Consider the following 72,089-nt stretch of genomic DNA (forward strand, 5'->3'; position numbering starts at 1 on the left):
AGTTTTCACTGGGTCCTTGTGTTCAAAGCTCAGGGGTATTGGATCGGAAATAAACAAAATATATTATTTTGTTACAGTGGGCCCAGCAAACCAAAATTGGTTCTGTAAACGTTCCCAGAACATTATTTAGGTCACAGCAAATGTTCTCATAGCACAAAAACTGTCAAGTCATGCGGATGATTGTAGAATCTTTGTATAAAACATTCGCTTGATGTTGCAAGAAAGTTCCTAGATAACATTTAATCTGTTCTTTAAAGATTCCAAGAATGTTTCATTAGGTTGTGGGAACAGTCTGGTGAGAACATTGTGGGGACATCACAAAATATACATTACCAAAAAACAAAAACTGTCCAGTTGTGTGGATGATTCTAAAATGTTTAAGTAAGGTTGCATAGGACATTCCTATAATGTTGTAAGACTGTTGAAAGTACGCCTGGTCTATGTTATTTTTAGGTTCCCAGAACATTTAATTAAGTTATGGGAGTTGTCTGGGATGTTGCAAGAATATTCTTGTGATATTCACATAGGTTACACAGAACATTCCCACAATGTTTAAAAATGTCCAAATAAGTCTGTTTTTTATGATGTTCATATATTTGTTTTAGGTTTAACAAAATATTCCATTAATGTTCACACAATTGTCACGCCCTGGCCTTGAGAGGCCTGTTGTCTTTAGTTGGTTTGGTCAGGGCGTGAGTTTCTATGTTATATATTCTATGTTTATGTTCTAGTTAGTCTATTTCTATGTTGCAGTGCTAGGTTGTGTTTCTAGGTTTGGCCGGGTGTGATTCCCGATCAGAGGCAGCTGTCGCTCGTTGTCTCTGATTGGGGGATCATCCTTAGGTATGCTGTGTATTGTGGGATGTTGTTCCTGTTCGGCTGGTGTGTGTATAGCCTTTTGGACTTCACGTTACGTTGTTTCTTGTTTTGTTGAATGTTTATTGAGTAAATAAACATGTCTGCTTTTCACGCTGCACCTTGGTCCGACCCGTCTCTCAACGTTCGTGACAGAAGATCCCACCACAAAAGGACCAAGCAGCGTGCCGAGGCGGAGCGAATAGCTTTGTCACAGGTCGGCGAATGGTGGTCATGGGAGGAGATATTCGCTGGGAAAGGACCCTGGGAAGAGAGGATCCACGACGACGCCAACGGGACCAACCGCTGAGGAAGCCCGAGAAGCAACCCCAATTATTTTTTTTGGGGGGGCTAAAGGGGTGGTCGGGGATCGAGAGAGAAGAGCCCCGACCACTGCACCCGGTGGGGTTCCAGTTGGAGTCCCTACGACCATGGGAACAGGAATGGGAACAGTTTTACACTGAGGAGTCGGAGGATGACGACGACGATGAGTTTCTGTTCCCTAACTCGTGGGGGCTCCCGGAGGAGTCCTCACTGGAGGAGGATAGGGCACGGAGAGAGAAGGACTGGAACAGTTGGGGATTTCCAACGCCAGTTCCCAGTCCGGCACGGCCCGTGCCTGCTCCTCGCACCAAACCAGTGGTGCGTGTTCCCATTCCAGTACGGCCCGTTCTAGGACAGAAACACGCACCTAAAATGGAGTCAGCAGGTACATTCGGTCCGTCCGCATCATTGGAGGAACGTATCCAACAGCAGGCGAGCAGGATCCAGGCTCTCGGCAGCGCAATGGTGCGCGTGGTGAGTACATTGGAGCGATGGGAGAGAGGTGGCGTTTCTACACCTCCTCCAACAACACAACTCACCCGACCTCCAGTGACGGTCCCCTGCAGGGCGCACTTTAGTGTGTCGGTGCCCAGTCTGGGGCCGGCAACCAGCCCAACTACAGGGTTGGAAACCACCTTTGCGTCTGTGCCCAGGGTGGGCACGACGTACAGGCCCGTTTTGGAGCAGGAGCTCCTAAACGTGTCGGTGCCCAGTCTGCGGCCGGCAACCAGTCCTACTACAGGGCTGGAATTTTCCTCTGCGTCGGTGCCCAGGCTGGAGATGGATACGGGTCCGGAAGTTTGCTCCACTCTGGAGCCAGAGCATTCCGCTCCACCGGGGTCCAGTCCAGCTCCGGTCAGCCGCTCTACTCCGGAGCCAGAGCAATCCGCTCCACCGGTGCCTGATCCAGCTCCGGTCGGTTGCTCCACTCCGGAGTCAGAGCAGTCCACTCCACCAGTGCCTATTCCAGCTCCGGTCAGCTGCTCCATTCCAGAGTCAGAACAGTCCGCTCCACCGGTGCCCAGTTCAGCTCCTGTCAGCGGCTCCACTCCGGAGACAGAGCAGTCCGCTCCACCGGTGCCCAATCCAGCTCCGGTCAGCGGCTCCACTCCGGAACCAGAGTAGTCCGCTCCACCGGTGCCAAGTCCAGCTCCGGTCAGCGGCTCCACTCTGGAGCCAAAGCAATCCGCTCCACCGGTGCCTGATCCAGCTCCGGTCGGTTGCTCCACTCCGGAGTCAGAGCAGTCCACTCCACCTGTGCCTATTCCAGCTCCGGTCAGCTGCTCCATTCCTGAGTCAGAGTAGTCCGCTCCACCGGTGCCCAGTTCAGCTCCTGTCAGCGGCTCCACTCCGGAGACAGAGCAGTCCGCTCCACCGGTGCCAAATCCAGCTCCGGTCAGCGGCTCCACTCCGGAGCCAGAGCAGTCCGCTCCACCGGTGCCAAGTCCAGCTCCGGTCAGCGGCTCCACTCTGGAGCCAAAGCAATCCGCTCCACCGGTGCCTGATCCAGCTCCGGTCAGTTGCTCCACTCCGGAGCCAGAGCAGTCCGCTCCACCGGTGCCCAATCCAGCTCCGGTCAGCTGCTCCATTCCGGAGTCAGAGCAGTCCGCTCCACCGTGCCTAGTCCAGCTCCGGTCAGCGGTTCCACTCCGGAACCAGAACAGTCCGCTCCACCGGTGCCCAGTCCAGCTCCGGTCAGCAGATCCATTCCGGAGCCAGAGCAGTCCGCTCCACCGGGGGCCAGTTCAGCTCCGGTCAGTGGCTCCACTTCAGACCCTGAAGTCAGCCCCTCTCCAGGTTCGGGGTCTCCCACACCAGGGTCCAGACAGGGCTTGGTGCATCGTGGGAGGAAGGAGAGGGGAAGCATCGCGCCGAGGTCCAGACCAGACCAGGGGCGCAACGGGAAGGCAGAGAGGAAGAGGTCGTCAAGCCCGGAGCCAGATCCGCCTCCGAGGCTGAAAGCCCACCCGGACCCTCCCCTAATGAGTCAGGTTGGTGCGGTCGGAGTACGCACCTTTGGGGGGGGGGGGGGGGGGTACTGTCACGCCCTGGCCTTGAGAGGCCTGTTGTCTTTAGTTGGTTTGGTCAGGGCTGTCGCTCGTTGTCTCTGATTGGGGATCATCCTTAGGTAGCCCATTGCCTGCTGTGTATTGTGGGATCTTGTTCGGCTGGTGTGTGTATAGCCTTTTGGACTTCACGTTACGGTGTTTTCTTGTTTTTTTTACTGTTTATTGATTAAATAAACATGTATGCTTTTCACGCTGCACCTTGGTCCGACCCGTCTCTCAACGTTCGTGACAGCAATATACATTTTACCTTGTCTTGGAGGTCCTCAAAACATTTTTTTTAAGAACATTTAGAAAAATGTTATATTTAAGTTTGACCTAATATTACCACAGCATTGTCTGCATGAACGTTTTGTAGCTCCTTAAAGCAGATTGGACTACATCCCTGTTGTGTTTCTCTCTAGATGTAATGGCAATTCACATTTCAAGGTAACATAGGCGTACATGCCATTTTCATTTAATTTGAACATAATTGAATTGAATTTTACAAACAAATTTTTTACACTTCACATGCGTGGTTTGAACCTGTTATGTTTCATTCCCAAGCCAGGTCTTTTAACCTCTGCGCCATCAGGGAAATACTTTACCATCTTCTTTTGGCGGTATATACGGTCAATCAGGAATTCCACGCTTCCTTTTTAGCCTTCTTAGACATAACTAACCCAGGGATATTCTGGTGACCGGGTTATTCACCATCACTTCACCTACCCTCTTTATATGCTGCGTACTTCTGGGCCCATGTTTACAAGTTATCCAAGACTATGAGAGCTGATTTAGGATCCATTTTGATTTTCAGATCATGAAAAATAGGACAATGGGGACAATCTCAAGTATCTCAAAGTAGGAATTATATTGGATGTGTTGTTTAAAGTTAAACAGTACATTTTTACACAATGTTTTATTTTTTCCGATTAGTCTAAATTCTGTATTACTAACTGGATTGATACATCTGGATGAAATAAAGACTTCCTCTCTTTTAAATAAATAAATAGATCATTTAGCAGACGCTCTTATCCAGAGCGACTTACAGGAGCAATTATGGTTAAATGCCTTGCTCAAGGGCACATCGGCAGATTTTTCACCTAGTCGACTCGGGGATTAGAACCAGCGACCTTTCGGTTACTGGCACAACGCTCTTAACCACTAAGTATATCTGAAAAAATAAACATGGTCAAAGAACATGAGGGTTTGAACCTGCAATCTCCAGTTTTCCAGTCAGATCATTAACCTTCTGCACCACCAGGGAACAAATGTGGTATTGCAGGGATTTTTCAGTTTTAATCAAATCAAATCAAACCAATTTTATTGTTCGCATATACATATTTTGCAAATGCTATTTTGCAGAAAAATGCTTATGTTTCTAGCTCCAACAGTGCAGTAATACATAACAATACATAACAATACACACAAATCCAAAAAAATTAAATAAAGGAATTAAGAAATATACAGTATATATATATGTATATGTATATGTATACACTGAGTGTACGAAACATTAAGAACACCTGCTCTTTCCATGCCATAGACTTACCAGGTGAATCCAGGGGAAAGCTATGATTCCTTATTGATGTCACTTGTTAAATTCACTTCAATCAGTGTAGATGAAGGGGAGGAGTCAGGTTAAAAAAGGACAATTGAGACATGGATTGTGTATGTGTGCCATTCAGAGGGTGAATGGGCAAGACAAAATATTTAAGCGACTTTGAACGGGGTACACACACACACCTGCCATAATTAGAAATAAATAAATAAATGCTCACATTATTAAATAAATTAGCAAGGAGATAAAAACATACTGACTAAAATTTATTAATTTTCTCTACATGTCTGTATGTGTTTAATTATTTATCTATGTATTATCTCATTAATAAAACTTTAATTGATTTTATTCATTTCTTCCTCCAATGTTTTTATTTATTTAACTAGGCAAGTCAGTTAAGAACAAATTCTTATTTACAATGACGGCCTACACCGGGCCAAACCCGGACAACGCTGGGCCAATTGTGCGCCGCCCTATGGGACTCCCAATCACGGACGGTTGTGATACAGCCTGGAATTGAACCAGGGGGTCTGTAGTGACGCCTCAAGCACTGAGATGCAGTGCCTTAGACCGCTGAGATGCAGTGCCTTAGACCGCTGAGATGCAGTGCCTTAGACCGCTGAGATGCAGTGCCTTAGACCGCTGAGATGCAGTGCCTTAGACCGCTGAGATGCAGTGCCTTAGACCGCTGAGATGCAGTGCCTTAGACCGCTGAGATGCAGTGCCTTAGACCACTGAGATGCAGTGCCTTAGACCGCTGAGATGCAGTGCCTTAGACCGCTGAGATGCAGTACCTTAGACCACTGAGATGCAGTGCCTTAGACTGCTGCGCCACTCGGGAACCCACAAATGATAATGAGGGGTGTCAATCAAACGTCTGTGGGTGGTATCTTAACAAATTGGGTCCATCAAATTGGGTATCAGCCAACTCATCCTACTCAGTGACACCCACAGAACACAACTGTTATGAGTTTACACACATTTTAAGGTCGTAGTTCTTATTGCAGGATTTTGATACCACAGTGAAATGACACCGCTGTGAAATGACACCGCTGTGAAATGACACCGCTGTGAAATGACACCGCTGTGAAATGACACCGCTGTGAAATGACACCACTATGAAATGACACCACTGTGAAATGAGCCATATTATCGCAACACACTCTTCACAGTTGTCTTCTGTGGGTGTCACTGAGTTGGCTGAATACGCCATGTCATAGAGCCAAGATCTATTGGTAAGGCTGTACATTGCAATATATGAATGTCTAATACGCTCAATGGACTGACTGGGGAGGTGATTTCCCACAGTCCTGCAACAAAAGCTACAATGCCAATATGTGTGTAAACTCGTTACAGTTGTGTTCTGTAAGTGTCACTGAATAGGCTGATACCCCATTTCATTGATCCACAATCCATAGGTTAGGCTGTACAGTGCGTACAGTATGCCCCCAATGCAACTATGAAGTCTAACATATCCACAGTGTGATTTCAACTGATTTGTCCTTTTTATTGTCAAATTAATGAATTATTGTCTTTTGTTGAATTTATATAACAACATTCCAAAACTGTTAAGCATTATCTATTCCAAATACGGCATGATTCCACTTTTTTGTATCCGTTTGCGTCAGTTTCAATGCGGGACCTTTACTTTGAAGGCAAACCACAAATTCCACTTATTGTGGATAAACGTTATTGTGGTTAGCTTCACATAGGTGACGCTGAGTGCTGGCGGCTGCTCAAAACAACGGATCTTCAGATTACCTGCTTTTCCGTGTGGAGGTATGCATCGACAACTTGGATCAGCTAGCTGCTACAAGGGACACATCGGTGAACAAATATATTTTCTAGCTATTCATCTGATTAATAAAGTTGATAAAAATGCCATTAACTAGCCAGCTATCTTGAAACTGCTGGGGTAAAGCTAGCTAACGTTAGCTTACTCCCACCATCAGTTCACCACTGTAGTTAGGTTTCTAGAAAATAACAACTAGCTATATAATTAATTGGTAGCTATATTTTAAAGACTAGCTAGTTAGTGACTATTCAACGTTTTTCATCAAACTACTTTATTGCCCAGCTTGTTTATTGATGTATTGGTGACTGAAAGTTGACAAGAAAAATGCCACTCCTAATTTCACAGCAAATAGGCTGTGTTGTCTTCATATAATTTGGCTGATTTAGGTTTGTGCACATTTACATGAGTGGTTAGTTAGCTAAATTACTGACTGACTGAGCTAATTCTTATTCATGTTGTTGCTGCATTTCAGGTGTAGTGGCATTGGTGACAGGCCAGCATACTGACAGGCCAGGGTCAATATTCACGAAGAATCTCAGAGTAGGAGTACTGATTTTATGATTTTGCCTTCACACTGAGTCCAATTACATTGGCAAGGGGGAGGTTATCCTAGATTGCTATCCCTACTCTAAGACTCTTTGTGACTATGGGCCCTGGAAGAAAGCTGTTGCCCAATACTTTTCACAGCAGTCGTTTCACCACAGGACCCTAAACCAGGGGTAGGCAATCCTGTTCTTGGAGTGCAACATGTACTGCAGGATTTTCTTCAAACTAGGCCCCAAAACCAGTAGTGCGTTTAGTCGTCTTGAACGGTTTGTACTGAACGATAGTTACCGGAGTTGTAACTCCAGTTCGATGGGTGGAGCGGAGCCCCATAGGGTAGCTCTGCTCCTATTGGTTTACCCCGCTGCCTAGGCAGCGAACAGCCTGAGACAAAATTATGCATACACCTGCAGCCAGTCCCCTCAATCAGCCTCCCGAGAAATTATCTTCAGCGAGACTGGATGGTCGGCAGGGCCTTAAGTCCTATGGGGCACCGCTCCACTCATAGAACTGGAGTTACAACTTCGGTAACTGTCGTTCTATATCGTGGAGTTCCGCCCCATAGGGGAGCTCTGCTCCTATTGGTTTAAGGCGGAGCGCAACACTCCAAAATGTACTCCCTGCCGAGCCCAACACTTCCCACTTAATGAAAAGGTCGGGCCTAGCAATGGCTGCGACCAAGTCCCACAGTACTGTGACACAATGTGTCACAATATACTGTGTCCTCAGTACAATCCGCCCCACCTAGTCCAATGGCATTGCCAATGTCTAGTGGGCAGATAACCAGAATATGAGCCATACTAATCTGAACCAGCAGATAAATGGTACCTCCAAGATTCTGTCAAAACAAAACCGATCACTAATGGAATAACACAAAGTGTCACTCTACACTGTGTATCCGGTAATCCACCACACTCAATCTATGAAACCCCAAAGATTTGTGGGTAGCATCCAGAACATGAGCCATACTCATCTGACCAAGCAGATAGATGACGTCACAATTCCGTCAATATTACATGACCGGTCTAATAGTACCGTAACCAAGGTTACACACACTATTTTCCCTCATCATTCCGCCCCAACCCAGTTATGCACTGGTGGGCAGATCAATAACATGCCTTCTACTGTACTGAGCATGTCAGTCAGGAGTCATGCCATATATGTCTCTTCTAGAAGGAGCGGACCTGAAAGAGACCTGTCTCCTCAGTCCTGCATTCCTTTCTCCTAGCTCAAGTCCTCCTCTCAGCTACGCTGAGTATTGACTGAGCCAAAGAGTTAGAAGACATATCCAAGAGATAGAAACTGATAAAAGGAGACGGTGACGACCACAACGCCGCTGCAGAAATATCCTCTACCCCTGTTCCTCCACGAGTGGAGTGAGCTCTTATACCCTGAGGCAATGGTCCCCCCGCTGCCTCATACGCCGTCTCAATGCCTTCACAAAGCCAATGAGACAGACGCTGTTTAGAAAGAGGTCTACCCAGTGCAGCTGCACCGTGACACACAAACAGCTGAGGCGATGACCTAATCGCTGCCGTGCGCTCAACATAACGTGCCAAAGCACGCACTGGGCACAGGCGATGGAGCCTTTCCTCACTTCTCTTCCCATAAGGAGGGGGAGAAAAAGCCCACAGCTCTACGATCTGTGATCTGTATGAGCTCTTAATAACCTTAGGGAATAAATGCCGGGTTAGGACGTAACACCACTCTGCTCAGATCGCCATTAATGGCGAGGCAGTCGGGTCTCGTCGACAGAGCGCACAAATCACTGACACGCTTAGCGGTGGTCAGAGCGAGCAACAGTGCCGTCTTCAACGACAGCATCCTGACACACCACTGTGAAAACACGTTCCGTGTACTGGCGTAAACCCTGGAAGTGGAACTTGCATGTGAGCCCTGTATGGTTCTGATCACTGCATCAGATAACCCACAGCGCTCTAGCCTGTCCCTCTCAGGAGCCAAACCATCAGTGGTTGGCCGATTATGGGCAACTGCCCTATCGCGCCTCCCGCCTGAGACAGCACATCCCATGATGTGGAATTGGCCAAGGTGGCGCAATCAACATCTGAATCATCTCCGTGAACCATGGAGCCCCTGGGCGATCAGGAGCCACCAACATGATTGACAGCCCGCGTGATCTCACCCTGGCTAACAGTGGGAATATGCAGGACAGCAGTGGAAATGCGTACAGGAGAACCTTCGGCCACGGTCGGTGCGCAAATGCGTCCCTCCCCAGTGGAGGTTCGTCCTGAGCTCGGAGAGAGAACCAAAGAGGGCAATGCGCTTTCACGCGTGACGCGAACAGATCCACCTCGGCTCTCCCGAACCGTTCCCAAATCTGGAGAACGATGTTCGGGTGCAGACGCCACTTGTCGTCCCGAGGACCCCCTCGAGACATGATGTCTGCCCCTACGTCTGACCAGACCAGCACATCTCGACCCCAAAGGGTAGACGCGAAGTGGGTCAGAACCAGTAGAACCGTTTCTAACTCCAAGAGGTTGATGTGACGACTGGAGAGAGACCACACACCTCCTATCGCGTGGGTCTGACATGTCCCTCCCCATCCAGTCAGAGAGGCATCTGTAAAACATGGAATGTAGGAGGACACTTTTCCTATTGGGACTCCGTGTGTGAGAACGTGTGGGACTCTCCAATAGTTCAGATCTGCTCTGAGCGAGAGAGGAACCACCACCAACCGACGACGCTGACGCACTGGGTCTAGTCGTAGTTGGGCGAACCATCACTGTATCCTGCGCAAGAGTCCCAGTGGAACCGCGGCTGCCCCGGCACATGAAAGTACGCGTTCTTCAGGTCTATGCTCATACAAAAGTCTCCCTTCTGGACACATTCCAGTAGACGTTTTGTCGTCAGCATTCGAAAGGGCCGTTTGGTTACGCTCTCGTTGCGAATGCGTAAATCCAATATCGGCCTCATTCTCCCCGTCTTTTTGGGCACCAGGAAGTAGGGCGAATATAGCCCCTTGTTCCTTTGCTCCCAGTGAACTACTGTGATCGCCTCCTTCGCCAAAAGTTCAGAAATCTGTAACGAGAGCGTCTACTTTTTCGGGCGTTTTCATCACCGTCTCCACCACCCCACTGAATGGGGGAGGGGTCCGATGGAATTGGATGGCATAACCCTTCTCCAGCATCCGGTCTTGCCAGAGGAAGAGGGTACAGCTTCGCCGCCACTCCCAATAATGCTGAGAAAGCGGAAGAGCGCGAAGCTGTGGTGCATTCAGTAGGAAGGACCTGTATTCCTGACGTGATGGAACAGCCCAAGGCGTGCCTCTCATGAAAGGGAGAGGAAACATGAGCGCGTTCTGAGAGAAACGGGGGCGCCGACACGTTGGTTATACTCGTAACCTCGTTATCCAAGCCCTCCGTGAACGCAGCACGGGTCTGACCTGCACTGACTGAGGCACTAGCCTGAGTCAGAGCGCCGTCCCCCAATAGCGATTGCATCATCATTCCATTACCTTGCTGTGACTGCAGTCTGCTATGTGAGACCTTCACTACAGCACTCCTAGGAGTCTGTAATGTGAGGTCTTTATGAGGTAAAGCAAGGCGGCGCCTTGTTACCTTTCTTACACCTGCCTCATGTGTACGCTCAGCTACGCACCCTTGGTGGGATGAGCTACACTCAGAGTGGTGAGAGAGAGAGAGAGTGAAGGAGCTTGAACGTTCTCGGATGTATCATGGAAAAGGGGCTCTCTTGTGACAAAGTCAGTTGGAGCCAACTCTTTATTACACACATCAACAAAAACAGAAGGGTGGGGGGGAATAGTGGGCACAGTCGGACCAGGCGCAGTGCCATCTCCCATTCTCTCCAACCTCGCCATGTCATAGGTGCCGTCTCTTTTGGCCACCCTTCGGGTGCTTCCAGGATGACGCCCTGATGACCTCTCTTGCCGGCACCTCTGGCGCTGCAGGAGTCGCGGGGCCCGCTCCCTTGCTGCTGGAGGCTGACGCCGGTCTACTGGAGGCGGTGGAACTCGACGGTCTCTTAGACGTAGAGCTAGACCTCCCTGCCAGTGGCAGGTGTCTAGCCAGCTGCTTCTTCTCCTCATCGAGCTTGATGAAATGCTCTGTCGCATCCTTGACGGTGACCCCAAAAAGGCAGTCGTCAAGAGATGGGGGAGTTCAATAACGAGGCTCTGTCCAACTCTTTCATGGCTGTCATTGACAGCCAAAGGTGTCGCTCTGCGACCACCGAGGTGGCCATGGACCTCCCCGCACAAACAGCCGACGCCTGCGTTAGGTGGAGAATAGCGGCAGAAATTCTGGACGCCTCTTCCACGTGCTCCCCCGTGAGCTCGGTCTTACCCGTGGTTAGACGGGACAGAGAGGCTGCGAGGAGGGCAATATTTGCCGCTGCTACGGCCTGGGCTCCCAACACAAAGGACTTCTCAACCAGCTGCGCTGTGAATCCGTCCTTCTGTGTAGGCAGAGTGGCTTTCTTCTACGAGGGCCAGGGACTCGAACCCGGCACGAGGTACGCAGCCATGGCGCTCTCGAGTCTGGGGATTCCCTTAGAAAAGCCCTGCTGTCTCCCTTCCACTCTGGTGAATGGGAGGTACGCCTTGGCCGGCGAACGCGCCGCCAAGGGGGCCTCCCATGAGCCCTCAACGTACTTACTGAGCGAGGGCATGGTCGGTGCCAAAGGCTCCGCCGCACTCCTAGGCCGAGAATAAGGGCCGCCCTCCATCATATCCACGTCCGGGTTGGAGGGAATGGGGGTCCGTTTAATCAGCAGCCCTGTCAATGAGCCCTGGAAAATCAGAGCGCAGAGAGGCTGTGGCGTGAGACGGAGCCCGTGTCGTCATCGCCCGGGGATGAGAACGACATCGCTCTTTCCAATGGAAAGGGGGTCTTTAAAAGTCTGGGTCAATGAGACGGATTGTTCCAATGGAATATCCATCTCTCCCCAATATCCCTGTCATCTCCCGAGTCAGCGCCTTCAGATGACGCCTCAGAAGCTGAGGCTAACACCGATAGCACATCCTCGAGAGGGATATCCTCCCTAGAAAATGCCCAACGCTGCTTCCTCTCCTTCATAGAAAGGAGGGCGCAGCTGGCACATAGTGGGGGATCCATGAGGCCGTCCCTGGCGCGCTGTGACCCTAAACACACTAAACATAAGTCGTGGGGGTCAGCAGCCACCATGGTGGAACAGCGACATTGAGCTCTGAAAATAGCTTTTAGGGGGTGGAAAATCTCCTGGTGTGCTCATTCTAGCACGACGTCGATGACTTGGAAAATCGACGGCGTTTTCTTCATCCTGAGTCTTCTCTTCTCATCGACTTCTTCAGTCCAGTCGCCGAAGATAATGGGAGGCGGATTGAGGGGAAGCCTCTTATAGGGACACCTCTATTACTATTGGCTGCAGGTGTGTGCATAATTTTGTCTCAGGCTGTTCGCTGCCTAGGCAGCGGGGTAAACCAATAGGAGCAGAGCTCCCCTATGGGGCGGAGCTCTACAATATAGAACGTTCTATTACGTTATGTACTGAATGCAGCCCTGACCACCTGAGCTAATCAGTTCAGTGATTGCCTCAATTCAACACACCTGGTCTTCCAGGTCAGTTAAATCAAAAACAGGAAGTGCCTGCGGCGCTCCAGGACAAGGGTTGCCTACCCCTGCCCTAGAGGTATTAGTCAATGCTTATGAACTAAATATTGTATGTGAATTTCCATATATCAATGACACTAACAAAAGGGTTGAATTGTTCAGTAATATGTGCAGTAAATTCAAACATGGCTTTGGTGATGAAAGGTACATAATGCATTTGTCATCTCACTATCGGGCCACTGCATGATGTGACATGGGCCTGGATGGTGACATCATCTTCAAGCTGCCTGACTGAAGACTGTGGCCTTCAGTGGAGCCGGAAGCGAGGGCCTTACCTGGGAGTACAGCAACAGTCTCTCTCTGTCTCGCAGCCATTCTATCAACATGTATTGTATGGAACCACTCAAATTCATACAAACTGCTACAGATGCAATCACGGACTTATATTCACTTTGTCTACTTGTCCCATTCTTCATTCTTGTCTGGGATATGTATATTTTAGTTGACACACCTGTGTGATGTCTAATATGCTTTAATAAAAATGTATTCGCCTGGACATGAGACTTGCGTTTACTTTAGACCTTCTAAATCATAAACTCTTTAAGTCTTGTCTTTGTTTAAGTTACCGCAGAAGTTAGTGTGAAGACCAATGTGACAAACATGCTATGAAAAAGTTGTTTTGTAATCTTAACAAAAAAAAAATGAAAATGAGTTTATACAAAACATTTTATTGCATTCGGTGATCCCCAAAATGTGGCCTTTTGAAAGCCTTGGAAGTTGCATCCTTCCTCATGGAACAACCTGCTGACAACAGGGTGGCAGGTTTTTTGATGTGCTGCTCTAGAGTTCCATAAGCCCCTCGGACTCACCTGGGGACGGACATGTTAGTTTTGATAAAACTCTGGAAGACTAACAGGGAGGAGAGCGCATGAGTTTTGGCCAATCAGTGGCCCTGGATAATATGCTATGTCATCACACAGGCAGTCCGCCAGTGAAGGTTTAACACTGGTATGCTATTATTAGTGTAGCTTGTTTATCTATGGACCATTCTGGAGAGTGACAGATAGATAGAGGCAGTGTGCTAGAAAGAGCATTTTTATAACTAAACCAAGAGACCACAGCTTGTCGTTTCCAATGGGAGCAAATGAGTAATAGTAGACAGAACAAGCGCAAGCTAGCGAGATCCTACTGGTGCGTTCTAGCATGCATTTGCATATTTCCATTAGGGTAACGCCTACTCTGAAGTGCGCGTGTGCAATAAATAAAATAAAAAAACAGTTCACTCTGTTCGTAACAGATTCTAGTTTTGGGATACTTTGCAATACTTATTTCCCTAATTAAAATGCAAATCAATATATAACATTTTTGACATGCGTTTTTCTGGATTTTTTTGGGGTTGTTATTCTGTCTCTCACTGTTCAAATAAACCTACCATTAAAATGATATGATAGACTGATCATGTCTTTGTCAGTGGGCAAACGTACAAAATCAGCAGGGAGGGGATCAAATACTTTTTTCCCTCACTGTATGTATCTATGTGTGCATTTATTTATTTGTATTTTATACTTATGGCAGATTTGGTCCTCCATAACATTATGGACAGTATATAAACGGTGTGTACAGCAGTAGTTTTATGGGATTATCCTTGAGTAGAAAACAGTATATACATTTGATGTGGGTAAAACGGTATGTAAACAATATTAAAGTGACCAGTGTTCAATGACTATGTACATAGGGCAAAAGACTCTAAGTTAAGGGCAGGGTAGTGGGCAGAGGCGGGCTAGTGGTGACTATTTAACAGTCTGATGGCCTGGAGATAGGTGTTTTTAAGTCTCTTGGTCCCAGTTTTGATGCACCTGTACTGTCTAATATGGTCAATCAGGACACAGAACACAAGCTTTTAAAATGTATCTCTTGTCATATCCTCGCAATAAATAAATGTAATCACAACTGGACATTATTTGTGTTTTGGGAACCTATCTCTTGTCATATCCCCACAATGTTCCCACAACCTAAAAAATAAACATTCTGGGAACCTTAAAGAACAGACAAACTGTGTTCTGGGAACGTTATTGTAACATCAGGTGTATGTTTTTTGCACCTTAAAAAAAACATTGTAGAATCATCTGCACAACTGGACAGTTTTTGTGTTTTGGGAACATACCTTTTGTGATGTCCCCATGCTGTTCCCACCAGACTGTTCCCACAACCTAATGAAACAGACAAAATGTGTTCTGGGGATGTTCTGGGATCATTCTTGCAACATCAGGTGAAAGTTTTATACAAACATTGTATAATCATCAGCACGACTGGACAGTTTTTGTCTTATGAGAACATTTGCCGCAACCTAACGAATGTTCTGGGAACTTTCACAGAACCATTTTTGGTTTGCTGGGAAAATGTTACTGGTATAATGTGTTAATACTTTACCTGGAAACCTAATGAGAACTTTTGGGGAATATTCTGTGGTGGTTTTTACAGATGTTGTGCACAACATTTTAGTGAATGTTAGGAGAACATTCCAAGGATTTCATTTAAAACATAAAAAAAAAAAAAAAGAATAAATATATATATATATATATATATATATATATATATATATATATATATATATATATATTGTTATCAAAAACATTCTGTCCAGTTGCACAGATGATTCTACATTATTCAGACACTCTTATCCAGAACAACTTACAGGAGCAATTAGAGTTAAGTGCCTTGCTCAAATGCACATTGACAGATTTTTCACTTAGTTGGCTCAGGGATTCGAACTAGCAACCTTTCTGTTACTGGCCCAACGCTCTTAACCGCTAGACTACCTAGAATAATCAGCTTTACCTCCCTATGGGTGATGTTAGCTCTAAGAATAATCAGCTTTACCTCGCTATGGGTGATGTTAGCTAAAGAATAATCAGCTTTACCTCCCTATGGGTGATGTTAGCTCTAAGAATAATCAGCTTTACCTCCCTATGGGTGATGTTAGCTCTAAGAATAATCAGCTTTACCTCCCTATGGGTGATGTTAGCTAAAGAATAATCAGCTTTACCTCCCTATGGGTGATGTTAGCTCTAAGAATAATCAGCTTTACCTCCCTATGGGTGATGTTAGCTCTAAGAATAATCAGCTTTACCTCCCTATGGGTGATGTTAGCTCTAAGAATAATTCCAGACAGAGTAATCATTCTACCATAGGCAGTATGTTCAGACCAGATCTATCCATCCATCCAGATTATTATTATTTTTGGGGTATTTTATTAGGATCCCAATTAGCTGTTGCAAAGGCTGCAGCTATTCTTCCTGGGGTCCACACAAAACATGAAACATGACATAATACAGAACATTAATAGACAAGAACAGCTCAAGGACAGAACTACATACATTTAAAAACATCACACATAGCCTACATATCAATACATACACACAAAATATCTAGGTCAAATAGAGGAGAGGTGTTGTGCCGTGAAGTGTTGCTTTATCTGTTGTTTTAAACCAGGTTTGCTGTTCATTTGAGCAGTATAAGATGGAAGGGAGTTCCATGCAATAATGGCTCTAGAAAATACTGTACGCTTTTTTGAATTTGTTCTGGATTTGGGGACTATGAAAAGACCCCGGGTGGCATGTCTGGAGGGGTAAGTGTGTGTGTCAGAGCTGTGCATAAATTGACTATGCAAACAATTTGGGATTTTCAACACAATGTTTCTTATAAAAAGAAGAAGTGATGCAGTCAGTCTCCTCAACTCTTATCCAAGAGAGACTGGCATGCATAGTATTTATATCAGCCCTCTGATTACAGTGAAGAGCAAGACGTGCCACTGTTCTGGGCCAGCTGCAGCTTAACTAGGTCTTTCCTTGCAGCACTGGACCACACGACTGGACAATAATCAAGATTAGACAAAACCAGAGCCTGCAGAACTTGCTTTGTGGAGTGTGGTGTCAAAAAAGCAGAGCATCTCTTTATTACGGACAGACCTCTCCCCATCTTTACAACCATTGAATCTATATGTTTTGACTATGACAGTTTACAATCTAAGGTAACGCCAAGTAATTTAGTCTCCTCAACTTGTTCAACAGCCACACCATTCAGGACAAGATTCAGCTGAGGTCTAGAGCTTAGGGAATGATTTGTACCAAATACAATGTTCTTAGTTTTACACATCTATCTAGCAATCTATCCATCCATTGAGATATATGTCTACATACTGTATCTATCTATCTATCTATCTATCTATCTATCTATCTATCTATCTATCTATCTATCTATCTATCTATCTATCTATCTATCTATCTATCTATCCTCTCTCCTCTCCTCCATCCTCTTCTTAATTACAGTATGTGTGGCACTGAGCGGTGATGCAGACAGTCCCCATAGCAGACAAATATCATTCCACTGCACCCAGGGAAATGTGTTTGTGTGTGTGTGTGTGTGTGTGTGTGTGTATGATGCAGACAGTCGGCATATTAGACACACATCGCTGCACAGCACCTAGGGCCTATAATAACGGAGAAGAATGGATTATAAATTTGGTTTAACTAGACTTCCACTGTGCAGTGCCAACAAGCGAGCTAATTATGTGCCTGTGTGAAGTAGAGTCAGGAAGCAGGTGCCGTTAGTGAGTTTAATAATAACGAACGTGGAATGATAACAAAACAAGACATGGAAACACAAACCATACTACCTGATGACTGACAAAACAGAGTGCTAGATAAATGGTAAGGAATGAAGTCCAGGTATGACTGATGATAGGGCGCAGGTGTGCGTAATGATGGTTGCCAGGTGTACGTAAAGATGGGTTACCAGGACTGGTAATTAGTAGACCGGTGACGTCGAGCGCCGGAGGGGGAGAGCGGGAGTAGACGTAACAGTAACCCCTCCCCCGACGCACGGCTCCATCCGCAGGACGACACCGGCCAAGGGTGAAGGGCGTGCCGGTCCGGACGATGAAGGTGGAAATCTCCAATGATGTTGGGATCTAGAATGTCGTCAACCGGAACCCAACACCGCTCCTCTGGACCGTACCCCTCCCAGTCCACCGGGTACTGGAGCCGACCCCCGATGTTGGGAGTCCAGGAGGGATCTGACGGCATAGGCGGGGCTCCCCTCGATGTCCAAGGGAGGCGGAGGGGGGGACGGCATCAGGGGACGGCATCAGGCAGGGTACCAGGATCCGCCGGCCTGAGGGGGGAAACATGGATCCGGTAGTTAGTGGGGAGTTGTAATCTGTAAATTACCTCGTTGACCCTCCGGAGGACATTGAACTGCCCCACAAACCTGGGCCTTCTTACAGGGCAGGCGGAGAGGAAGGTTCCTGGTGGAGAGCCAGACGCAATCACCAGGGTGGAACACGGGAGGCTCACTGCGGTGGCGGTCTTCATGTCTTTCTGACAGCGGGGCTGGAGTCTCACGTGGGCATCGTCCCATACCTCTTCTGCACGCCTGAACCACTCGTCCACCTGGCAGAGCTAGAAAAAAAGTTTGCCTTCTCGTCAGGACACTCTGCACTGTTCATTACAAGGAGATCACATTGCATACCAAACACTAGGCTGTAAGCTAGCTAAATAGTTAGTTGCTAGCAAACCTGCCAATATGACAACCGAATTCAAAAAGATCAGATGCTGAAAACAGCTGGTCAAACTAGAAACGTGGGAGGATTTGACAGCGTTAGCACCACTTGCATTATGACTGCAACAGTAGTGACCGGAGAAATGTGTGTTCATAACTCACCACGTTAGGTCATCAGAAGCTCCCAAAAAAATATGTCTCTGCAAAACCAAATCAACGCTAGCTAGCTACATTTTTCCTTGTTGGACTGGAGTTTACAATGTATCCAATTTCGGTTTGTGTGGTTGTTGGTTTAGCTTTCTGCAACTTTGTAGCAAGTACGGTCTGCATGTGTAGGTGCATACCGCGTCATGATTGAAAGGTTGGAGGTGCATACTGCATCATGATTGCAAAATGTCCCGATATCTTTCCAACTGTCCCGTTATCTGGTTTTAATGCCAATTCTAGAATGCCCCTCTAGCCAATCAGAAACGAGTATTCAACAATGCTGTTGGGGAAGAAGAAGTACCGCACGTATTATGCAAAATCATAATCCATGCAGACAAGGCCAGTGCATAGTTCAGCTAGGTAATAGGATAGAAAATGTCTCCACTTACCCTGTGCTAACAAATTGAGGACAAGTCATGAATGTATCTATCTGGAGTGTTAATAGCATTAGTCAATATCAGTAATTTTATTGATGCTTTTACGTACTGCTTCTAGCACATGGATGGATCCAATCTTGGTAATACTTGCTTCTACTTTATATTAACCAGCCCTCATAAAAGCAACCACATAAAGGGCCATTGTTAGTACTGTCACTGCTGTCTACTGTAACCACTTGATATTCTGTTGACATCCCCGATGATCTAAAGCCATCTGCCTCGCTGTGGCTTCAAACTGAGACATCATGTTGGATCTCTCACTCATTATCTTCATTGTGCTCGTGACACGCAGACACTGTTGGCTGCTTCGGCACTGTCATCCACTGCAGCACATGTACAGTAGGGGGACAACAGAAGACTGTGGAAGGTAGTGATGTGGAGTAAAAAGAGGATGACTGGAGAAGAATGCTGCGGAATCATCTATTCACAGGGTCAGGAGGCAAGGATGTGCCACATCTTCTGGAAACGGATCTCCATCTCTGTCTATCTGTCTCCATTCTTCATCTTTCCCTCTCTCTCTCTCTATCTCTCTCTCTCTCTCTCTCTCTCCATCTCTGTCTATCTCTCTCTCCATCTCTGTCTATCTCTCTCTCTCCATCTCTGTCTATCTCTCTCTCCATCTCTCTCTCTCTCCATCTCTGTCTATCTCTCTCTCTCCATCTCTATCTCTCCATCTCTGTCTATCTCTCTCTCTCTCTCCATCTCTCTCTCTCCATCTCTGTCTATCTATCTCTCTCCATCTCTGTCTATCTCTCTCTCATCTCTGTCTATCTCTCTCTCCATCTCTGTCTATCTCTCTCTCTCTCCATCTCTCTCTCTCCATCTCTGTCTATCTCTCTCTCTCCATCTCTCTCTCTCCATCTCTCTCTCTCTCTCTCTCTCTCCATCTCTGTCTATCTCTCTCTCTCCATCTCTCTCTCTCCATCTCTGTCTATCTCTCTCTCTCTCTCTCTCTCTCTCTCCATCTCTGTCTATCTCTCTCTCTCCATCTCTGTCTATCTCTCTCTCTCCATCTCTCTCTCTCCATCTCCCTCTCTCTCTCACTCCATCTCTGTCTATCTCTCTCTCTCCATCTCTGTCTATCTCTCTCTCTCCATCTCTGTCTATCTCTCTCTCTCTCTCCATCTCTGTCTATCTCTCTCTCTCTCCATCTCTGTCTACCTCTCTCTCTCCATCTCTGTCTATCTCTCTCTCTCCATCTATGTCTATCTATCTCTCTCCATCTCTGTCTTCCTATCTCTCTCCATCTCTGTCTCTCTCTCTCTCTCTCTCTCCATCTCTGTCCATCTCTCTCTCTCCATCTATGTCTATTTCTCTCTCTCCATCTATGTCTATCTATCTCTCTCCATCTCTGTCTTCCTATCTCTCTCCATCTCTGTCTATCCCTCTCTCTCCATCTCTGTCTATCTCTCTCTCCATCTCTCTCTCTCTCTCTCTCCCTCTCTCCCTCTCTCTCCATCTCTGTCTATCTCTCTCTCTCCATCTCTGTCTATCTCTCTCTCTCTCTCTCTCTCTCTCTCTCTCTCTCTCTCTCTCTCTCTCTCTCTCTCTCTCTCTCTCTCTCTCTCAATTTCAATTCATTTCAATTTAAGGGCTTTATTGGCATGGGAAACATGTGTTAACATTGCCAAAGCAAGTGAAGTAGATAGTAAACAAAAGTGAAATAAACAATAAATATTAACAGTAAACATTACACTCAGAAGTTTCAAAAGAATAAAGACATTTCAAATGTCATATTATGTATATATACAGTGTTGTAACAATGTGCAAATAGTTAAAGTACAAATGGGAAAATAAATAAACATAAATATGGGTTGTATTTACAATGGTGTTTGTTCTTCACTGGTTGCCCTTTTCTTGTGGCAACAGGTCACAAATCTTGCAGCTGTGATGGCACACTGTGGTTTTTCACCCAGTAGATAAGGGAGTTTATCAAAATTGGGTTTGTTTTCGAATTCTTTGTGGATCGCTGTAATCTGAGGGAAATATGTGTCTCTAATATGGTCATACATTTGGCAGGAGGTTAGGAAGTGCAGCTCAGTTTCCACCTCATTTTGTGGGCAGTGTGCACATAGCCTGTCTTCTCTTGAGAGCCAGGTCTGCCTACGGCGGCCTTTCTCAATAGCAAGGCTATGCTCACTGAGTCTGTACACAGTCAAAGCTTTCCTTAAGTTTGGGTCAGTCACAGTGGTCAAGTATTCTGCCACTGTGTACTCTCTGTTTAGGGCCAAATAGCATTCTAGTTTGCTCTGTTTTTTTGTTAATTCTTTCCAATGTATCAAGTCATTTTATTTTTGTTTTCTCATGATTTGGTTGGTTCTAATTGTGTTGTTGTTATTGTCCTGGGGCTCTGTGAGGTCTGTTTGTGATTGTGAACAGAGCCCCAGGACCAGCTTACTTAGGGGACTCTTTTCCAAGTTCATCTCTCTGTAGGTGATGGCTTTGTTGGGGAAGGTTTGGGAATCGCTTTCTTTTAAGTGGTTATAGAATTTAAAGGCTATTTTCTGCATTTTCATAATTAGCGGGTATCGGCTCTGCATATATTATTTGGTGTTTTTGTTGTACACTGAGGATATTTTTACAGAATTCTGCATGCAGAGTCTCAATTTGGTGTTTGTCCCATTTTGTGAATTCTTGTTTTGTGAGCGGACCCCAGACCTCACAACCATAAAGGGCAATGGGTTCTATAACTGATTCAAGTATTTTTAGCCAGATCCTAATTGGTATGTCGAATTTTATGTTCCTTTTCATGGCATAGAAGGCCCTTCTTGCCTTGTCTCTCAGATCGTTCACAGCTTTGTGGAAGTTACTTGTGGCGCTGATGTTTAGGCCGAGGTATGTATAGTTTTTTGTGTGCTCTAGGGTATTTGTGGTCCTGGCAACTGGACCTTTTTTGGAACACCATTATTTTTGTCTTACTGAGATTTACTGTCAGGGCCCAGGTCTGACAGAATCTGTGCAGAAGATCTAGGTCTGCTGTAGGCCCTCCTTGGTTGGGGACAGAAGCACCAGAACATCAGTAAACAGTAGACATTTGACTTCAGATTCTAGTAGGGTGAGGCCGGGTGCTGCAGACTGTTCTAATGCCCTCGCAATTCGTTGATATATATGTTGAAGAGGGTGGGGCTTAAACTGCATCCCTGTCTCACCCCACAGCCCTGTGGAAAGAAATGTGTGTGTTTTTTGCCAATTTTAACCGCACACTTGTTGTTTGTGTACATGGATTTTATAATGTCGTATGTTTTTTCCCCAACCCCACTTTCCATCAATTTGTATAGCAGACACTCATGCCAAATTGAGTCAAAAGCTTTTTTGAAATCAACAAAGCATGAGTTTGCCTTTGTTTTGTTTTGTTTGTTTGTCAATTAGGGTGTGCAGGGTGAATACGTGGTCTGTCGTATGGTTATTTGGTAAAAAGCCAATTTGACATTTGCTCAGTACACTGTTTACACTGAGGAAATGAACTAGGCTGCTGTTAATTTAATGCAGAGGATTTTCCCAAGGCTGCTGTTGACGCATATCCCACGGTAGTTATTGGGGTCAAATTTGTCTCCACTTTTGTGGATTGGGGTGATCAGTCCTTGGTTCCAAATATTGGGGAAGATGCCAGAGCTAAGGATGACGTTAAAGAGTTTAAGTATAGCCAATTGGAATTTGTGGTCTGTATATTTGATCATTTCATTGAGGATACCATCAACACCACAGGCCTTTTTGGGATGGAGGGTTTGTATTTTGTCCTGTAGTTCATTCAATGTAATTGGAGAATCCAGTGGGTTCTGGTAGTCTTTTAATAGTTGATTCTAAGATTAGCATTTGATCATGTATATTTTTTTTGCTGTTTGTTCTTTGTTATAGGGCCAAAAATATTGGAGAAGTGGTTTACCCATACATCTCCGTTTTGGATAGATACAGTGAGGGGAAAAAGTATTTCATCCCCTGCTGATTTTGTACGTTTGCCCACTGACAAAGACATGATCAGTCTATAATTTTAATGGTAGGTTTATCTGAACAGTGAGAGACGGAAGAACAAAAAACTAATCCAGAACAACGCATGGCAAAAATGTTATAAATTGATTTGCATTTTAATGAGGGAAATAAGTATTTGACCCCTCTGCAAAACATGACTTAGTACTTGGTGGCAAAACCCTTGTTGGCAATCATAGAGGTCAGACGTTTCTTGTAGTTGGCCACCAGGTTTGCACACATCTCAGGAGGGATTTTGTCCCACTTCTCTTTGCAGATCTTCTCCAAGTCATTAAGGTTTCATGGCTGACGTTTGGCAACTCGAACCTTCAGCTCCCTCCACAGATTTTCTATGGGTTAAGGTCTGGAGACTGGCTAGGCCACTCCAGGACCTTAATGTGCTTCTTCTTGAGCCACTCCTTTGTTGCCTTGGCCGTGTGTTTTGGGTCATTGTCATGCTGGAATACCCATCCACGAACCATTTTCAATGCCCTGGCTGAGGGAAGGAGGTTCTCACCCAAGTTTTGACGGTACATGGCCCCGTCCATCGTCCCTTTGATGCGGTGAAGTTGTCCTGTCCCCTTAGCAGGAAAACACCCCCAAAGCATAATGTTTCCACCTCCATGTTTGACGGTGGGGATGGTGTTCTTGGGGTCATAGGCATTATTCCTCCTCCTTCAAACACAGCGAGTTGAGTGCCAAAGAGCTCGATTTTGTTCTCATCTGACCACAACACTTTCACCCAGTTCTCCTCTGAATCATTCAGATGTTCATTGGCAAATTTCAGACGGGCCTGTATATGTGCTTTCTTGAGCAGGGGGACCTTGTGGGCGCTGCAGGATTTCAGTCCTTCACGGCATAGTGTATTACCAATTGTTTTCTTGGTGACTATGGTCCCAGCTGCCTTAAGATCATTGACAAGATCCTCCTGTGTAGTTCTGGGCTGATTCCTCACCGTTCTGATGATCATTGCAACTCCACGAGGTGAGATCTTGCATGGAGCCCCATGCAGAGGGAGATTGACAGTTATTTTGTGTTTCTGTTGTCACCTTCTCACCAAGCTGCTTGGCGATGGTCTTGTAGCCCATTCCAGCCTTGTGTAGGTCTACAATCTTGTCCCTGACATCCTTGGATAGCTCTTTGGTCTTGGTCATGGTGGAGAATTTGGAATCTGATTGATTGATTGCTTCTGTGGACAGGTGTCTTTTATACAGGTAACAAACTGAGATTAGGAGCACTCCCTTTAAAAGTGTGCTCCTAATCTCAGCTCGTTACCTGTATAAAAGACACCTGGGAGCCAGAAATCTTTCTGATTGAGAGGGGATCAAATACTTATTTCCCTCATTAAAATGCAAATCAATTTATATCATTTTTGACATGCGTTTTTCTGGATTTTTTGTTGTTGTTATTCTGTCTCTTACTGTTCAAATATACCTACCATTAAAATTATAGACTGATGATTTCTTTGTCAGTGGGCAAACGTACAAAATCAGCAGGGGATCAAATACTTTTTTCCCTCACTGTAGCTCTTCGTGTTGTTGTTTGTTTAGTGTTTTCCAATTTTCCCAGAAGTGGTTAGAGTCTATGGATTCTTCAATTACATTGAGCTGATTTCTGACATGCTGTTCCTTCTTTTTCCGTAGTGTATTTCTGTGTTGTTTTAGTGATCCACCATAGTGAAGGCGTAGGCTCAGGTTTTCTGAGTCTCTATGTTTTTGGTTGGATAAGTGTCTCAATTTCTTTCTTAGGTTTTTGCATTCTTCATCAAACCATTTGTCATTGTTGTTACTTTTCTTTGGTTTTCTGTTAGAGATTTTTAGATTTGATAGGGAAGCTGAGAGGTCAAATATACTGTTTAGGTTTTCTACTGCCAAGTTTACACCTTCACTATTACAGTGGAACGTTTTGTCCAGGAAGTTGTCTAAAAGGGATTGAATTTGATGTTGCCTAATTGTTTTTTGGTAGGTTTTGACACTACCTTCCTTCCATCTATAGCATATCTTAATATTATTCAGTTCCTTTGGCTTTGATGCCTCATGATTGAGTATTGCTCTGTTCAAGTAGACTGCGATTTTTCTGTGGTCTGATAGGGGTGGCAGTGGGCTGACTGTGAACGCTCTGAGAGACTCTGGGTTGAGGTCAGTGATAAAGTAGTCTCCAGTACTCCTGCCAAGAGATGAGCTATAGGTGTACCTAACATAGGAGTCCCCTCGAAGCCTACCATTGACTATGTACATACCCAGCGTGCGACAGAGCTTCAGGAGTTGTGACCCGTTTTTGTTGGTTATGTTGTTGTAGTTGTGCCTTGGGGGGCATATGGGGGAGGGAATGCTGTCACCTCCAGGTAGGTGTTTGTCCCCCTGAGTGCTGAGGGTGTCAGGTTCTTGTCCAGTTCTGGCATTTCGGTCGCCACAGACGATGTCCCTGGGTTTGGAAATGATTGATTTCCCCCTCCAGGATGGAGAATCTGTCTTCATTAAAGACTGGGGATTCTAGTGGGGGGATGTAGGTATCACACAGGAGGACATTATTCTCTCTCTCTCTCTCTCTCTCTCTCTCTCTCTCTCTCTCTCTCTCTCTCTCTCTCTCTCTCTCTCTCTCTCTCTCTCTCTCTCTCTCTCTCTCTCTCTCTCTCTCTCTCTCTCTCTCTCTCTCTCTCTCTCTCTCTCTCTCTCTCTCTCTCTCTCTTTCCATCTCTCTCTCTCTCTCTCTCTCTCTCTCTATCTCTCCCTCTCTCTCTCTCTCTCTATCTCTCCCTCTCTCTCTCTCTCTCTCTCTATCTCTTTCCATCTCTCTCTCTATCTATCTCTTTCCATCTCTCTCTCTCTCTCTCTCTCTCTCTCTCTCTCTCTCTCTCCCTCTCTCTCTCTCTCTCGCTCTCTCTTTCCATCTCTCTCTCTATCTATCTCTTTCCATCTCTCTTTCCATCTCTCTTTCCATCTCTCTTTCCATCTCTCTCTCTCGTTAGGTGTTGTTGTTATCGTTGTTGTTGCTGTTACGTTTGGAGGTCACCATTTGTTAAGTTGAACCGCGGCTGACTGAAATGTCTGTCTCTATCTAGTTACGAAGCTCTCTGCAGGCACACGCACACGCACACGCACACTCACAATCACACACTCACACGGCAACTGCGATTTAATCTTATCCACCATTAGAGCAGAAATGTTAACTCGTTTAAGGAGCATGATCATCAATTCCAGGACGGACACGTGCATTCCACTTCAGTTGCTCCCAATGCCTCATAGCTTTTATAGAGACAGTTGATCAATTGATGTAAATGAATAGTTATGTCCATTAAAATGGAAGGTTTTGTTGGCTTGTTTGTTCAGCATCCTTTATTCTGACACGGCTAGTTTGGCCGAGGCTGACATCTCTATGTATTGATCATTTGTCATACAGTAATGTGTGGCAGTGTGTGTGTGTGTGTGTGTGTCTGTATTTGTATTTATTAAGGATCCCCATTGGTTCCTACCAAGGCAGCAGCTACTCTTCCTGGGGTCCAAACACATTAAGGCACTTACATTACATATAAAACAAAAGATAAAACAGTGCATCATATTACATTATTACACCACTACATATCTACAGTACAAAATGTTTAATACCACCATACAACAATATTACAATGTACGTGTGTGTAGAGTGCGTGTGTTAGCGCTTGTGTGTGTATGCATGTGTCTGTACCTTTGTGTGTGTCTCTTCACAGTCCCCGCTGTTCCATAAGGTGTATTTTTACCTGTTTTTTAAATCTGATCCTACTGCTTGCATCAGTTATCTGATATGGAATAGAGTTCCATGTAGTCATGGCTCTATGTAGTACTGTGTGCCTCCCATAGTCTGTTCTGGACTTGGGGACTGTGAAGAGACCTCTGGTGGCATGTCTTGTGGGGTATGCATGGGTGTCCGAGCTGTGTGCTAGTATTTTAAACAGACAGCTCGGTACATTCAGCATGTCAACACTTCTTACAAAAACAAGTAGTGATGAAGTCAATCTCTCTTCCACTTTGAGCCATGAGAGATTGACATGCATATTATTAACGTTAGCTCTCTGTGTACATCCAAGGGCCAGCTGTGTTGCACTGTTCTGAGCCAATTGTAATTTGTGGCATCTGACCACAAGTTGCACTGTTCTGAGCCAAAGTCCCTCTTTGTGGCATCTGACCACACGACTGAACAGTAGTCCAGGTGCGACAAAACTAGGGCCTGTAGGAGCCGCCTTGTTGATAGTGTTGTTAAGAAGGCAGAGTAGCACTTTATTATGGACAGACTTCAAATCAAATCAAATTTTATTTGCCACATGCGCCGAATACAACAGATGTAGACATTACATTGAAATGCTTACTTACAAGCCCTTAACCAACAATGCAGTTTTTAAGAAGAAAAAAAAAAGTGTTAAGTAAAAAATAGATAAGTAAAAAATAAAAAATAGCAAATAATTAAAGAGCAGCAGTAAAAGAACAGAACAGTATGGAGGCTATATACAGGGGGTACCGGTACAGAGGCTATATACAGGGGGTACCGGTACAGAGGCTATATACAGGGGGTACCGGTACAGAGGCTATATACAGGGGGTACCGGTACAGAGGCTATATACAGGGGGTACCGGTACAGAGGCTATATACAGGGGGTACCGGTACAGAGGCTATATACAGGGGGTACCGGTACAGAGGCTATATACAGGGGGTACCGGTACAGAGGCTATATACAGGGGGGTACCGGTACAGAGTCAATGTGCGGGGGCACCGGCTAGTTGAGGTAGTTGAGGAAATATGTACATGTGGGTATAGTTAAAGTGACCGAATAAACAGAAAAGCAGCAGTGTAAAAGAGGGGGTGGGGTGGGGTGGGGGGGGCAATGCAAATAGTCCGGGTAGCCATGATTAGCTGTTCAGGAGTCTTATGGCTTGGGGGTAGAAGCTGTTAAGAAGCCTTTTGGACCTAGACTTGGCGCTCCGGTACCGCTTGCCGTGCGGTAGCAGAGAGAACAGTCTATGACTAGGGTGGCTGGAGTCTTTGATAATTTTTAGGGCCTTCCTCTGACACCGCCTGGTATAGAGGTCCTGGATGGCAGGAAGCTTGGCCCCAGTGATGTACTGGGCTGAGACTTCTCCCCATCTTAGCTACTGTTGTATCAATATGTTTTGACCATGACAGTTTACAATCCAGGGTTACTCCAAGCAGTTTACTCACCTCAACTTGCTCAATTTCCACATGATTCATTACAATATTTAGTTGAGGTTTAGGGTTTAGTGAATAATTTGTCCCAAATACAATGCTTTTAGTTTTTGAAATATTTAGGACTAACTTATACCACTGTATCATCAAGGGTATTGTCTAAGTGAGTTACAGAGATTGTCAGAATATGAATATGTTACAGTTATTGACTTCATGAACCTTGTTTCTTAGGCTACATATGTTAATATGGGCTATTTAAAGCACTTTTCTGGGTTGCTTGATTGTTTTTAATACTTTACTGGGAAGCTTATCAGAAGTAGACATGCTCATGTTACTTATAGTGGAGCTGATAGTGCAGGGTGAGCTGCACACAGTGGTCTTCCTACTAGGGCACACCGCCTCAGTGCTAACAGTGTAACTCTGGTTCATAGGCACATGATTACTGCATACAATAGCTGTAGGATCAACAGAGGTATTCAGGGCAGTTAGGGGGACATACATTAAGATACTTACAATGTGTCTGCCAACGCCCCTGGGATAACGTACATTTCATGCAGCATTATGACAACTCAGCGTCACAAAGGTAGGGATTAACTGAGCTGGACTTTGGTCATTGATAAGTCATTGTCTCAACGCAGCCTTAAAATGCGTGGACAAAGTCCAGGAGCCAAGATTTTCTGTTTCCAGAAGGTCTCAAGATTATCTATAAAAATGATTCCAACAGAGCTAAAGTAATATTTTAGCCAGGCGTGTATTGCCAGTAGGCAACAACACATAGTTGACTACAGCTCAGCGTTCAACACCATAGTGCCCTCAAAGCTCATCACTAAGCTATGGACCCTGGGACTACACACCTCCCTCTGCAACTGGATCCTGGACTTCCGGACGGGCCACCCCCAGGTGGTAAGGGTAGGCAACAACACATCTGCCACGCTGATCCTCAACACTGGGACCCCTCAGGGCTGCGTGCTTAGTCCCCTCCTGTACTCTCTGCTCACCCACGACTGCATGACCAAGCACGACTCCAACACCATCATTAAATTTGCTGAGAACACAACAGTGGTAGGCCTGATCACCGACAATGATGAGACAGCCTATAGGGAGGTCAGAGACCTCACAGTGTGGTGCCAGGACAACAACCTCTCCCTCAATGTGAGCAAGACAAAATAACTGATTTTGGACTATAGGAAAAGGAGGGCCGAACTGGCCTCCATTAACATCGACGGGGCTGAAGTGGAGCGGGTCGATATTTTCAAGTTCCTTGGTGTCCAAATCACCAATGAAGTATCATGGTCCAAACACACCAAGACAGTTGTGAAGAGGGCACGACAACACCTTTTCCCACTCAGGAGACGGAATAGATTTGGCATGAGTCCCCAGATCCTCAAAAAGTTCTACAGCAAACCATCGAGAGCATCCGGACCGGTTGCATCACTGCCTGGTATGGCAACTGCTTGGCATCTGACCATAAGGCTCTATAGAGGGTAGTGCTTACGGCCCAGTACATCACTGGGGCCAAGCTTCCTAACATCCAGGACCTACAGTTGAAGTCGTAAATTTACATACACCTTAGCCAATACATTTAAACTCAGTTTTTCACACTGCCTGACATTTAATCCTCTTAGGTCAGTTAGGATCACCAATTTATTTTAAGAATAAGAAATGTCTGAATAATAGTAGAGAGAATGATTTATTTCAGCTTTTATTTCTTTCATCACATTCCCAGTGGGTCAAAAGTTTACATACACTCAATTAGTATTTGGTAGCATTGCCTTTAAATTGTGTAACATTGGTCAAATTTTTTGGGTAGCCTTCCACAAGCTTCCCACAATAAGTTGGGTGAATTTTGGCCCATTCCTCCTGACAGAGATGGTGTAACTGAGTCAGGTTTGTAGGCCTCCTTGCTCGCACACGCTTTTTCAGTTCTGCCCACACATTTTCTATAGGATTGAGGTCAGGGCTTTGTGATGGCCACTCCATTACCTTGAATTTGTTTTCTTTAAGCCATTTTGCCACAACTTTGGTCCCCCCTTTTTCCTCCAAACATAACGATGGTCATTATGGCCAAACAGTTCTATTTTTGTTTCATCAGACCAGAGGACATTTCTCCAAAAAGTACGAACTTCGTCCCCATGTGCAGTTGTAAACCGTAGGCTTTTTTATGGCAGTTTTGTAACAGAGGCTTCTTCCTTGCTGAGCGGCCTTTCAGGTTATGTCGATATATGACTTGTTTTACTGTGGATATAGATACTTTTGTACCTGTTTCCTCCAGCATCTTCACAAGGTCGTTTGCTGTTGTTCTAGGATTTATTTGCACTTTTCGGACCAAAGTACGTTCATCTCTATGAGACAGAATGCGTCTCCTTCCTGAGTGGTATGACGGCTGCGTGGTCCCGTGGTGTTTATACTTGCGTACTATTGTTTGTACAGATGAACGTGGTACCTTCAGGCGTTTGGAAATTGCTCCCAAGGATGAACCAGACTTATGGAGGTCTACCATTTTTTTCTGATGTTTTGACTGATTTCTTTTGATTTTCCCATGATGTCAAGCACTGAGTTTGAAGGTAGGCCTTGAAATACATCCACAGGTACACCTCCAATTGACTCAAATGATGTCAATTAACCTATCAGAAGCTTCTAAAGCCATGACATCATTTGCTGGAATTTTCCAAGCTATTTAAAGGCACAGTCAACTTAGTGTATGTAAACTTCTGACCCACTGGAATTGTGATACAGTGAATTATAAGTGAAATAATCTGTCTGTTAACAATTGTTTGAAAAATGACTTGTGTCATGCACAAAGTAGATGTCCTAACCGACTTCCCAAATCTGTAGTTTGTTAACAAGACATTTGTGGAGTGGTTGAAAAACGAGTTTTAATGACTCCAACCTAAGTGTATGTAAACTTCCGACTTCAACTGTATATACTAGGCGGTGTCAGAGGAAGGCCCAAAAAATTGTCAAAGACTCCAGTCACCCAAGTCATACACTGTTCTCTCTGTTATACAGAAGATAGCCCTATTTGGTACAAGACCAGCTCAAATAAGTAAAGAGAAAGGACAGTCTATCATTACGGAACATTTCAAGAACTTTGAACGTTTCTTCAAGTGCAGTCGCAAAAACCATCAAGCGCTATGATGACACTGGCTCTCATGAGGACCGCCTCAGGAATGGAACACACAGACTTACCTCTGCTGCAGAGGATAAGTTCATTAGAGCTACCAGCCTCAGAAATTGCAGCCCAAATAAATGCTTTGCAGAGTTCAAGTCACAAACACATCTCAACATCAACTGTTCAGAGGAGACTGTGTGAATCAGGCCTTCATGGTTGAATTGCTGCAAAGAAACCACTACTAAAGGGCACCAACAAGAAGAGGAGACCTTTTTGGGCTAAGAAACACGAGCAATGGACATTAGACCGGTGGAAATGTGTCCTTTGCTCTGGAGTCCAAATTTGAGATTTTTGGTTCCAACCGCCGTGTCTTTGTGAGACGCGGTGTGGGTGAATGGATTATCTCCGCAAGTATAGTTCCCACCGTAAAGCAAGGAGGAGGAGGTGTCATGGTGTGGGGGTGCTTTGCTGGTGACACTGTCTGTGATGTATTTAGTTTTCAAGGCACACTTAACCAGCATGGCTACCACATCATTCTTCAGCGAAACGCCATGCCATCTGGTTCGGGCTTAGTGGGACTATCATTTGTTTTTCAACAGGACAATGACCCAACACACCTCCAGGCTGTGTAAGGGCTATTTGACCAAGAAGGAGAGAGATGGAGTGATGCATCAGATGACCTGGCCTCCACAATCCCCCGACCTCAACCCAATTCAGTAGTTTGGGATGAGTCGGACGGCAGACAAAAGGAAAAGCAGCCAACAAGTGCTCAGCATATGTGGGAACTCCTTCAAAACTGTTGGAAAAGCATTCCAGTTGAAGCTTGTTGAGAGAATACCAAGAGTGTGCAAAGCTGTCACAAAGGCAAAGGGTGGCTATTTGAAGAATCTAAAATATTACATATATTTTGTTTTTTTTTAACACTTTGTTGGTTATTACATGATTCCATATGTGTTATTTCATAGTTTTGATGTCTTCACTGTTATCCTACTGTCACTGATTCCGCCGAGGCTGCTCCTCCTCCTTGCTCGGGCAGGCTTCGGCGTTCGTCGTCCCCGGAGTACTAGCTACTGCCGATCGATGTTTTCGGTGTTTGTCTTGTGTTGTCTAGTTTGTACACCTGTTGCTTATTTTGTGTTGATTGTGTAACATATAAGTTCCCTTGTTTTACGTTTGGCCTTTGTGTGTTATTGTCATTTTGTCCTGTTTGATGTTCGGCATGTCTAGTTCGCCTTTTACGCACTGAGTGTGTTACTCCTCCAGTGTTGTGGAGACCTTTTGTTTTGTGCGTGTTTACTTTAAGTAAAGTAGTCATCCTGTTTCTCTGTGTCCTGCGCCTGACTTCACTGCCGCGTACACATCACCCCTTTTGACACCTACAATGTAGAAAATAGTACAAATAAAGAAAAACCCTTGAATGAGTAGGTGTGTCCAAACTTTTGACTGGTACTGTAGTCACTTTTCAAATTACCTCGACTAACCTGTATCCCCGCACATTGACTTGGTACCGGTACCTCCTTTATTTAGCCTCGTTATTGTTTTGTAATTTCCTTGTGTTACTTTTTGATTTTATTGTATTTTTTACTTGATTTTATTTAGTAAATATTTTCTTAACTCTATTTCTAGAACTGCATTGTTGGTTAAGGGCTTGTAAGTAAGCATTTCACTGTAAGGTCTACACCTGTTGTATTCGGCGCATGTGTGAAATACATTTTGATTTGATTTGATTTTTTTGATTTGATCTTTCACACCCACGGCCCAACGATGGTACCGGACCTGAAATGATTGGCCGCTTTTTGGAATCTTTCAGTGCTAGAATCAGTTCTTTAAAATCAATTTTTAGATGTTCTGAGCCCTCCTCGTTTGTGTGCGTATGCTTGAGTGCATTTATTTTTGTGAGTGTGTGTATGCATGTGTGTGTTTAATCATTTGTCTCTGTTTCATCAGTGGGTTACCTTCCGACAACTTCTGAATGGATTTCAACCCCACTATGAACTGTCTGTTAATTTGTTTCTACTCTGCTGTGGGCGGTAATGTGTTGAAGTTAGCTTTGCTACAGACGTGTCTTGCATATTAAAGCACCATTCAGACTGTACATCAAAGCAACACTGTTAGGACAGTTCACACAAGGTCCATGCACAGAGGATAAACAAATATGAATTGCAACATTTTGACAACTGCAGGGCATTTTCTGTCTCTCACACACTACAATACAGTCTCCCACTGCAGCAAATACACAATACACTATGGTTCCAGGTCTCTGAAAGTTAGATAGAGGAGGATCTGATACAAGACTACATTGGTTTCACACAGAGATACACTCCAAAGGATGGTCATTAATCATTCTCACAAAATACCTTTCACTGGAGCCATGGAGCCATGGAGCCATCCCCAGTGGACCAGCACTGCTTTACTCCCTGCACAAACATATTGGGTTGTCTATTTCACCCCCGCCTCTCTCTCTCCTCTCTCCTCTCCTCTCTCTCTCCTCTCTCCTCTCCTCTCTCTCCTCTCTCCTCTCTCCTCTCTCTCTCCCTCTCCTCTCTCTCTCTCTCTCTCTCATCTCTCTCTCTCTCCTCTCCTCTCCTCTCCTCTCCTCTCCTCTCCTCTCCTCTCCTCTCCTCTCCTCTCCTCTCCTCTCCTCTCCTCTCCTCTCCTCTCCTCTCCTCTCCTCTCCTCTCCTCTCCTCTCCTCTCCTCTCCTCTCCTCTCCTCTCCTCTCCTCTCTCTCTCTATTTCTCTTTAACCCTCGCTCTTACTTTTGCTCTCATGTTTGACTCTATTCTTTCTCTCTTTCTCTCTCTTTCTATCTCTCTGAAGTGAAACAGCAAGAGACAAATTATACATTTTTTAATGGGATGGTTTTCTGAGAGCTGATCGTTTAAAGGAATGGAGAAAAATAAGACTAACATATTTGCAAAAGGGTTTTCTAATGATCAATTAGCCTTTTAAAATAATAAACTTAGATTAGCAAACACAATGTGCCATTGGAACACAGGACTGATGGTTGCTGATAATGGGCCTCTGTACGCCTATGTAGATATTCCATAAAAAATCAGCAGTTTCCAGCTACGATAGCCATTTACAACATTAACATTGTCTATACTCTATTTATGATCAATTTGATGTTATTTTAATGGACAAAAAAAGTGCTTTTCTTTCGAAAACAAGGACATTTCTAAGTGACCCCAAACTGTTGAACGGTAGTGTAGATGTACTGAAGGACAGACACTTCAAAACCTTATATACTTTTTTGACTGTCTTTTTTGTCATTTATGAATGTGTTATTCAATGCGTTTCTATGGGCAAAAGGCCAAAATCAATATTTTATCAAATTATATTATTATAATTTTTCTGATACCTAAAAGGGTCCTACAATTTAAAATCAAATAGCTAAATGATCCATGGTATGACCGCGTTAAAACAATGATATATGTCAATCCCCCCTCCCCCCCGTGATTATGAATTAAATGCCATCTTTTGCTGAAGATATACTATAACATTTCTTCAATCTTTTTATATTGAAATATCTATCACTTTCTATCACTAGCTACATGATTATCTAGCTACCAGCTCACATTGAAAAATGTTGTCTGTCTTCCAACGGCATTTATCCAGATTACAGATTCCCTTCACTGATATGTTCCTGTGTGTGTGTGTGTGTGTGTGTGTGTGTGTATATGTGTGTGTGTGTGTGTGTGTGTGTGTGTGTGTGTGTGTGTGTGTGTGTGTGTGTGTGTGTGTGTGTGTGTCTGTGTGTGTGTGTGTGTGTGTGTGTGTATGTGTGTGTGTGTGTGTCTGTAGACCATCGGGCCTAAGGAGGGTTGGCAGGTGTACAGCTCAGCCCAGGATACTGACGGGCGGTGTATTTGCACGGTGGTGGCTCCTGAACAGAACCTCTGCTCCAGAGACGCGAAGGGAAGACAGCTCCGCCAGCTACTGGAGAAGGTACCAAACCAACACATACAGTACATCTCTCTATCAGGGCCGGTTCCGCCCCAACTCAGTCAGGGTCTCTATTTACTGTTGAGCGTTAGGTGCAATTTCAAAATGTTAGTGTGCATCAGCAATTTTTCTCTTGACGGTCACTGTTTGGACCATGATAGTTTGTTACTGATGTGGACGCCAAGGAACTTGAAGCTTTCGACCCGCTCCACTACAGCCCCCTCGATGTGAATTGGTGAGTGCTCGGCCCCCCATTTCCTGTAGACCACAATCAGCTCTTTTGTCTTGATCACATTGAGGGAGAGGTTGTTGTCCTGGCACCACAATGATAGGTCTCTGACCTCCTCCCTGTAGGCTGCCTCATCGTTGTCGGTGATCAGGCCTACCACCGTTGTGTCGTTGGCAAACTTAATGATGGTATTGAAGTCGTGCGTGGCCACGCAGTCGTGGGTGAACAGGGAGTACAGTAGGGGACTGAGCACACAACCCTGAGGGGCCCCCGTGTTGAGGATCAGTGTGGCAGATGTGTTGTTACCTACCCTTACCACCTGGGGGCGGCCCGTCAGGAAGTCCAGGATCCAGTTGCAGGGTGAGGTGTTTAGTCCCAGGGTCCTTAGCTTAGTGATGAGCTTGGAGGGCACTGTGGTGTTGAACGCTGAGCTGTAGTCAACGAACAGCATTCCTACGTACACCCCTCACATTTTTGTCAATATTTGAGTATATATTTTCATGTGACAACACTGAAGAAATGAAACTTTGCTACAATGTAGAGTAGTGAATGTACAGCTTGTATAACAGTGTACATTTGCTGTCCCCTCAAAATAACACAACACACAGCCATTAATGTCTAAATCGCTGGCAACAAAAGTGAGTACACCCCTAAGTGAAAATGTCCAAATTGGGCCCGAAGTGTCAATATTTTTTGTGGCCACCATCATTTTCCAACACTGCCTTAACCCTCTTGGGCATGGAGTTCACCAGAGCTTCACAGGTTGCCACTGGAGTCCTCTTCCACTCCTCCATGACGACATGACAGAGCTGGTGGATGTTAGAGTCCTTGCACTACTCCACCTTCCGTTTGAGGATGCCCCACAGATGCTCAATAGGGTTTAGGTCTGGAGACATGCTTGGCCAGTCCATCACCTTTACCCTCAGCTTCTTTAGCAAGGCAGTGGTCGTCTTGGAGGTGTGTTTGGGGTCGTTATCATGCCCTGCGGTCCAGTCTCCAAAGGGAGGGGATCATGCTCTGCTTCAGTATGTCACAGTACATGTTGGCATTCATGGTTCCCTCAATGAACTGTAGCTCCCCAGTGCCCCCAGCACTCATGCAGCCCCAGACCCTGACACTCCCACCACCATGCTTGACTGTAGGCAAGACACACTTGTCTTTGTACTCCTCACCTGGTTGCCGCCACACACGCTTGACACCATCTGAACCAAATAAGTTTATCTTCAGGTCTCATCAGACCACAGTACATGGTTCCAGTAATCCATGTCTTTAGTCTGCTTGTCTGCAGCAAACTGTTTGCAGGCTTTCTTGTGCATCATATTTAGAAGAGGCTTCTTTCTGGGACGACAGCCATGCAGACCAATTTGATGCAGTGTGCGGCGTATGGTCTGAGCACTGACAGGCTGACCCCCCCACCCCTTCAACCGCTGCAGCAATGCTGGCAGCACTCATACATCTATTTCCCAAAGACAACCTCTGGATATTACGCTGAGCACATTCACTCAACTTCTTTGGTCAACCATGGCGAGGCCTGTTCTGAGTGGAACCTGTCCTGTTAAACCGCTGTATGGTCTTGGCCACACATTTTCTATAGGATTGAGGTCAGGGCTTTGTGATGGCCACTCCAATACCTTGACTTTGTTGTCCTTAAGCCATTTTGCCACAACTTTGGAAGTATGCTTGGGGTCATTGTCTATTTGGAAGACCCTTTTGCGACCAAGCTTTAACTTCATGACTGATGTCTTGAGATGTTGCTCCAATATATCCACATCATTTTCCTTCTTCATGATGCTATCTATTTTGTGAAGTGCACCAGTCCCTCCTGCAGCAAAGCACCCCCACAGCATGATGCTGCCACCCCCGTGCTTCACGGTTGGGATGGTGTTCGTCGGCTTGCAAGCCGTCCCCTTTTCCTCCAAACATAACGATGGTCATTATGGCCAAACAGTTCTATTTTTGTTTCATCAGACCAGAGGACATTTCTCCAAAAAGTACGAACTTCGTCCCCATGTGCAGTTGCAAACCGTAGTCTGGCTTTTTTATGGCGGTTTTGGAGCAGTGGCTTCTTCCTTGCTGAGCAGCCTTTCAGGTTATGTCGATATAGGACTTGTTTTACTGTGGATATAGATACTTTTGTACCTGTTTCCTCCAGCATCTTCACATGGTCCTTTGCTGTTGTTCTGGGATTGATTTGCACTTTTCGCACCAAAGTACGTTCATCTCTAGGAGACAGAACGCATCTCCTTCCTGAGTGGTATGATGGCTGTGTGGTCCCATGATGTTTATACTTGCGTACTATTGTTTGTACAGATGAACGTGGTACCTTCAGGCATTTGGAAATTGCTCCCAAGGATGAACCAGGTGTGTGGAGGTCTACCATTTGTTTCTGAGGTTTTGACTGATTTCTTTTGATTTTCCCATGATGTCAAGCAAAGAGGCACTGAGTTTGAAGGTAGGCCTTGAAATACATCCACAGGTACACCTCCAATTGACTCAAATGATGTCAATTAGCCTATCAGAAGCTTCTAAAGCCATGACATCATTTTCTGAAATTTTCCAAGCTATTTAAAGGCACAGTCAATTTTGTGTATGTAAACTTCTGACCCACTGGAATTGTGATACAGTGAATTATAAGTGAAATAATCTGTCTGTAAACAATTGTTGGAAATATTACTTGTGTCATGCACAAAGTAGATGTCCTAACCGACTTGCCGGAACATATTCCAGTCTGTGCTAGCAAAACACTCCTGTAGCTTAGCATCCATGTCATCTGACCACTTCCGTATTGAGCGAGTCACTGGTACTTCCTGCTTGAGTTTTTGCTTTTAAGCCGGAATCAGGAGGATAGAATTATGGTCAGATTTGCCAAATGGAGGGCGAGGGAGTGCTTTGTATGCGTCTCTGTGTGTGGAGTAAAGGTGGTCTAGAGTTTTTTTTTTTTCCTCTGGTTGCAGGTAGAAATTAATTCAAGCGGTATTAAGTTTTCCTGCATTAAAGTCCTCGGGCCACTAGGAGCGCCGCTTCTGGATGAGCATTTTCTTGTTTGCTTATGGCCTTATACAGCTCGTTGAGTGTGGCGTTACTGCCTGCATCGTTTTGTGGTGGTAAATAGACAGCTACGAAAAAATATAGATGAAAACTCTCTCGGCAAATAGTGTGGTCTACAGCTTATCATGAGGTACTCTACCTCAGGTGAGCAAAACCTCAAGAATTTTAGAGATCGCGCACCAGCTGTTGTTGACCAATAGACACAGACCACCACCCCTCGTCTTATCGGAGGTTGCTGTTCTGTCTTGCCGATGCACGGAAAACCCAGCCAACTGTATATTATCGATGTCCTCGTTCAGCCACGACTCGGTGAAACATAAGATCTTACAGTTTTCAATGTCCCGTTGGTAGGATAGTCTGGAACGGAGCTCATCCAGTTTATTTTCCAGTGATTGTATTTTCGCCTGTAGGATGGATGGTAAATGCGGATTATCCACTCGCCAACGAAATTCTCACCAAGCACACGGATCTGCGCCCCCTGTATTGACGTCTCCTCTTCACGCGAATGACAGGGATTTGGGCCTGGTCCGGGAGGAGTCGTAAATCTTTCACCTACCATAGAATCAACACAACACCTACCATAGAATCAACACAACACCTACCATAGAATCACCTAGAAGTAATGTAACAGCCCTCGGCAACATCTTAGCAACACCTGTTGTGGAAGTGTTAAAAGTCACAGTTCATTTCAAAGGGAGTCTTATCTATTCACATTGGCGTCTTAGCAACACCTGTTGTGGAAGTGTTAAAAGTCACAGTTCATTTCAAAGGGAGTCTTATCTATTCACATTGGCGTCTTAGCAACACCTGTTGTGGAAGTGTTAAAAGTCACAGTTCATTTCAAAGGGAGTCTTATCTATTCACATTGGCGTCTTAGCAACACCTGTTGTGGAAGTGTTAAAAGTCACAGTTCATTTCAAAGGGAGTCTTATCTATTCACATTGAAAGATCCCTGATATAAGATGCTGTGTGTATTAGGTTCTGAAACTCGGTGTACTGTACACAATCATTTTCTCCATTCTGAGGTGATCTATCGTACACATTATTGTACCTCTGCGATGTCAGAGCATAAGTAGAGTGATTAAAGGCTAAGTCGTTCACGCCTGTGTGTGTGATGAATTGTTAATCATATGGGAGGGGAAGCGCATCTTATTATCAATATCCAGATGTATGCATCATCTTGTGTCTGTTATAGTCTGTTAAGGAGCATTGTGTTGTTCGCTTGTGATTCATGTCTTTTTTTTTTTTTCATAAACACAAGAAAACACATAAACACAACAAAAGTAAGGATCACGTCTCAAATCATGTTATTGTTTTTTAAACATCCATTTCAGATTAGGGCGGCAGGTAGCTTAGTGGGTAAGAGCGTTGTGCCAGTAACCGAAAGGTTGCTGGTTCTAATCCCTGAGCCGACTAGGTGAAAAATCTGCCGATGTGCCCTTGAGCAAGGCACTTAACCCTAATTGCTCCTGTAAGTCGCTCTGGATAAGAGCGTCTGCTAAATGACAAAAAAAAAAAAAAAAAAAAAAAAAGATTGAGGGCCATGTGTTCAAATACAGTATTCGAACAGGGCTGAATTCCAACTTGCCTTGAGGTGTGTATGTAATTCAGACTTTCACGTACTGTAAGCCATGCTTTGTTGTCAATGTTACACCTCAATCTGAGTTACACATAAAGATCTCAAGTTAGTCGGCTAAGGAGTCAGTGTGAGCTAATTTCTGTTTGTGAATGTTGTGTAGATTTCATTTTGCTTGGTTCCAGGTCGGTCTGTGCTGTCTTGGCAACCACTATGGTCATGGCCATCGTGCCGAACACAAACCGATCTGGGTCAACCAGGCTAGATTGAATGTGCTTCTGTTTTTTGCTGTGGTCCAGAACATGTTGGAGGTAGTTGTTGTGTTTGTCTTGTATTCTCTGCTCCAGGTGCAGAACATGTCCCAGTCCATTGAGGTGTTGAACCTGCGAACCCAGAGGACTTCCAGTACGTCATGAAGATGGAGAATCAGATGAAAGGGCTCCAGACCAAGTTCAGGCAGATAGAAGATGACAGGAAGACCATTATAACCAGGAACTTCCAGGTACAGGAACATCACAGCACTGGAATACATTAAAGTACAGAACATTGTTTATAAATAGACCCAGGTGTTTTTCCTGACACGTCACCTGAGCAGAGATTTTCCATGATCATGTTAAACATTGTGAGACACACACATAGGGAAATATCCTTTTCAAACGTAGACTGCACATACCCATATTTCACTTTCATTTCAGCACCACCTTTTCCCTTTCCTCCTCCTCCTACCATATGGCCTCTCCTCTCCTCTCCTCTCCTCTCCTCTCCTCTCCTCTCCTCTCCTCTCCTCTCCTCTCCTCTCCTCTCCTCTCCTCTCCTCTCCTCTCCTCTCCTCTCCTCTCCTCTCTTCTCTCTCTCTCTTCTCTTCTCTTCTCTTCTCTTCTCTTCTCTTCTCTTCTCTTCTCTTCTCTTCTCTTCTCTTCTCTTCTCTTTCTCTTTACCATTATGGCCTCTCCTCTCCTCTCCTCTCCTCTCCTCTCCTCTCCTCTCCTCTCCTCTCCTCTCCTCTCCTCTCCTCTCCTCTCCTCTCCTCTCCTCTCCTCTCCTCTCCTCTCCTCTCCTCTCCTCTCTTCTCTTCTCTTCTCTTCTCTTCTCTTCTCTTCTCTTCTCTTCTCTTCTCTTCTCTTCTCTTCTCTTCTCTTCTCTTCTCTTCTCTTCTCTTCTCTTCCTCTCCTCTTCTCTTCTCTTCTTCTCTCCTCTTCTCTTCTCTTCTCTTCTCTTCTCTTCTCTTCTCTTTCTCTTCTCTTTTACCATTATGGCCTTTTCTCACCTCTCAGATGGTGTTTTAAGTGTGTCTTAAGTGGTTTCTATCTCTCCTCTGGGCTATCTCTTAATCCAGGCCATTCTGTCTCTGTCTCTGTCACTGTCACTATCCCTGTGCCTGTCTCGGTTCCTGTCTCTGTGCCTGTCTCGGTTCCTGTCCCTGTCCCTGTGCCTATCACTGTCTCTGTCTCTGTCTCTGTCTCTGTCTCTGTCTCTGTCTCTGTCTCTGTCTCTGTCTCGTTGCCTGTCTCTGACCATGTCTATTTCTATGTCTCTGTCTCTGTCTCTGTCTCTGTCTCTGTCTCTGTCTCTGTCTCTGTCTCTCTCTCTGTCTCTGTCTCTGTGCCTGTCTCTGTCTCTGTGCCTGTCTCTGCTTCAGGAGCTGAAGAACAAGATGGATGAGCTGCAGCCTCTGATCCCTGTGTTGGAGCAGTACAAGACAGACGCCCAGCTCATCTCCTCGTTTAAAGAGGAGATCAGGAACCTGTCCATGGTGCTCACAGCCATTCAGGAGGAGATGGGGGCATACGACTATGATGAGCTCTACCAGAGGGTCCTCAGACTGGACAGCAGGCTGCACAACTGCATGGGCAAGCTCAGTGAGTAGAACCAGATCAATACCAACTGCATGGGCAAGCTCAGTGAGTAGAACCAGATCAATACCAACTGCATGGGCAAGCTCAGTGAGTAGAACCAGATCAATACCAACTGCATGGGCAAGCTCAGTGAGTAGAACCAGATCAATACCAACTGCATGGGCAAGCTCGGTGAGTAGAACCAGATCAATACCAACTGCATGGGCAAGCTCAGTGAGTAGAACCAGATCAATACCAACTGCATGGGCAAGCTCAGTGAGTAGAACCAGATCAATACCAACTGCATGGGCAAGCTCAGTGAGTAGAACCAGATCAATACCAACTGCATGGGCAAGCTCAGTGAGTAGAACCAGATCAATACCAACTGCATGGGAAAGCTCAGTGAGTAGAACCAGATCAATACCAACTGCATGGGCAAGCTCAGTGAGTAGAACCAGATCAATATCAACTGCATGGGCAAACTTAAGATCAGTTGTGTAATATTGTCTCTACAATAACTGTACATAGAGAAACTCAAGAATAACTCACATAAACCGTGTTGAATTCCACTGGGAATGGAGACATGAACTGTGTTGAATTCCACTGGGAATGGAGACATGAACTGTGTTGAATTCCACTGGGAATGAGAGACACACTCAGAAATTAGATGTTTGTATGAGATCAGTTGAACTCGCTGTATATATATTCTACTGTATTACTCTACCTCATCTTAATAATGAGAAAAGTGATAAAATGATCTGATTTATAAACAAAGTAATGGCATAATGGAGATTGAGTATCTAGATGTACTGTAAATGTAATATTGTGCAAATTAAATAAGTAATTGAGCGCTAAGCATGGATAATATGATATCATCTTTCATCACTGACGTTTTGCTACAAAGCCCATACTGAGGCAAAGTTGCATGGTAGTATCCACAAACAAGAAAATTGTAATGTAGTATCCACAAACAAGAAAATGGTAATGTAGTATCCACAAACAAGAAAACTACCCTGTCTTTATCTGTAAGAATTGTGAATAACATACTAGTTGGAACCTCAAACGCATTACTGTGTGTTTTCATACTGTATTATATAAATGTGTTTTCATACTGTATTATATAAATGTTTGTTTTCAGACTGTATTATGTAAATGTGTTTTCATACTGTATTATATAAATGTTTGTTCTCATACTATATTATGTAAATGTGTGTTTTCATATTGTATTATGTACATGTTTGTTTTCATACTGTATTATGTAAATGTTTGTTTTCATACTGTATTGTGTAAATGTTTGTTTTCATACTGTATTGTGTAAATGTGTGTTTTCATACTGTATTACGTAAATGTGTGTTTTCATACTGTATTACGTATGACTGCCTTATGCCTAGAGCTTAGAGTGTACTTCTCAGGCAGCCTGGTTTTAATATGCACAGTGTTGTTCAGTGAACTCTTCAGTGGTGCAGGCATGAAAATGGCTTGAGAAATCTAGTAAGAAGAGGAGGAAAAAGCAGTACATCTTATCACTGCATTTCTTTATTAACAGCATGCGGAAAATTAATGAAAATCACTGGACCTGTAACAATAAAGACATCTGGCACCCGGTTTGGAGCATGGTTGACTGATCCACAGGCCTCTCAGAGAAACAACAGGGTGAGTTATGGGATGGGAGTGGAGGAGGTGGGTGGGTGGGTGGGTGTCTGTGTTTGTGATAGCTCTGCCTGGGGGGGGGGGGGGTTCGGACTTGTAGGGAAGGATTTATAACAATAATCAAAGATTGTCATGACCTAGTATCATGGTGTTGGTTTTCTCATGGGGGTTTCTGAGATGGGGATGTTCAATAGCTTTTCTGATGCAGAGTATAATTTCCTTTGATTTATAAGGCCTTGTGAAGTGGTTTATATATTAGATTTATAAGGCCATGTGAAGTGGTTCATATATTAGATTTACAAGGCCTTGTGAAATGGTTCATTCAGTGCATTCGGAAAGTATTCAGACCCCTTGACTTTTTCCACATTTTGTTACATTACAGCCTTATTCTAAAATTGATTAAATTATTTTTTTCCCTCGTCAATCTACACACAATACCCCATAATGACAAAGCAAAAACAGGTTTTTAGAAATGTTTGCAAATGTATTAAAATAAAAAACTGAAACAACCATTAACATAAGTATTCAGACCCTTTACTCAGTACTTTGTTGAAGCATATTTGGCAGCGATTACAGCCTAGAGTCTTCTTGGGTATGACGCTACATGCTTGGCACACCTGTGTTTGGGGAATTTCTCCCATTCTTCTCTGCAGATCCTCTCAAGGTCTGTCAGGTTGGATGGGGAGCGTTGCTGCACAGCTATTTTCAGGTCTATCCAGAGATGTTAGATCGGATTCAAGTCCGGGCTCTGGCTGGGCCACTCAAGGACATTCAGAGACTTGTCCTGAAGCCACTCCTGCGTTGTCTTGACTGTGTGCTTAGGGTCGTTGTCCAGTTGGAAGGTGAACCTTCGCTCCAGTCTGAGGTCCTGAGCGCTCTGGAGCAGGTTTTCATCAAGGATCTCTGTTGCTCCATTCATTTTTGCCTCAATCCTGACTAGTATCCCAGTCCCTGCAGCTGAAAAACTTCCCCACAGCATGATGCTGCCACCACCATGCTTCACTGTAGGGATGCTGCCATGTTTCCTCCAGACGTGACGCTTGGCATTCAGGCCAAAGAGTTCAATCTTGGTTTCATCAGACCAGGGAATCTTGTTTCTTATGGTCTGAGTCCTTTAGGTGCCTTTTGACAAACTCCAAGCGGGCTGTCATGTGCCTTTTACTGAGGAGTGGCTTCCGTCTGGCCACTCTACCATAAAGGCCTGATTGGTGGAGTGCTGCAGAGATGGTTGTCCTTCTGGAAGGTTCTCCCATCTCCACAGAGGAACTCTGGAGCTCTATCAGAGTGACCATCGGGTTCTTGGTCACCTCCCATTTGCAAACATTTCTACAAACCTGTTTTCGCTTCATCATTATGGGATATTGTGTGTAGTTTGATTAAAAAAATAATAATATTTAATCCATTTTAAAATAAGGCTGTAACGTAACTAAAATTCAAGGGGTCTGAATACTTTCCGAATGTACTGTATATTAGATTTATAAGGCCTTGTGAAGTGGTTTATATATTAGATTTACAAGGCCTTGTGAAGTGGTTCATATATTAGATTTATAAGTCCTTGTGAAGTGGTTTATATATTAGATTTACAAGGCCTTGTGAAGTGGTTCATATAAAGTGCTTCCAGAAAGTCTTAACACCCCTTTACTTTTTCCACATTTTGTTGTGTTACAAAGTGGGATTCAAATGGATTTCATTTGTAATTTTTTGTCAACAATCTACACAAAATACTCTGTAATGTCAAACTGGAAGAAAAATTCTAACATGTCAATACTTGTTAGAATCTCTTTTGGCTGTGATTTCTGGGTAAGTCTCTTATAGCTTTGCACACCTGGGTTGTACATTATTTGCTCATTTTTCTTCAAGCTCTGTCATGTTGGTTGTTGACCAAACGTTGGTGTTTTTTTTTACCCAATAAATTACTGAGAGTTTATGCATAGAATGTGTGACTCTCTTTATTTGTTTTTAGACCATTGACAGACAGCCATTTTCAAGTCTTGCCATACATTTTCAAGCCGATTTAAGTCAAAACTGTAACTAGGCCACTCAAGAACATTCAATGTCATCTTGTCAAGCAACTCCAGTGTATATTTGCCCTCATGTTTTAGGTTATTGTCCTGCTGAAAGGTGAATTTATCTCCCAGTGTCTGGTGGAAAGCAGAATGAACCAGGTTTTCCTCTAGGATTCTGCCTGTGCTTAGCTCTATTCCGTTTCTTTTTATCCTGAACAACTCCCTAGTCCTTGCTAATGACAAGCATACCCATAACATGATGCAGCCACCACCATGCCTGAAAATATGAGGAGTGGTACTCAGTGATGTGTGGTGTTGGATTTGCGCCAAACATAACGCTTTATATTCATGGCAGAAAGTTAATTTATTTGCCCCATTTTGTGCAGTATTACTTTAGTGCCTTTTTGCAAACAGGATACATGTTTCGGAATATTTCTATTATGTACAGGCTTCCTTCTTTTCACTCTGTCATTTAGGTTAGTATTGTGGAGTAACTACGATGTCGTTGATCCCATCCTCAGTTATCTCACAGCCATTAAACTCTGTAACTGTTTTAAAATCACCATTGGCCTCATGGTGAAATCCCTGAACGGTTAGGAAGGACGCCTGTATTTTTGTAGTGACTGGGTGTATTCATACACCATTCAAGGTGTAATTAATAACTTCACCATGCTCAAAGGGATATTCAATGTCTGCTTTTCTTTTTTTTATGTACAGTGCCGTGAAAAAGTATTTGCCCCCTATATTTTTGCATGTTTTTGATACTGAATGTTATCAGATCTTCAACCAAAACCTAATATTAGATAAAGGGAACCTGAGTTTACAAATAATTAAATAAATAAAATACTTTTTTTGTTAACAAAGTTATGCAACAGTTAATTGCCCCGTTATACTCAATAACTGGTTGTGCCACCTTTAGCTGCAATGACTCCAACCAAATGCTTCCTGTAGTTGTTGATCAGTCTCTCACGTCGCTGTGGAGGAATTTTGGCCCACTCTTGCATGCAGAACTGCTTTAACTCAGCGACATTTGTGGGTTTTCAAGCATGAACTGCTCGTTTCAAGTCCTGCCACAACATCTCAATTGGGATTAGGTCTGGACTTTGACTTGGCCATTCCAAAACTTCAAATATGTTGCTTTTCAACCATTTTCATGTAGACTTGATTGTGTGTTTTGGATCATTGTCTTGCTGCATGACCCAGCTGTGCTTTAGCTTCAGCTCACAGACGGATGTCCTGACATTCTCCTGTAGAATTATCTGATACAGAGCAGAATTCATGGTTCCTTCTATTAAGGCATGTCGTCCAGGTCCTGAGGCAGCAAAGCATCCCCAAACCATCACACCACCACCACCATGCTTGACCTTTGGTGTGAGGTTCTTTCTGTGGAATGCAATGTTTGGTTTTCGCCAGGCATATTGGGACCCACCTCGTCTAAAAAGTTGACTCAAATTTGCCAAAAAGCACCTGGATGCACCTGGATGATCATCAAGACTTTTGGAAGAATGTTCTATAGACAGATGAGTCAAAGTATAACTTTTTGGATGACATGGGTCCCATTATGCCTGACGAAAACCAAACACTGCATTGGCCTAGTCAAAGAATGGCCTAGTCAAAGTCCAGACCTAATCCCAATTGAGATGTTGTGGCAGGACTTGAAACAAGCAGTTTATGCTTGAAAACCCACAAATGTTAAAGCAGTTCTGCATGGAAGAGTGGGCCAAAATTCCTCCACAGCGAAGTGAGAGACTGATCAACAACTACAGGAAGCATTTGGTTGGAGTCATTGCAGCTAAAGGTGGCACAACCAGTTATTGAGTGCAAGGGGGCAATTACATTTTCACACAGGGGCCTTGGGTGTACGTAATTGTTGTGTTATTTGTTCACTCAGGTTCCCTTTATCTAACATTCGGTTTTGGTTGAAGATCTGATAACATTCAGTCCAAAAAATATGCAAAAGCAGAGAACATTTGAAAGGGGGCAAACACTTTTTCACAGCCACCTATCTACCAATCAGTGCCCTTCTTTCCAAGGCATTGGAAAACCTCCCTGGTCTTTGTAGTTTAATCTGTGTTTGAAATTCACTGCTCTACTGGGGGACCTTACAGATAATTGTATGTGTGGGGTACAGAGACGAGGTAGTCAATACATCATGTTAAGCACTATTATTGCACACAGAGGTAGTCCATGCAATGTGACTTATTATGGACATTTCTCCTCCTTACTTATTGACGCTTGCCATGACAAAAGGGTTGAATACTTATTGACTCAAGACATTTCAGCTTTTCATTTTTTTATTAATTTGTAAACATTTCTAAAAACGTAATTCCACTTTGACATTATGGGGTATTGTCTGTAGATCAGTGATACAAAATCTCAATTTAATCAATTTCAAATTCAGGCTGTAACACAACACAATGTGGAAAAAGTAAAGGGGTGTGAATGCTTTCTGAAGGCACTGTATTAGATTTAGAAGGCCTTGTGAAGTGGTTTATATATTATATTCATAAGGCCTTGTGAAGTGGTTCATGTATTAGATTTATAAGGCCTTGTGAAGTGGTTCATATATATTCATCAGGGAGATGGAGAAAAAAAGTTACCTTTTCGTAAAGATATTTTAATGTACGTTGCATGGTAACTCAGTCAGTGTTCAGTCTAATACGTATCAGCTTGTGGTTTCCACTAATTCCTGCTATTTATCTTTCTTTGATATAGGTCTGGTACATGGACAGCTACACCAACAGTAAGATCGTACGTGAGTACAAGACCATGGACGACTTTGTAGCTAATGTGGTGTCTCGAACCTACAACCTCCCATTTAAATGGGAGGGAACCGGCCACGTGGTGTACAATGGATCCCTCTACTACAACAAGTACCAGAGCAACATCATCGTGAAGTACAGTTTTGAGACGGGTCGGGTGCTGGCTCAGCGGGCTCTGGAGTACGCCGGCTTCCACAACACCTACCCTTACTCCTGGGGAGGATACTCCGACATCGATGTCATGGCCGACGAACTGGGCATGTGGGTGGTGTACGCAACCAATCAGAACGCGGGAAATTTCGTCATCGCCCAGATGGACCCGGACACCCTGGAAGTCCAGAAGACGTGGAACACGGAATATTCCAAACGGAACGCGGGGGAATCCTTTATGATCTGCGGAACTCTCTACATCACCAACTCTCACCTGACGGGTGCCAAGGTCTACTACTCATACTCCACCAAGACCTCCAGCTATGAGTACACAGACATCCCCTTCCACAACCAGTACTTCCACATCTCCATGCTGGACTACAACGCCAGGGAGAGGGCGCTCTATGGCTGGAACAATGGACACCAGGTGCTGTTCAATGTCACTCTGTTCCACGTCATCAAAACCCAAGACGACTCCTAGAGGACAAAGGAGAACAAATGTCAGATGTCCTCATATGGACACCGTACGAATGACAACAACAACTCTCAAAAGACAAAAGCACCATCATTTGTGATATAAAAAAAGGGACCTTGTTGCTTACTGTCTTGTTCATGTTTTCCTCTCATCCCCCCCTAAAGTCAACTGCTCTGTCATTACATTGCGGGCGGCAGGTAGCTTAGTGGTTAAGAGCGTTGTGCCAGTAACCGAAAGGTCGCTGGTTCTAATCCCCGAGCCGACTAGGTGGAAAAATCTGTCGATGTGCCCTTGAGCAAGGCACTTAACCCTAATTGCTCCTGTAAGTTGCTCTGGATAAGAGCGTCTGCTAAATGACTGTAAATGTAATTGCCATTACTTGAAGAAATTGCCTTTTTGTATTTTCTGGGCCAGAACACTTGAGGTGACTTGAACACGGACAGAATGTCATTGATTCTATTCATCTTCTTCTTCTTCTTACAGGACTTTACTGTACGGCCTTTATATACTGCTGTCTTATGGTTCCGTGTCAGCGTCAGGCTCTTGATAGATTTGTGCATGAATGTCCGACATTTTGTCTGCTGTAATTTACGATGATACAGTATATCTGCTATGTTTCTGTTCTCACAGTGTTGTGTAGTGACGTCTATTTAAAGTATTTAAACCTGGGAGGTTGAAGGTCACCCTCTTCAGAGTATTTGCTGCCACGTTACGAAGCGAAATGGACAGTCTTATTATGGAAAACATTGCAGTAACAATTGTACGTCTCTATGTGAGAGTTAAGTAAATATTTTTTTCTAAAATACTGTATCATAAGAGCGTATCAGTTTTTATTTGTACATGTTTAAAGGCCTTACATGCTTTACTCTTATAGAAACTGACCAATCCTTGTTATGAAAATGCTGCATCTTGATAAGTATTGTACCTGTTTTCTGCCTGCGTCTTGATATAAACTGAATGTACTAAACATTAAGAACACCTGCTCTTTCCATGACATAAACTGACCAGGTGAATCCAGGTGAAAGCTATGATCCCTTATTGATGTCACTTGTTAAATCCACTTCAATCAGTGTGTAGATGAAGGGGAGGAGACAGGTAAAACAATATTTTTAAGCCTTGAGACAATTGAGACATGGATTGTGTATGTGTGCCATTCAGATGGTGAATGGACAAGTCAAAAAATGTAAGTGCCTTTGAACGGGGTATGGTATTAGGTGCCAGGCGCACCGGTTTGTGTCAAGAACTGCAACGCTTCTGGGTTTGTCGTGCTCAGCAGTTTTCTGTGTGTATCAAGAATGGTCCACCACCCAAAGGACATCCAGACAACTTGACACAACTGTGGGAAGCATTGGAGTAAACAAGGACCAGCATCCCTGTAGAACGTTTCGACACCTTGTAGAGTCCATGCCCCGAGGATGTTCTGAGGGCAAGGGGGGGGAGTTTGCAACTCAATATATTCACACAACAAATTGTTGTTGTAACATTCAACATGTTCTGTCTGCATCTTGATATATATTCTACCTGTAGTCAGTCTGCATCTTGATATATATTCCACCTGTAGTCTGTCTGCATCTTGATATATATTCTACTTGTAGTCTGTCTGCATCTTGATATCTATTCTACCTGTAGTTCTGTCTGCATCTTGATATTTATTCTACCTGTAGTCTGTCTGCATCTTGATATATATTCTACCTGTAGTCTGTCTGCATCTTGATATATATTCTACCTGTAGTTCTGTCTGCATCTTGATATATATTCTACCTGTAGTCTGTCTGCATCTTGATATCTATTCTACCTGTAGTCTGTCTGCATCTTATATATTCTACCTGTAGTCTGTCTGCATCTTGATATCTATTCTACCTGTAGTCTGTCTGCATCTTGATATCTATTCTACCTGTAGTCTGTCTGCATCTTGATATATATTCAACCTGTAGTTCTGTCTGCATCTTGATATCTATTCTACGTGTAGTTCTATCTGCATCTTGATATCTATTCTACCTGTAGTCTGTCAGCATCTTATCTATTCTACCTGTAGTCTGTCTGCATCTTGATATCTATTCTACCTGTAGTCTGTCTGCATCTTGATATCTATTCTACCTGTAGTCTGTCTGCATCTTGATATCTATTCTACCTGTAGTCTGTCGGCATCTTGATATCTATTCTACCTGTAGTCTGTCTGCATCTTATCTATTCTACCTGTAGTCTGTCTGCATCTTGATATCTATTCTACCTGTAGTTCTATCTGCATCTTGATATCTATTCTACCTGTAGTCTGTCTGCATCTTGATATCTTTTCTACCTGTAGTCTGTCTGCATCTTGATATATATTCTACCTGTAGTTTGTCTGCATCTTGATATCTATTCCTCCTGTAGTCTGTCTGCATCTTGATATCTATTCTACCTGTAGTCTGTCTGCATCTTATCTATTCTACCTGTAGTCTGTCTGCATCTTGGTATCTATTCTACATGTAGGCTGTCTGCATCTTATATATTATACCTGTAGTCTGTCTGCATCTTGATATATATTCTACGTGTAGTTCTATCTGCATCTTGATATCTATTCTACCTGTAGTCTGTCTGCATCTTGATATCTATTCTACCTATAGTCTGTCTGCATCTTGATATCTATTCTACCTGTAGTTCTGTCTGCATCTTATCTATTCTACCTGTAGTCTGTCTGCATCTTGATATCTATTCTACCTGTAGTCTGTCTGCATCTTGATATCTATTCTACCTGTAGTCTGTCTGCATCTTATCTATTCTACCTGTAGTCTGTCTGCATCTTGATATCTATTCTACCTGTAGTCTGTCTGCATCTTATATATTATACCTGTAGTCTGTCTGCATCTTGATATATATTCTACCTATAGTCTGTCTGCATCTTGATAATTATTCTACCTGTAGTCTGTCTGCATCTTGATATATATTCTACCTGTAGTTTGTCTGCATCTTGATATATATTCTACCTGCAGTTCTGTCTGCATCTTATCTATTCTACCTGTAGTCTGTCTGCATCTTGATATCTATTCTACCTGTAGTCTGTCTGCATCTTGATATCTATTCTACCTGTAGTTCTGTCTGCATCTTGATATCTATTCTACCTGTAGTCTGTCTGCATCTTGATATCTATTTTACCTGTAGTTCTGTCTGCATCTTATCTATTCTACCTGTAGTCTGTCTGCATCTTGATATCTATTCTACCTGTAGTCTGTCTGCATCTTATCTATTCTACCTGTAGTCTGTCTGCATCTTGATATCTATTCTACCTGTAGTCTGTCTGCATCTTATATATTATACCTGTAGTCTGTCTGCATCTTGATATATATTCTACCTATAGTCTGTCTGCATCTTGATAACTATTCTACCTGTAGTCTGTCTGCATCTTGATATATATTCTACCTGTAGTTTGTCTGCATCTTGATATCTATTCTACCTGTAGTCTGTCTGCATCTTGATATCTATTTTACCTGTAGTTCTGTCTGCATCTTATCTATTCTACCTGTAGTCTGTCTGCATCTTGATATCTATTCTACCTGTAGTCTGTCTGCATCTTATCTATTCTACCTGTAGTCTGTCTGCATCTTGATATCTATTCTACCTGTAGTCTGTCTGCATCTTATATATTATACCTGTAGTCTGTCTGCATCTTGATATATATTATACCTATAGTCTGTCTGCATCTTGATAACTATTCTACCTGTAGTCTGTCTGCATCTTGATATATATTCTACCTGTAGTTTGTCTGCATCTTGATATCTATTCCACTTGTAGTCTGTCTGCATCTTGATATCTATTCAACCTGTAGTCTGTCTGCATCTTATATATTATACCTGTAGTCTGTCTGCATCTTGATATATATTCTACCTGTAGTCTGTCTGCATCTTGATATATATTCCACCTGTAGTCTGTCTGCATCTACCTGTAGTCTGTCTGCATCGTGGTCCTCTGTAGCTCAGCTGGTAGAGCACGGCGCTTGTAACGCCAAGGTAGTGGGTTCGATCCCCGGGACCAACCATACACAAAAAATGTATGCACGCATGACTGTAAGTCGCTTTGGATAAAAGTGTCTGCTAAATGGCATATTATTATTATTATTATATATATATTCTACCTGTAGTATGCCTGCATCTTGATATTTATTCTACCTGTAGTCTGTCTGTATCTTGATATATATTCTACCTGTATTTCTGTCTGCATCTTGATATATATTCTACCTGTAGTCTGTCTGCATCTTGATATATATTCTACCTGTAGTCTGTCTGCATCTTATCTATTCTACCTGTAGTCTGTCTGCATCTTGATATCTATTCTACCTGTAGTTCTGTCTGCATCTTGATATATATTCTACCTGTAGTTCTGTCTGCATCTTGATATCTATTCTACCTGTAGTTCTGTCTGCATCTTGATATATATTCTACCTGTAGTCTGTCTGCATCTTGATATATATTCTACCTATAGTCTGTCTGCATCTTGATATCTATTCTACCTGTAGTTCTGTCTGCATCTTGATATCTATTCTACGTGTAGTTCTGTCTGCATCTTATCTATTCTACCTGTAGTCTGTCTGCATCTTGATATCTATTCTACCTGTAGTCTGTCTGCATCTTGATATCTATTCTACCTGTAGTCTGTCTGCATCTTGATATCTATTCTACGTGTAGTTCTATCTGCATCTTGATATCTATTCTACCTGTAGTTCTGTCTGCATCTTGATATCTATTCTACCTGTAGTTCTGTCTGCATCTTATCTATTCTACCTGTAGTCTGTCTGCATCTTGATATCTATTCTACCTGTAGTTCTGTCTGCATCTTGATATATATTCTACCTGTAGTTCTGTCTGCATCTTGATATCTATTCTACCTGTAGTTCTGTCTGCATCTTGATATATATTCTACCTGTAGTCTGTCTGCATCTTGATATATATTCTACCTATAGTCTGTCTGCATCTTGATATCTATTCTACCTGTAGTCTGTCTGCATCTTGATATCTATTCTACCTGTAGTCTGTCTGCATCTTGATATCTATTCTACCTATAGTCTGTCTGCATCTTGATATCTATTTTACCTGTAGTCTGTCTGCATCTTGATATCTATTCTACCTGTAGTCTGTCTGCATCTTGATATATATTCTACCTGTAGTTCTGTCTGCATCTTGACATCTATTCTACCTGTAGTCTGTCTGCATCTTGATATCTATTCTACCTGTAGTCTGTCTGCATCTTGATATCTATTCTACCTGTAGTCTGTCTGCATCTTGATATCTATTCTACCTATAGTCTGTCTGCATCTTGATATCTATTTTACCTGTAGTCTGTCTGCATCTTGATATCTATTCTACCTGTAGTCTGTCTGCATCTTGATATCTATTCTACCTGTAGTTCTGTCTGCATCTTGATATCTATTCTACCTGTAGTCTGTCTGCATCTTGATATCTATTCTACCTATAGTCTGTCTGCATCTTGATATATATTCTACCTGTAGTCTGTCTGCATCTTATCTAGTCTACCTGTAGTCTGTCTGCATCTTGATATCTATTCTACCTGTAGTCTGTCTGCATCTTGATATCTATTCTACCTGTAGTTCTGTCTGCATCTTGATATATATTCTACCTGTAGTCTGTCTGCATCTTGATATCTATTCTACCTATAGTCTGTCTGCATCTTGATATCTATTCTACCTGTAGTCTGTCTGCATCTTGATATCTATTCTACGTGTAGTTTTATCTGCATCTTGATATCTATTCTACCTGTAGTTCTGTCTGCATCTTGATATCTATTCTACCTGTAGTTCTGTCTGCATCTTATCTATTCGACCTGTAGTCTGTCTGCATCTTGATATCTATTCTACCTGTAGTCTGTCTGCATCTTGATATCTATTCTACCTGTAGTTCTGTCTGCATCTTGATATATATTCTACCTGTAGTTCTGTCTGCATCTTATCTATTCTACCTGTAGTCTGTCTGCATCTTGATATCTATTCTACCTGTAGTCTGTCTGCATCTTGATATCTATTCTACCTGTAGTTCTGTCTGCATCTTGATATCTATTCTACCTGTAGTCTGTCTGCATCTTGATATCTATTTTACCTGTATTTCTGTCTGCATCTTATCTATTCTACCTGTAGTCTGTCTGCATCTTGATATCTATTCTACCTGTAGTCTGTCTGCATCTTATCTATTCTACCTGTAGTCTGTCTGCATCTTGATATCTATTCTACCTGTAGTCTGTCTGCATCTTATATATTATACCTGTAGTCTGTCTGCATCTTGATATATATTCTACCTATAGTCTGTCTGCATCTTGATAACTATTCTACCTGTAGTCTGTCTGCATCTTGATATATATTCTACCTGTAGTTTGTCTGCATCTTGATATCTATTCTACCTGTAGTCTGTCTGCATCTTGATATCTATTCTACCTGTAGTCTGTCTGCATCTTATATATTATACCTGTAGTCTGTCTGCATCTTGATATATATTCTACCTGTAGTCTGTCTACATCTTGATATATATTCCACCTGTAGTCTGTCTGCATCTACCTGTAGTCTGTCTGCATCGTGGTCCTCTGTAGCTCAGCTGGTAGAGCACAGCGCTTGTAACGCCAAGGTAGTGGGTTCGATCCCCGGGACCACCCATACACAAAAAATGTATGCACGCATGACTGTAAGTCGCTTTGGATAAAAGTGTCTGCTAAATGGCTTATTATTATTATATATATATTCTACCTGTAGTATGCCTGCATCTTGATATTTATTCTACCTGTAGTCTGTCTGTATCTTGATATATATTCTACCTGTAGTTCTGTCTGCATCTTGATATATATTCTACCTGTAGTCTGTCTGCATCTTGATATATATTCTACCTGTAGTCTGTCTGCATCTTATCTATTCTACCTGTAGTCTGTCTGCATCTTGATATCTATTCTACCTGTAGTTCTGTCTGCATCTTGATATATATTCTACCTGTAGTTCTGTCTGCATCTTGATATCTATTCTACCTGTAGTTCTGTCTGCATCTTGATATATATTCTACCTGTAGTCTGTCTGCATCTTGATATATATTCTACCTATAGTCTGTCTGCATCTTGATATCTATTCTACCTGTAGTCTGTCTGCATCTTGATATCTATTCTACCTGTAGTCTGTCTGCATCTTGATATCTATTCTACCTATAGTCTGTCTGCATCTTGATATATATTTTACCTGTAGTCTGTCTGCATCTTGATATCTATTCTACCTGTAGTCTGTCTGCATCTTGATATATATATTCTACCTGTAGTTCTGTCTGCATCTTGATATCTATTCTACCTGTAGTCTGTCTGCATCTTGATATCTATTCTACCTGTAGTCTGTCTTCATCTTGATATCTATTCTACCTGTAGTCTGTCTGCATCTTGATATCTATTCTACCTGTAGTCTGTCTGCATCTTGATATCTATTCTACCTGTAGTTCTGTCTGCATCTTGATATCTATTCTACCTGTAGTCTGTCTGCATCTTGATATCTATTCTACCTATAGTTCTGTCTGCATCTTGATATATATTCTACCTGTAGTCTGTCTGCATCTTGATATCTATTCTACCTGTAGTCTGTCTGCATCTTGATATATATTCTACCTGTAGTTCTGTCTGCATCTTGATATCTATTCTACCTGTAGTCTGTCTGCATCTTGATATCTATTCTACCTGTAGTCTGTCTTCATCTTGATATCTATTCTACCTGTAGTCTGTCTGCATCTTGGTATATATTCTACCTGTAGTCTGTCTGCATCTTATCTAGTCTACCTGTAGTCTGTCTGCATCTTGATATCTATTCTACCTGTAGTTCTGTCTGCATCTTGATATCTATTCTACCTGTAGTTCTGTCTGCATCTTGATATATATTCTACCTGTAGTCTGTCTGCATCTTGATATCTATTCTACCTGTAGTTCTGTCTGCATCTTGATATATATTCTACCTGTAGTCTGTCTGCATCTTGATATATATTCTACAGTGAGGGAAAAAAGTATTTGATCCCCTGCTGATTTTGTACGTTTGCCCACTGACAAAGACATGATCAGTCTATAATTTTAATGGTAGGTTTATTTGAACAGTGAGAGACATAATAACAACAACAAAATCCAAAAAAACACGTCATACATTTTATACATTGATTTGCATTTTAATGAGGGAAATAAGTATTTGACCCCTCTGCAAAACATGACTTAGTACTTGGTGGCAAAACCCTTGTTGGCAATCACAGAGGTCAGACGTTTCTTGTAGTTGGCCACCAGGTTTGCACACATCTCAGGAGGGATTTTGTCCCACTCCTCTTTGCAGATCTTCTCCAAGTCATTAAGGTTTCGAGCCTGATGTTTGGCAACTCGAACCTTCAACTCCCTCCATAGATTTTCTATGGGATTAAGGTCTGGAGACTGGCTAGGCCACTCCAGGACCTTAATGTGCTTCTTCTTGAGCCACTCCTTTGTTGCCTTGGCCGTGTGTTTTGGGTCATTGTCATGCTGGAATACCCATCCACGACCCATTTTCAATGCCCTGGCTGAGGGAAGGAGGTTCTCACACAAGATTTGACGGTACATGGCCCCGTCCATCGTCCCTTTGATGCTGTGAAGTTGCCCTGTCCCCTTAGCAGAAAAACACCCCCAAAGCATAATGTTTCCACCTCCATGGTTGATGGTTGGGATGGTGTTCTTGGGGTCATATGCAGCATTCCTCCTCCTCCAAACACGGCGAGTTGAGTTGATGCCAAAGAGCTCGATTTTGGTCTCATCTGACCACAACACTTTCACCCAGTTCTCCTCTGAATCATTCAGATGTTCATTGGCAAACTTGAGACGGCCCTGTATATCCCTCCTGTTATGTTGTGGGTCAATTTGACCCGTTTCCACTTTTGCGTTGTCTAAAATACTAGTTAACCACTCTTTTTCGCCATGAAATTACATGACTTTTCCTCATTTAGGGTCATGAACCTAACTGCAAAATGTGGACACACTGATGTGTTGTGGAATGTCTGTGTACATTTTGTATACAAACATGATGTTGTGGGTCATTTTGACCCGGAGGCTTTCATGTGTATATATATTTGCACAGGTGCAAAACAAAAAAGTGTCTTTGATGTATTTTGTTTTGACTGGTCCTGGTTGCACTTTTAGAATTGTGTTTGGGTTAAAAAGGGCTTTCCCAAGCTTATCCTCAGTGTGAGAGCAGCAGGTCCCTGACACAGACACTCAAAAATGAGCTCCAAAAGATTTTCAATCAATGAAGTCTTATCACAAATTCTGGACTGTGACAGTGAAAAAGAAGAAGAGGTTTCAGAGACAGAGGATATTTCAGAGATAGAGGACAATGCTGTTGATGATCCAGATTTTGTCTTCATTGAAGAGGATTCAGAGGAGGAGTCTGCCGTACCATCCCCTACATCAGATGAGAGACAGAGCATGCAACAAGCATCATCAAGAGAAGAGAAGACATGGAAGTCTAAAGATGGTCATATTGAATGGTCACCGTCACCACAACGAGGTCAAGGTAGACTCTCAGCTTCCAATGTAATAAAAATGGTTCCAGGACCTACACGATTTGCTGTCACTCGAGTCCATGACATACAATCAGCTTTTGAGCTCTTTTTACCCCAAGCAATAGAGAAGATTGTTCTGGACATGACCAACTTGGAGGGGAGCCGTGTGTTTCAAGAGAACTGGAAGCCACTGGATCGGATTGACTTGCATGCATACATTGGATTGCTCATATTAGCTGGAGTCTACCGGTCAAACGGAGAAGCAACGGCCAGCCTGTGGAATGAAGAGAATGGAAGGCCAATATTTCGGGCAACAATGTCTCTACAAGAATTCCACATAATTTCTCGGGTGATTCGCTTTGATAACCGTGATACCAGACCGGGTCGACGTGAAAGAGACAAACTAGCTGCAATCAGAGATGTATGGGATAAATGGGTGGAAATTCTACCGTTACTGTACAATCCCAGTCCTCATGTTACAGTTGATGAACGCCTTGTTCCATTCAGAGGACGTTGTCCCTTCAGACAGTATATGCCAAACAAGCCTGCAAAATATGGCATCAAAATATGGGCAGCATGTGATGCCACATCAAGCTATGCATGGAATATGCAAGTTTACACTGGGAAGCCACCCGGCGGAGTGCCTGAGAAAAACCAGGGGATGCGGGTGGTGCTGGACATGAGTGAAGGGCTGCAAGGTCATAACATCACGTGTGACAACTTCTTCACATCCTACCGCCTTGGTGTTGAACTACAGAAGAGAAAGCTGACCATGGTTGGAACAATCAGAAAAAACAAACCTGAACTTCCCAGTGAGCTTCTGAAAATGCAGGGCAGAACTGTGCATTCCTCTAAATTTGCTTTCTCTGAAAATGCAACTGTTGTTTCATACTGCCCAAAGAAGAACAAGAATGTTCTTGTAATGAGCACAATGCACAAAGATGCATCGCTGAGTGCAAGAGAGGACATCAAGCCACAAATAATACTGGACTACAATTCCACCAAAGGAGGAGTTGACAATTTGGATAAAGTCACAGCAACATATAGTTGTCAGCGCATGACTGCCCGCTGGCCTTTGGTGATTTTCTACAACATTGTGGATGTGTCTGCTTACAATGCCTATGTCCTGTGGACTGAAATCAACCAGCAATGGAATGGTGGCAAATTGTACCGACGCCGGCTTTTCCTAGAGGAGCTCGGCAAAGCTCTCATCACTCCCAAGATCCAGAGGAGAGTCCGGCCTCCTCGGTCGACAGCAGCTGCATCTGCCGTCCAGAAAATTCAAGCTGGACCATCAACACATGCCTCCAATCAACCAGAAATGGATCCAGTGGATACAGGCAGTGGCAAGAAACGGAAAAGATGCCAGCTCTGCCCCCCTCGACAAGACAGTAAAACAAGCACCACTTGTGTAGAATGCAATAAATACATCTGCAGAAAGCACACACACACATTGTGTTCAACATGTAGAGAGAAAGACTGAAGGGATAATATGGACCAATAGGGGGGGAAAAAACCTACTTGGGGAAACTGAAAAATCTTGTTTGTGAGAAAGGAAATATGTTTAACAAATAGTTCTTAAATATTGTTTAAAAAAAATAAAAAGTATTGTATTTCTTCTTTCTGAAATGTCTGATAAGACAAAATAAAGTTGTTTCTGTTTTTACTTAATTCTTTGACTGTCTTGAGTGTGTTTAAACTGTGCGGGTCAATTTGACCCGTAACATAATGGATGTCATTTTTTTCCAGCAAAGCACAAGGGATATGTGCTTTCTTGAGCAGGGGGACCTTGCGGGCGCTGCAGGATTTCAGTCCTTCACGGCGTAATGTGTTACCAATTGTTTTCTTGGTGACTATGGTCCCAGCTGCCTTGAGATCATTGACAAGATCCTCCTGTGTAGTTCTGGGCTGATTCCTCACCGTTCTCATGATCATTGCAACTCCACGAAGTAAGATCCTGCATGGAGCCCCAGGCAGAGGGAGATTGACAGTTCTTTTGTGTTTCTTCCATTTGCGTATAATTGCACCAACTGTTGTCACCTTCTCGCCAAGCTGCTTGGCGATGGTCTTGTAGCCCATCCCAGCCTTGTGTAGGTCTACAATCTTGTCCCTGACATCCTTGAAGAACTCTTTGTTCTTGGCCATGGTGGAGAGTTTGGAATCTGATTGATTGATTGCTTCTGTGGACAGGTGTCTTTTATACAGGTAACAAACTGAGATTAGGAGCACTCCCTTTAAGAGTGTGCTCCTAATCTCAGCTCGTTACCAGTATAAAAGACACCTGGGAGCTAGAAATCTTTCTTATTGAGAGGGGGTCAAATACTTATTTCCCTCATTAAAATGCAAATTAATTTATAACATTCATGACGTGTTTTTCTGGATTTTTTTGTTGTTATTCTGTATCTCACTGTTCAAATAAACCTACCATTAAAATTATAGACTGATCATTTGTTTGTCAGTGGGAAAACGTACAAAATCAGCAGGTGATCAAATACTTTTTTCCCCTCACTGTACCTGTAGTCTGTCTGCATCTTGATATCTATTCTACCTGTAGTCTGTCTGCATCTTGATATCTATTCTACCTGTAGTCTGTCTGCATCTTGATATATATTCTACCTGTAGTCTGTCTGCATCTTATATATTCTACCTGTAGTTCTGTCTGCATCTTGATATCTATTCTACCTGTAGTTCTGTCTGCATCTTGATATCTATTCTACCTGTAGTATGTCTGCATCTTGATATATATTCTACCTGTAGTTCTGTCTGCATCTTGATATCTATTCTACCTGTAGTCTGTCTGCATCTTATATATTCTACCTGTAGTTCTGTCTGCATCTTGATATCTATTCTACCTGTAGTTCTGTCTGCATCTTGATATCTATTCTACCTGTAGTCTGTCTGCATCTTGATATCTATTCTACCTGTAGTCTGTCTGCATCTTTATATCTATTCTACCTGTAGTTCTGTCTGCATCTTGATATCTATTCTACCTGTAGTCTGTCTGCATCTTGATATATATTCTACCTGTAGTCTGTCTGCATCTTTATATCTATTCTACCTGTAGTTCTGTCTGCATCTTGATATCTATTCTACCTGTAGTTCTGTCTGCATCTTGATATATATTCTACCTGTAGTCTGTCTGCATCTTGATATATATTCTACCTGTAGTTCTGTCTGCATCTTGATATATATTCTACCTGTAGTTCTGTCTGCATCTTGATATCTATTCTACCTGTAGTCTGTCTGCATCTTGATATCTATTCTACCTGTAGTCTGTCTGCATCTTGATATCTATTCTACCTGTAGTCTGTCTGCATCTTTATATCTATTCTACCTGTAGTTCTGTCTGCATCTTGATATCTATTCTACCTGTAGTCTGTCTGCATCTTGATATATATTCTACCTGTAGTCTGTCTGCATCTTTATATCTATTCTACCTGTAGTTCTGTCTGCATCTTGATATCTATTCTACCTGTAGTTCTGTCTGCATCTTGATATATATTATACCTGTAGTCTGTCTGCATCTTGATATATATTCTACCTGTAGTTCTGTCTGCATCTTGATATATATTCTACCTGTAGTTCTGTCTGCATCTTGATATATATTCTACCTGTAGTCTGTCTGCATCTTGATATATATTCTACCTGTAGTCTGTCTGCATCTTATATATTCTACCTGTAGTTCTGTCTGCATCTTATCTATTCTACCTGTAGTCTGTCTGCATCTTGATATATATTCTACCTGTAGTCTGTCTGCATCTTATATATTCTACCTGTAGTTCTGTCTGCATCTTATCTATTCTACCTGTAGTCTGTCTGCATCTTGATATATATTCTACCTGTAGTCTGTCTGCATCTTATATATTCTACCTGTAGTTCTGTCTGCATCTTATCTATTCTACCTATAGTCTGTCTGCATCTTGATATCTATTCTACCTGTAGTTCTGTCTGCATCTTGATATATATTCTACCTGTAGTCTTCTGCATCTTGATATATATTCTACCTGTAGTCTGTCTGCATCTTTATATCTATTCTACCTGTAGTTCTGTCTGCATCTTTATATCTATTCTACCTGTAGTCTGTCTGCATCTTGATATATATTCTACCTGTAGTCTGTCTGCATCTTGATATCTATTCTACCTGTAGTCTGTCTGCATCTTGATATCTATTCTACCTGTAGTCTGTCTGCATCTTTATATCTATTCTACCTGTAGTTCTGTCTGCATCTTGATATCTATTCTACCTGTAGTCTGTCTGCATCTTGATATATATTCTACCTGTAGTCTGTCTGCATCTTTATATCTATTCTACCTGTAGTTCTGTCTGCATCTTGATATATATTCTACCTGTAGTTCTGTCTGCATCTTGATATCTATTCTACCTGTAGTTCTGTCTGCATCTTGATATATATTCTACCTGTAGTCTGTCTGCATCTTGATATATATTCTACCTGTAGTTCTGTCTGCATCTTGATATATATTCTACCTGTAGTTATGTCTGCATCTTGATATATATTCTACCTGTAGTCTGTCTGCATCTTGATATATATTCTACCTGTAGTCTGTCTGCATCTTGATATATATTCTACCTGTAGTCTGTCTGCATCTTGATATATATTCTACCTGTAGTCTGTCTGCATCTTTCTATTCTACCTATAGTCTGTCTGCATCTTGATATATATTCTACCTGTAGTCTGTCTGCATCTTGATATATATTCTACCTGTAGTCTGTCTGCATCTTTCTATTCTACCTATAGTCTGTCTGCATCTTGATATATATTCTACCTGTAGTCTGTCTGCATCTTGATATATATTCTACCTGTAGTCTGTCTGCATCTTTCTATTCTACCTGTAACATTTTTGAGAGAGTCTGCCTGATAATATAAAAAGTGTCAGAGTGTCAGAGTAAAACATCAACATTTTAAATCTTCATGCAAAGATAAAAACAGCTAGGCTGAAGGGAATCATTTTATGAAGGCCCCATTTATGAATGATGATGATGATGATGCATTGCAAAGATTGGAATGTTCATGTCTCCATTCTGAGGCTTTCTTTTGTCTGATGGGTTGAGTGCTATGCTTTGGCATTCCAATCAGGAACAGACAGAGAAGAGCTGGGATGATTCAGCGTGCTCACTGCAACCCCCCCCCCCCCCCCCCCAGCCCCCACCCTCTACATCCACACACTCACATTGTAGCTTCGTTTCTGTCACCAATACGGATGGTATATATGGTGACCATCTATTTTATAAACACACAAGCACATGCACTCAGTCTCACACACACACACATCCTTTCTGATAAACATCGCCAATCTGTTGGTTTGACAGTTTTACAATAGTAGGCTTACCACTTGGCCATGAGACATACTAAATCATTTACCACCTCTCTCCCTCCCCCTCCTCTTCTCTTTAAACAACAACAGTTTGTGCCTCCCACTATCATGAATCGTAATTGATTTCCAATCTAGAGGCCTCGGCTACAAATGTCCCCAGTGTGATCATCTCCCCTCCGCGCTGTCCCCCTCTCCGATGTCCCCGCTCCATGCTGTCCCCCTCTCCGATGTCCCCGCTCCATGCTGTCCCCCTCCCCACTATTCCCCCTCCCCACTATTTCCCGTCCCCACTGTCTCCCCTCCCATTGCCCCCAACGGGGTGGGACGGAGGGGGGGGGGGGGGACAGCCAACGACAGGATCATAACCTCAAAAGCTGTAAGTTTGCTGATCAAGTCTTATCAACACACAGTAGAACACCTGGACCACTTCACTGGGTGCTATATCAACACACAGTAGAACACCTGGACCACTTCACTGGGTGCTATATCAACACACAGTAGAACACCTGGACCACTTCACTGGGTGCTATATCAATACACAGTAGAACACCTGGACCACTTCACTGGGTGCTATATCAACACACAGTAGAACACCTGGACCACTTCACTGGGTGCTATATCAACACACAGTAGAACACCTGGACCACTTCACTGGGTGCTATATCAATACACAGGATCATAACCTCAAAAGCTGTAAGTTTGCTGATCAAGTCTTATCAACACACAGTAAAACACCTGGACCACTTCACTGGGTGCTATATCAACACACAGTAGAACACCTGGACCACTTCACTGGGTGCTATATCAACACACAGTAGAACACCTGGACCACTTCACTGGGTGCTATATCAATACACAGTAGAACACCTGGACCACTTCACTGGGTGCTATATCAACACACAGTAGAACACCTGGACCACTTCACTGGGTGCTATATCAATACACAGTAAAACACCTGGACCACTTCACTGGGTGCTATATCAACACACAGTAGAACACCTGGACCACTTCACTGGGTGCTATATCAACACACAGTAAAACAGTTCATTGGGTGCCATATCTAGATACACTGTTGGAACTAGAAGCACAAGCACTTCATTACACTCGCAATAACATCTGCTAACCATGTGTACGTGACCAATACATTTGATTTGATGTGATTTGAACACCTGGATTGCTTCACTGGGCGAATATACACACACACAGACACTGGTATTGCAGTGCCAAGCATTGATGAATACAGGCTTGGACTCGTCAGTATGGAAATTGGATGGCAACTGTATCTTAGGCCTTTATTTATTTTTCTCTGCATGGACGAACAGTAGTAGTCTAAAGTGGGTCCTTCATTATGACTATGTATGTAGTCCCTCTCAGGGTCTTAAAAAAGGCCTCCTCTCAGCCAGATTGGACACACTTTTCGCCAGGACGATGTTGGGTGTGAAGAGAATTTTGTGGAGAATATCAATTAGTATTTATTGGTTAATTTCCCTCCCACGGTTTTTGGAGGGGCCTTTACAGTCTGGTGCTTTGCACGCTTGCTTGTTGTTCAATTTCAGCTAAATTCATGAATTCATTCTCAGAAGGAAAAAAAAAAGTAATTTTGTTCACCTGGGGGTATTGACTATGTGGTATCTGTCAATAGTCACACAGGCTTCATCATTCACCTTCAGAAGTCCTGATTCCACATTAGTGAGAGGGGCTCCAGACACTTCACACATTATCTAGCACCATCTGTCCACTAAAGTTTGATGATAGAAAAGCTTAGAGGATTTTTTCTGAACCCCAGGAATCTTTTCCACTTTACTTTATTCTTCTCTGTATGGTGTGCCCCATATTCACTAGCTTTGGTGCGCCCCATATTCACTAGCTTAAGGGCCTCCGCCTCACAAAGGGCTTCAAAAGTAGGAGTGCTATTGCTATTGGGGGAATATTGTGATTTTATGAGACTGTATTTTCAGTCAGGAAAGGACAGAGGATATAGTGTGCCGGTGGTGGGGGTGGAGGTGGTGGTGGTGGTGGTGGAGGTGGTGGTATTGGAGGTGGTGGAGGTGGAGGTGGTGGCGGTGGTGGAGGTGGTGGTATTGGAGGTGGAGGTGGTGGTGGTAGTGGTGGAGGTGGAGGTGGAGGTGGAGGTGGAGGTGGTGGTGTAGGTGGAGGTGGTGGAGGTGGTGGTGGTGGAGGTGGAGGTGGAGGTGGTGGAGGTGGAGGTGGTGGTGGAGGTGGAGGTGGAGGTGGAGGTGGTGGTGGTGGTGGTGGAGGTGGTGGTGGTGGTGGTGGTGGTGGTGGTGGTGGTGGTGGATGTGGTGGAGGTGGTGGTGGAGGTGGTGGTGGTGGTGGTGGTGGTGGATGTGGTGGAGGTGGTGGTGGTGGTGGTGGAGGTGGTGGTATTGGAGGTGGTGGAGGTGGAGGTGGTGGCGGTGGTGGAGGTGGTGGTATTGGAGGTGGAGGTGGTGGAGGTGGAGGTGGAGGTGGAGGTGGAGGTGGTGGTGGAGGTGGAGGTGGTGGAGGTGGTGGTGGTGGTGGTGGTGGATGTGGTGGAGGTGGTGGTGGTGGTATTGGAGGTGGTATTGGAGGTGGTGGTGGTGGTGGTGGAGGTGGTGGTGGTGGTGGTGGTGGTGGAGGTGGTGGTGGAGGTGGAGGTGGTGGTGGTGGTGGTGGTGGTGGTGGTGGTGGTGGTGGTGGTGGTGGAGGTGGAGGTGGTGGTGGTGGTGGTGGTGGTGGTGGTGGTGGATGTGGTGGAGGTGGTGGTGGTGGTATTGGAGGTGGTATTGGAGGTGGTGGTGGTGGAGGTGGAGGTGGTGGTGGTGGTGGTGGTGGTGGTGGTGGTGGTGGATGTGGTGGAGGTGGTGGTGGTGGTATTGGAGGTGGTATTGGAGGTGGTGGTGGTGGTGGTGGAGGTGGTGGTGGTGGTGGTGGTGGTGGATGTGGTGGAGGTGGTGGTGGTGGTGGTATTGGAGGTCGTATTGGAGGTGGTGGTGGTGGTGGTGGTGGTGGTGGTGAAGGTGGAGGTGGAGGTGGTGGTGATGGTGGTGGAGGTGGAGGTGGAGGTATTGGTGGTGATGGAGGAGGTGATGGTGGTGGTGGAGGAGGCGGTGGAGGATGTGGTGAGATTTCTCCTCTTTGATGACAAACTAGCCATTCCCTGATCTCAAGAGAATCAATACAGAAATAAGAGGTTTCTATGATGAAGGATAATCACATTCTGAATCCTCTCCTCATCCCCAAAGCCCTAATGTAATACACATTTTATTACTGGAACCCAGCACTAACACACTGAGAGAGACACCCACAAGTTTCCCTCCTTTTCAAACTGCAACAACGCCTTTAACAGTCTGGGAGATGTAGTCTGGGTGATGTAGTCTGGGTGATGTAGTCTGGGAGATGTAGTCTGGGAGAAGTAGTCTGGGTGATGTAGTCTGGGTGATGTAGTCTGGGTGATGTAGTCCGGGTGATGTAGTCTGGGTGATGTAGTCTGGGTGATGTAGTCCGGGTGATGTAGTCCGGGTGATGTGGTCCGGGTGATGTAGTCTGTGTGATGTAGTCTGGGTGATGTAGTCTGGGTGATGTAGTCTGGGTGATATAGTCAAATGCTAATCCCTCTGTTTTATCCAAAATGCCTCCATGTCCCGTCCCTAATAACCTAAGAGTTTCTGAGCTACAGAGAACAGCCAGGAAAATTCCCCTTGCGGAGAGAGAAATTACCTGAATAGACGGAGGGTCTTTGTACTGTGTAATTACCATGTCATTTAGTGGAGTTGTGTCTCTGCTCTGACTTGACAGGCTGCTGGCATAATTGAGATGGGATATGAATTCTGTCTGACTCTGACAGAAAGACAAGGGATGAGCTGTTGGGAGGAAGAGGGAACAGATGATGACATATATCACTACATATAGTCATGACATGACATATCTCACTACATATAGTCACGACATGACATATCTCACTGCATAAAGACATGACATGACATTTCTCACTACATATAGTCATGATATGACAAATCGCACTACATATAGTCATGACATAATAATAATAATATGCCATTTAGCAGACGCTTTTATCCAAAGCGACTTACAGTCATGCATGCATACATTTTTGTGTATGGGTGGTCCCGAGGATCGAACCCACTACCTTGGCGTTACAAGCGCCGTGCTCTACCAGCTGAGCTACAGAGGACCACATGACATGACATATATCACTACATATAGACATGACATGACATATCTCACTGCATAAAGACATGACATGACATATCTCACTGCATAAAGACATGACATATATCTCCCTGCATATAGACATGACATGACATATCTCCCTGCATATAGACATGACATGACATATCTCCCTGCATATAGACATGACATGACATGACATATCTCACTGCATATAGACATGACATATATCTCCCTGCATATAGACATGACATGACATATCTCCCTGCATATAGACATGACATGACATATCTCCCTGCATATAGACATGACATGACATGACATATCTCACTGCATATAGACATGACATATATCTCCCTGCATATAGACATGACATGACATATCTCCCTGCATATAGACATGACATGACATATCTCCCTGCATATAGACATGACATGACATATATCTCCCTGCATATAGACATGACATGACATATATCTCCCTGCATATAGACATGACATGACATATATCTCCCTGCATATAGACATGACATATATCTCCCTGCATATAGACATGACATGACATGACATATCTCACTGCATATAGACATGACATGAGTTAAAAATAACATCACACTTAAACACCAGGTTGAATCATTAAAACATCAACAACAAAGTGTGTGTGTGTGTTATTGTTTTTCCCGTGTTGACTTCACCATTAGCAGGTGAGAGAAACAGAGAGTTATCTGAACTACTGTTTCAGCCCAGGGCACAATCCAACACCCATTATAAAAGTAATTGGTGATTGACCTAAAGCTGACTTTCTACTCATTCATTGAAAGAAAAACAACAGGAAACAGAGAGCCAGAAATGCCAGTACCGTTATACGATTATTCTCCTCTAACCCCATGTTCTGTAGTTGTACTGTTCAGGCAATTGCAGCAAATTCAATCACACCAGCTAACCAAAGCCACAATAATTCTAAAACTAAATCAAAAGCAAGGCTGCATTTCATTTCATGTTAAAAAGCGGTTTGAAAATCCTCCTCTCATTACCATATCAATCATACGTCATTGTTATTTTTCTTTCTGCTTCCTAGCCTAAGTTCGCCTGGTCTTGTGTCATCTGTATTCTTTGTGACGCCTCATTTCAACCTGCTCTTGGCTGGGGGGGAGGGGGGGGGGGGGGGGGGGGGGGCTATAAGTATTGGTATTAGTACTATAGTACAGCATTATAGCTCTTAGTGCCTATTACATTTTAGAGGTCATTGTCTGTCTGCCTTTTACTGAAGCAGTGCCTTGCCCTTGAGTGTGTGGTAGAGATAATGGTAGAGATACTGTGTCTCTGTGGTAGAGATAATGGTAGAGATACTGTGTCTCTGTGGTAGAGATAATGGTAGAGATACTGTGTCTCTGTGGTAGAGATAATGGTAGAGATACTGTGTCTCTGTGGTAGAGATAATGGTAGAGATACTGTGTCTCTGTGGTAGAGATAATGGTAGAGATACTGTGTCTCTGTGGTAGAGATAATGGTAGAGATACTGTGTCTCTGTGGTAGAGATAATGGTAGAGATACTGTGTCTCTGTGGTAGAGAGAGTGGTAGAGATACTGTGTCTCTGTGTTAGAGATAATGGTAGAGATACTGTGTCTCTGTGGTAGAGATAATGGTAGAGATACTGTGTCTCTGTGGTAGAGAGAGTGGTAGAGATACTGTGTCTCTGTGGTAGAGATAATGGTAGAGATACTGTGTCTCTGTGGTAGAGATAATGGTAGAGATACTGTGTCTCTGTGGTAGAGATAATGGTAGAGATACTGTGTCTCTGTGGTAGAGATAATGGTAGAGATACTGTGTCTCTGTGGTAGAGATAATGGTAGAGATACTGTGTCTCTGTGGTAGAGATAATGGTAGAGATACTGTGTCTCTGTGATAGAGATAATGGTAGAGATACTGTGTCTCTGTGATAGAGATAATGGTAGAGATACTGTGTCTGTGGTAGAGATAATGGTAGAGATACTGTGTCTCTGTGGTAGAGATAATGGTAGAGATACTGTGTCTCTGTGGTAGAGATAATGGTAGAGATACTGTGTCTCTGTGGTAGAGATAATGGTAGAGATACTGTGTCTCTGTGGTAGAGATAATGGTAGAGATACTGTGTCTCTGTGTTAGAGATAATGGTAGAGATACTGTGTCTCTGTGGTAGAGATAATGGTAGAGATACTGTGTCTCTGTGATAGAGATAATGGTAGAGATACTGTGTCTCTGTGGTAGAGATAATGGTAGAGATACTGTGTCTCTGTGGTAGAGATAATGGTAGAGATACTGTGTCTCTGTGGTAGAGATAATGGTAGAGATACTGTGTCTCTGTGGTAGAGATAATGGTAGAGATACTGTGTCTCTGTGGTAGAGATAATGGTAGAGATACTGTGTCTCTGTGGTAGAGAGAGTGGTAGAGATACTGTGTCTCTGTGGTAGAGATAATGGTAGAGATACTGTGTCTCTGTGGTAGAGATAATGGTAGAGATACTGTGTCTCTGTGGTAGAGATAATGGTAGAGATACTGTGTCTCTGTGGTAGAGATAATGGTAGAGATAATGTGTCTCTGTGGTAGAGATAATGGTAGAGATACTGTGTCTCTGTGGTAGAGATAATGGTAGAGATACTGTGTCTCTGTGGTAGAGATAATGGTAGAGATACTTTGTCTCTGTGGTAGAGATAATGGTAGAGATACTGTGTCTCTGTGGTAGAGATAATGGTAGAGATACTGTGTGTCTGTGGTAGAGATAATGGTAGAGATACTGTGTCTCTGTGGTAGAGATAATGGTAGAGATACTGTGTCTCTGTGGTAGAGATAATGGTAGAGATACTGTGTCTCTGTGATAGAGATAATGGTAGAGATACTGTGTCTCTGTGATAGAGATAATGGTAGAGATACTGTGTCTCTGTGGTAGAGATAATGGTAGAGATACTGTGTCTCTGTGGTAGAGATAATGGTAGAGATACTGTGTCTCTGTGGTAGAGATAATGGTAGAGATACTGTGTCTCTGTGGTAGAGATAATGGTAGAGATACTGTGTCTCTGTGGTAGAGATAATGGTAGAGATACTGTGTCTCTGTGTTAGAGATAATGGTAGAGATACTGTGTCTCTGTGGTAGAGATAATGGTAGAGATACTGTGTCTCTGTGATAGAGATAATGGTAGAGATACTGTGTCTCTGTGGTAGAGAGAGTGGTAGAGATACTGTGTCTCTGTGGTAGAGATAATGGTAGAGATACTGTGTCTCTGTGGTAGAGATAATGGTAGAGATACTGTGTCTCTGTGGTAGAGATAATGGTAGAGATACTGTGTCTCTGTGGTAGAGATAATGGTAGAGATACTGTGTCTCTGTGGTAGAGATAAGGGTAGAGATACTGTGTCTCTGTGGTAGAGATAATGGTAGAGATACTGTGTCTCTGTGGTAGAGATAATGGTAGAGATACTGTGTCTCTGTGATAGAGATAATGGTAGAGATACTGTGTCTCTGTGGTAGAGATAATGGTAGAGATACTGTGTCTCTGTGGTAGAGATAATGGTAGAGATACTGTGTCTCTGTGTTAGAGTTAATGGTAGAGATACTGTGTCTCTGTGGTAGAGATAATGGTAGAGATACTGTGTCTCTGTGGTAGAGAGAGTGGTAGAGATACTGTGTCTCTGTGGTAGATAATGGCTCTGTCGTAGCCGGCCGCGACCGGGAGACCCATGGTGTGGCGCGCAATTGGCCCAGCGTCGTCCAGGGTAGGGGAAGCCGACAGGGATGTAGCTCAGTTGGTAGAGTCAAGGAAACAGGGAGAGGGGTCAGAGTCAAGGAGACAGGGAGAAGGGTCAGAGTCAAGGAGGCAGGGAGAGGGGTCAGAGTCAAGGAGGCAGGGAGAGGGGTCAGAGTCAAGGAAACAGGGAGAGGGGTCAGAGTCAACGAGAAAGGGAGAGGGGTCAGAGTCAAGGAGACAGGGGAGGGGTCAGAGTCAAGGAAACAGGGAGAGGGGTCAGAGTCAACGAGAGAGGGAGAGGGGTCAGAGTCAAGGAGACAGGGGAGGGGTCAGAGTCAAGGAAACAGGGAGAGGGGTCAGGTGCAACGAGAGAGAGGGATCAGAGTCAACGATAGAGAGAGAGGGGTCAGAGTCAATGAGACAGGGAGAGGGGTCAGAGTCAACGAGACAGGGATAAGTGTCAGAGTCAAGGAGACAGGGAGAGGGGTCAAAGTTAAGGAGCCAGGGAGAGGGGTCAGAGTCAACGAGACAGGG

At 43.7% G+C, this 72,089-nt stretch overlaps 1 pseudogene across 1 annotated transcript; it reads left to right on the top strand.

Annotated features, from left to right (window-relative positions):
- The first annotated feature begins 1,551 nt into the window (after positions 1-1,551).
- LOC311121245 (noelin-3-like) lies at positions 1,552-48,823 on the top strand (annotated as a pseudogene). Its single transcript has 8 exons — positions 1,552-1,977; positions 11,006-11,156; positions 11,239-11,771; positions 34,946-35,089; positions 40,287-40,441; positions 41,579-41,798; positions 43,321-43,427; positions 48,146-48,823. The product of its transcript is annotated as a noelin-3-like (transcript).
- The last annotated feature ends 23,266 nt before the right edge of the window (positions 48,824-72,089 follow it).

This window comes from Coregonus lavaretus, assembly GCF_964263955.1.
Source record: "Coregonus lavaretus genome assembly, contig: HAP1_SCAFFOLD_337, whole genome shotgun sequence".
Lineage (NCBI taxonomy): Eukaryota > Metazoa > Chordata > Actinopteri > Salmoniformes > Salmonidae > Coregonus > Coregonus lavaretus.